General features: G+C 42.8%; 3 protein-coding genes across 4 annotated transcripts in view; 1 reads left to right on the top strand and 2 right to left on the bottom strand.

Annotated features, from left to right (window-relative positions):
- The window catches only part of LOC119735601 (centrosomal protein of 164 kDa-like), a 45,849-nt gene extending 34,214 nt beyond the window's left edge, over positions 1-11,635 (bottom strand). The window contains exons 1-6 of the mRNA XM_038209367.1: positions 11,467-11,635; positions 10,045-10,156; positions 9,292-9,403; positions 8,285-8,531; positions 7,485-7,628; positions 1-131 (exon numbers count right to left, since the gene is read on the bottom strand). The exon at positions 1-131 is cut by the window's left edge and continues 13 nt beyond it. Of these exons, the coding sequence (XP_038065295.1) occupies positions 1-131; positions 7,485-7,628; positions 8,285-8,531; positions 9,292-9,403; positions 10,045-10,108 (698 nt within the window). The 5' untranslated portion in view covers positions 10,109-10,156; positions 11,467-11,635. The remainder of the gene's footprint in view (positions 132-7,484; positions 7,629-8,284; positions 8,532-9,291; positions 9,404-10,044; positions 10,157-11,466) is intronic.
- Positions 11,636-11,849: 214 nt separating this feature from the next.
- LOC119735600 (spindle pole body component 110-like) lies at positions 11,850-18,049 on the top strand. 2 transcript variants are annotated; one of them, XM_038209365.1, is made up of 7 exons: positions 11,850-12,016; positions 12,685-12,800; positions 13,506-13,629; positions 14,366-14,584; positions 15,034-15,122; positions 15,675-15,725; positions 15,934-18,049. In XM_038209365.1, the coding sequence occupies exons 1-7, from the start codon at positions 11,930-11,932 to the stop codon at positions 15,965-15,967; spliced, it is 720 nt and encodes a 239-aa protein (XP_038065293.1). In that variant the 5' UTR covers positions 11,850-11,929; the 3' UTR covers positions 15,968-18,049. The 2 variants fall into 2 exon arrangements, with proteins under 2 accessions (XP_038065293.1, XP_038065294.1); XM_038209366.1 differs by lacking the exon at positions 15,675-15,725.
- A 2,430-nt stretch (positions 18,050-20,479) lies between these two features.
- On the bottom strand, positions 20,480-45,475 carry LOC119735599 (pleckstrin homology-like domain family B member 1). Its single transcript, XM_038209364.1, has 14 exons — positions 45,358-45,475; positions 44,415-44,538; positions 43,382-43,561; positions 37,302-39,064; positions 35,494-35,628; positions 32,389-32,682; positions 31,118-31,228; positions 30,121-30,219; positions 29,434-29,692; positions 27,246-27,606; positions 25,458-25,593; positions 22,869-23,018; positions 21,926-22,024; positions 20,480-21,573 (listed from the first exon to the last, which is right to left on the bottom strand). Exons 1-14 carry the CDS (start codon positions 45,472-45,474, stop codon positions 21,229-21,231), a joined length of 4,173 nt encoding a protein of 1,390 aa, XP_038065292.1. The 5' UTR covers position 45,475; the 3' UTR covers positions 20,480-21,228.
- Positions 45,476-72,089: the final 26,614 nt, after the last annotated feature.

Below are 72,089 nucleotides of genomic sequence, written 5' to 3'. Positions count from 1 at the left end.
TCTGGCATCATCTGGATGTTCTCCTCCCTGGCTCCCTTGAGTGACATGGCTGTGTTCTTCTTAGGGTTGGCGGCGCTGCCCTTCAAGAAACGGGAGGAGTCCGACGTTCCTCCGAGACTGACACCAGACTTCTACAAATACAAGTGAAACAAATACAATGGTGAACATGTCATTGATCGTTAACCCTAACTCCCTAGGCCTTTTTGCTACGATGAAGCCTCAATCCTGCAAAATCCTCCAATTGGCCTCATGAAAAAATAGCATATAGCCTCAATCCTGCAAATTCCTCCATTATTTCTTGAATATGGTCCGTGGAGGGGTGACTATAGAACTATGATTCATAATGTAATCTTTTCCTTTACTTTGCAGCCGCTGTTGTCATTGGTTGATGACTAATAAACACTACACGAACTATCAACTAAAGAGTTATACTTATTGATGACAACAGCGACAATCTAGACTCTCTGACACGCTCTACCCCTCCCAATGGCTCACGTCAACTGCTCGGCTCCTGACTGTGAGGCATCCTGGCCTAGCAACACACCCCCAGAGGTGCTGCTCGCCTTGATCAACCTACACGCCCGCACCGCCCACCCAACCGTTCCTGCCCCTGCACCTACTCCCGCCTCATGCGCCGCCAAAGTGGAGAAGGTCAGGCGACCTACGGTCATGGCTGCCGGCACGAGTGAAGAATGGTCCTACTTCGAGCTACGATGGTCCGAATACAAAGAAGCCACGCATCTCACAGGAACCGATATAGTCTACCAACTGCTTGAGTGCTGCGACGACCGACTCAGGAAAGACCTGACCAGAACATTCGGTGCCCTGACGTCGCAGGATGAACCGACCATCCTCAAAAACATCAAGAGCTTGGCAGTTCGCCGAGAGAACATCATGGTGGCTCGTGTGCAGCTCCAGCAAATGCGACAGGACCGCGACGAACCAGTGAGGGCCTTTGCCGCCCGCCTTCGTGGCCAGGCTAGCGTCTGTAACTACAAGAAGGACTGTACGTGCTCTCTAGTCGTTGACTTCAGTGACATCATGGTCAGGGACACCCTCATCCGTGGACTAGAGGATGAGGAGATCCGCCTGGATGTCCTCGGACAATCCAAACAGGACATGCATTTGGACCAAGTGCTTCAATTTGTCGAAGCGAAAGAGAGTGGCAAACGCTCTGCCGGCCGCCTCCTCGAGGGTGGTGCCACTGCCACTACGACTGCTGCAGCTGCCAGCTCCTACAAACGAAGGGAGAGATCCAAGCTACAGCCCCGCGACATTAAACCTCAGGTGTGTGACTACTGTGGCAAGGCGGGCCATGAACGTAACAAACAGGAGCGCGTGAGGAAGTGCCCCGCGTACAATCACACATGCGCGAAGTGTGGCATACTCCACCACCACGAGAGTGTGTGCCGCCAATCCCAGCGGAGACAGCAGCCAGCCACGCCCAAGGCACAGGAGTCACCTCACAATGCCACCGCAGTCTTCGAAACCCTGTGCTCTGTCGACGACGCCCCACCCATGGACGCGAATGCAATCACTCTAGAGCACCACATCTACAATCAGTTCTGCGACGCATGGGAGAGGCGAGGATCTGACCCCCAACCCATGGTGGACGTCTCTCTCAAAGCAACTCCTGAGGATGCTCGTGACCTCGGCCTCCCTACCCCCCTGCTCAGCACCACCTCCTCAGCCATCTACCCTGCTATGGCTGACACTGGCTGCCAGTCCTGCCTGGCTGGCACGAAACTCCTATCCAAACTGGGGCTTGAAAGGAAACACCTCATCCCTGTCACAATGAAAATGAATGCTGCCAACAACTGCCGCATCGACATAGCAGGTGCCCTGGTCCTCCGCATCTCTGGCACCTCCCAATCTGGAGAGAAACTCGAGACCCGGCAGATAGTGTACTTCACCGACTCATCCGACCGGCTGTTCTTGTCTAAGCAAGCCTGCGTCGCCCTGGGCATGATCTCTACCAGGTTCCCCACCATTGGCGAGGCAATCAGGCCCGACAGTGCCAGCGTCGCATCCTCTGCCACCTCCCCGACGCCCACACCAGCAGCCTGCCTCAGGCCAACATGCGAGTGCCCACGACGCCAGATGCCACCGTCTCCCCCAGCAGACCTCCCATTCCCAGCCACTGAGGAGAACCGGGAGAAGCTTGAGACATGGCTGCTGGAATACTACAAGTCGAGCACCTTCAATGTATGTGAGCACCAACTACTCCCCATGATGGCTGGCCCCCCACTGCGACTCATGGTGGACCCTGACGCTCGGCCTGTCGCCTGTCACACACCTATCCCTGTCCCTGTCCACTGGCAGGACAATGTAAAGGCAGGCCTTGACCGCGACGTCCGCCTCGGCGTCATCGAGCCAGTCCCAGTCGGTACACCTGTCACATGGTGCCACAAGATGGTGATCTGCCCCAAGAAGTCAGGCCAGCCCAGACGGACGGTTGACCTCCAGTCACTCAATCGTCACGCTGTTCGTGAGACCCACCACACACAATCACCATTCCACCAAGCACGTGCAGTCCCTCCCCAGACTCGCAAGACTGTATTCGATGCATGGAACGGCTATCACAGCATTGCCCTAGCTGAGGAGGACCGCCACCTCACCACATTCATCACACCTTGGGGCCGCTACCGATACTGTGTCGCCCCACAGGGGTACATCGCCTCCGGTGATGGCTACAGCCGCCGCTTTGATGAGATTGTGTCTGACATCCCGAAAAAGACCAAGTGCGTGGATGATACCCTGGTATGGTCTGACTCCATCGAGGAGGCCTTCTTCCAGGCAGTTGAGTGGCTCGACACTTGTGGCAGACATGGCGTCACCTTGAACCCCAAAAAGTTCGCCTTCGCCAAGATGACTGTCAAGTTTGCTGGCTTTGAGATCACCCCGACCTCTGTACGCCCCTGCCCTGAGTACCTTGAGGCGATCCAGAATTTCCCAACGCCCCGTAATATCACAGACGTGCGCAGCTGGTTCGGGCTTATCAACCAGGTCTCCTATGCCTTCGCCATGACTGACCGCATGCTGCCCTTCCGCAAACTCCTCAAACCTGGTACCCCCTTCTCGTGGACCGATGAGCTGGACTGCCTATTCGAAGAATCAAAGGCCCTCATCGTCAGCGAAATCCACAAAGGGGTGGAGATATTCGACAAGACCAAGCCGACCTGCCTTGCAACTGACTGGAGCAAAGATGGTCTGGGATTTTGGCTGCTCCAGAAGCACTGCGACTGCCCCTCCTCAAAACCCTTCTGCTGCAAGACTGGTTGGAGGGTGACTCTGGTTGGGAGCCGCTTCACTTCAGGTGCCGAGTCCCGCTACGCCCCAGTGGAGGGGGAGGCCCTTGCTGTCATTGATGCACTTGACAAGGCCCGCCACTTTGTCCTTGGCTGCTCTGACCTCATAGTGGCGGTGGATCACAAGCCCCTCCTGAAGGTGTTCGGTGACCGCTCACTTGAGGACATCCCAAACCCTCGCCTCCGCAACCTCAAGGAGAAGTCCTTGCGCTACCACTTCCGCATCGTCCACATACCTGGTGCACGCCACGCTGCAGCTGATGGGGTATCCCGCCACCCCGTGGGTAAAGGCGCACCGCTACAGCTCCCTGATGATGTCGCACCTGTGCACTATGACTCAAGCGAACCAACGACCACTGTGCTGCCACATGACTTCCTCACTGCTGTCCGCACCAGTGGCCCAGACCCTGTCGAAGTATGCAGTCAGTCTGCCACCACAGCTGCTAAGATGATCAAATCAGTCACATGGAATGATGTCCGCCTCGCCACATCCAGTGATCCAAACATGTGCAGACTGATTGAGATGATACAAGGGGGCTTCCCCACTCTACCTGGTGACCTCCCCCGTGAGCTCCGGCCATACCACCAATTCCGTGAGAATCTGTCAGAGTTTGATGGCGTATGCCTTTACAATGACCGTGTCATCATTCCCTCGTCCCTCCGTGCCCGGGTCCTTGAAGCACTACACTCGGCCCACCAGAGCATCACCATGATGTGCGCACGAGCTCAGTCCTCATTCTTCTGGCCAGGTATGACCCCCGCCATCACCGATACACGGGCACGCTGCTCTCCCTGCAACCGTATGGCGCCATCACAGCCAGGCGCACCGCCAACGCCTCCCGTCCAGCCCGATTATCCATTCCAATGCATTGCCGCTGACTACTTCACCTACCGCGGCTGTCACTACCTGGTGGTGGTGGATAGGTACAGCAACTGGCCAATCGTCGAACAGGCAGCCAACGGCGCCAATGGACTCATTACTGCATTGCGCCGCACCTTCGTGACCTATGGAATCAGCGATGAACTGTCCTCAGACGGTGGCCCAGAGTTCACCGCAGGGTCCACCCGCGCTTTCCTCCGCAACTGGGGCGTGTGTCACCGCATCTCATCCGTCGCCTTCCCCCACAGCAACTGCCGTGCTGAAGTGGGCGTCAAGACTGTGAAGCGCCTCATCACTGACAATACTGACGCTGAAGGCACACTTAACACTGATGAATTTCAGCGTGCCATGCTCCAGTACCGCAACACGCCCGACCATGACACACACCTCTCCCCTGCTATGTGCGTCTTCGGGCGTCCCATCCGTGACTTCATACCCATCCACCCTGGGAAGTACAACCCACACAGCACATGGCGGGAGACACTCACATCCCGCGAGGAGGCACTGCGCAACCGGCACATGCGCGCTGCAGAGCGTCTCTCAGAGCACACCCGTCCCCTCACGCCACTGATTGTCAGCGACTGCGTGCGTATCCAAAACCAGACCGGACCGCACCCGACCAAGTGGGACAAGACCGGGGTTGTGGTGGAGGTGAGGCAATTCGACCAGTATGTCGTGAGGGTTGATGGATCTGGTCGAGTCACCCTACGCAACAGGCGATTCTTGCGGAAGTACTTGCCTGTCGTTCCACGTGCGCCCCTCCTAATGGCACCCGGCCCAACACCTTTGCTGCCGGGGTCGCATGCAGCTAGCCAGCACCCGAAAGCAACCCCTCTGGTGCAGGCCAACAACCGGTTACCACAGGACGCCTCAGCCACACCACCTGCGATGCTTCCAGCCGTCTCCCAGCCAACCCGCACCAACCATCTTCCAACCCCGGATGGCTTGGAACCGACTCCCACCTCACCTGTGACACCCACCGTGGCCACCACGCGTCCACCTAATAGCCAGTCCCACCCAGGCTCCGTTCCCCGTGCACTCCGCGGCCTCCTGCCACACAATACTCCTGGTCTGAAGGAACACCTGGCCCCGACCGTGGATCTGCCACCCCTGGACCGCTCCTTGACTGCCCCTCGCCGATCCACTCGCTTGTCACGACCGCCGGCCAGGCTTAGGGATGAACTATAGGACACCCATATACTCTGGACTTTTTTTTTTCTTCTTCTTTTTTTTTATATAGCCAAAGTTACAGCTACAGTTTACTTCCTATAACCTATGCTTATTCTTGTTTCGATCTTTGCTTATTGTTCATGTTCACACCTTTGCAATCTGTGCATTTCTTTAGGTTACTTAGTTATGTCTGTTACATTTGGAATCTTTCCTTCCTAGAATTGTTAGCCTTTGTTATTCCCAAAGACTTGGGGGGCATATAGAACTATGATTCATAATGTAATCTTTTCCTTTACTTTGCAGCCGCTGTTGTCATTGGTTGATGACTAATAAACACTACACGAACTATCAACTAAAGAGTTATACTTATTGAGTGACCACTGCCTGAATCCTGCAAAGTCCTGTGGCAGGGACTGTCAGTATGTTGAGGCTTGGCCAGTGACATCCTGGAGCAGTACGGAGGATTTCAAGCATAATCCAGGCCTATACTTAAAACTACTTTGGATATGGAGAGATCTTTGACGGTACTGTAACGAAATTGGCCTGAGTGCTTGTAGCTTTCGCGCGTCATAGCGCTGAGGCGTGCCATACTTGCTGAGCATGCGCAGTGGGCTGCTTAGGTGACCTTTGAGCTGTTTGCGCGCGCTGTGCCTCGTGTGTGTACGTGGCGGGAGTTGCTGTGGAGCTAGCGGACTGAAGAGACGTGTGACGGCGGAGCTCTAAGAGAGTTGTTGTAGGGCGCTAGGCTTGTGTGCGTCAGTGTTGCTGTTGGTGTGTAGTGGGAGCTGGTAGCAGCGAGGCGGGGCGGTATAGCGACCGACCGCCGGATCCCAGAGCAGCGTGAGAGAGGCTGATCGGAGTGTCCGAGACAGCGGGACTGTTGGAGCCGTGTCAGAGAGTCCGTGGCGGCGGCGGTTTGCCGAATCTAGTTGCAGCAGCTCATAGCGCGGGGTATGTCAAGCTGACGTATTTGATAAAGTTAGTGACGAGCACAGTTCAGGACCGATATTGTTGAACCTCCCCACAAGTTATCACATTCAGTAATAATTTCTATTAAGTGCCTTCAGTAATAAACCTCTCTATCAGTAATTCTAAGGCTCAGTAGGAAACTCGATTATATCCCTTAAGGATACAGGAAACCCTTAAGGAACCTCAAGGCTATACCTTAAGGAACAGCAATCCCTTAAGGAATCTGCAACTTAACTGAAGTGATAAGGCGTCTTAGTTATAATAAAGGGAAAACCCCGCGGCTCTTGAGTGATCTCTCTCTTTGTCAGATTATTGGGTTCCTGCGCTGCTCTGCCTGGTATTTATCTCCGCTCCATAGGGTCCCCGGGAAAAAGTGTTGCGCGCGGCGATATATGGTTGCCAAACGACCTCCCCCACAGTGCTGTAGGGCTGCCGCTCGCCTGTGCAGTACCGAGTCAAACTTGACCCGGACGGGATTCGCCACAGTACTTTCAAGGAATAAAAATGGAAAATAAAAATAAAAAGTGTTTTCACCAAAAACCCCCCAACTTTTTTGGCGTGAAATATAGGGGCGTTTTTGCCTCATGGAAAAATGGCATATAGCCTCAATCCTGCAAATTCCTCCATTTATTTCTTGAATATGGTCCATGGAGGGGTGACTGCTGCCTGAATTCTGCAGCAGAGGCTGTCAATACGTTGAGGCTTCACCCGCGACATCCTGGAGCAGTACGGAGGATTTCAAGCATAATCCAGGCCTATATTAAAAACTACAATGAAGTGATCTTTGTCGACACTTTCAATCAAGGTATATAAATGGAATTTTTTTTTTACAATTTTACCAATCCTGGACACCCCATATTTATACACGGCTGAGCAAAAATGACACAATTTACGGCCAAAAACCTTGAAAAGCGAATCCTACGAAATCAGTAACGCACTTTTCCAATGTAACCTCAATCCTCCACTTTGGCAAAGAGGATTTTGAAGGATTCAAAGTGGTTAGGGTTAATAGAGCTGCTCATTCGGGAGGCAGAAATGCAAATTGGTCACGTCTTCTGAGTACATCACAAGCTCCAGGACCACAAGGCCCAAGCGCTGCAATTTCAATAAAATGAATTTTAAAAATCGGAGCTCATCATATTCCAGAAAGTACTCACCCCTAACGTTGACCCAAGCGTTGACCCCGCGCCCTTGAGTGACCCCAAGGGATTAAGTTGACCGGTGCCCTTTGTGCTGCCCAGCGTGCCCGTACCGCCCAGGGTGGACCCCAGTGTAGATTCACCCTTCAAGGGCCCAAGAGACTGGAAATAAATCAAACAAAAATTTAAAAATAGAAATAATACAATGATTGCAATTTAGTTTTAATACTGATATCCATGAAAATTCAATTATAAAAGTTTTCCCACTGAGTTTCTGCACAGTGGGGGATTTAGGATTCAGGATGGTGTTTAGCATCAGGTTTCCGAGCACTTTTTCAAAACAAAATTCCCAGAGTTTTCCCTGAATATTTATCTGAGAAATCTCCAAATTTCCATGAGAAATATTTTCAGTTTAACGAGGTTGCTGGTAAGTCAAGAGGTGGTGCAGCACAGCTAATTATTATTGTCGGTAGAGGTGTGTAATATTCACACTGCATAAACACTAAAAAGCCACCATAGCCAGTCAGTCAATGAACACAACTTGGACACAACTTGGACACATGGCACAAGACGCACAAACGACAAACTGGCGAAAACCTTTCCCTTCTGGGTCACAGTCAAATTCGCGGAGGTTTCCATGATTTTCTTGTGTTTTCCAAATTCTCTAAGTTTTTCCTTACAGGAAAAAAGGGAAAATCCTATTCAAGTTTTCCCTGATTTCCAGAATGGCTGCGAAACAAGTAGTAAAAATGCCCCATGACTTAAGAAAAATACAACGATAAACAACTGACTTTAATTCACAAAATCTGAGCACCTACCCCACCAAGTTTCTTGCCCGCGTCTTTCTTTTCCTTTCCTTTCTTCTCCGTCTTGTCTTTCTTCTTCTTCTCCTTCTTCCCGCCGCCTCCACCTCCTCCTCCGCTCCCGGCCCCGCCCCCTCCCAGTTTCTTCTTCTCTCGCTCCTCGTTCACCATCTTGCGGTAGAACTCATCGCAAGGATGGTCCCAGGTGCTGTCCCCCGAGGTGAAGTTGAAGTAATAGATGTCGCCTCCGGTGGTGTCTTGGCTATAAAAACAGAAGAAGAAAACAAAAATGGGATAAAACTAGAGATTTGAGACTGATTAAAAACATAGTAAATGGCTTTTTTCTAGGCTGTTTCCATTTATGAGCAAAGTTGTGACGTGATCTTAGCAAAAAATCACTTTTACAATTTCTTAATAACTAGAAGAAAAAGAAGAAAGAAAAACAAAGCCAGAAACACTGACTTTTCCAAATATCAAAGTAATTGATTTGGCTTTGGCATTGTTCAACATCCAATGAATACTTAGGAATACTGGAGGCTAAAGACACTGGAAATACTATAGACATTGTGGACACAATTTTTATTATAATTTGGCGAAAGAATCGGTAAAATTAATGTTTCCATTCTGAAACGATTCCTACATGTATGTTTCAAGCTTGACCAAGTGCATTGGGAACAAGTCAAAAATACAATTATTTTACTGAGTTTTATAACGTGGCCATTAGGCAAAGTAAAATTCTAAAATACGTTTAGAGTCCTGTCCACTTCCTTTTTGGAGGCCGCCTCCTTTAAAGAAAAAAAATAAGAAAAAATCCCTCTTTGTCTGTGGCATCTAGTCGATATAAAGCTGGTATGTCATTTTCTGAGTCCAATGGAAGCCATTAAAAAAAACTGGAGGCAATATTGAAAAATAGCCCAGTGGGGTGGCCATTTTGAAGGAAAAAACAAGAAGAAAGGGCCTCCCGCTTCCTTTTTTTCAAAAAGACAGGACGCTTAACATGTTATTTTTTTATTTGGCATTACCATGGTTTCCAGTCGTTGGGCAACGGTGCACTGATGCCCTCTCTAGCGATCCACATCAAATCCTTCTCCTTGTCAACATCGATGCCGATGACCTGAGCATACTCAACGATTTCTGAACAAGAAAAAGAGTTACAAAACTGACTGAATTTGTGTACTTGTCCAAGAAGTTAACACAATCGACCTGACCCTACTCGACAAAAATTCAAGTAAAACTGACCCGAATCGACCCAAAACCGAACCCATCGAAAACCCTGAATATCTGGCTTGGGCAACTGTGTACGCTTTTTGTGCCTGAACTCACCTATGTCACGTGGTTGGCCTACACTTCATACATGTTATAGACTGTGTGAAGACCGTAAAACACATGCACATACGCGCTGTGGGTTGACGTTGGTCGTACCGGGCACAGTAACTGTGCGATAATATTGCACGGCGTGAATTTCCCAACTGATCATCATTTGGGTTATTTCTGGTTTTTCACAAGATGGCTTACCCGACCCAACCCGATAATCGTAAACGCAAAACCGAAACGAACCAACCCGACTGAAATGATGGGAAACTGACCTGACCTGAAGTTGGTTTCAGGTCAGGTCGGGTCGGTTTCGGTTGGGTTTGCTCAATATTACTGTGGAACACACCCTAATGCAAGGCATGTTACTGTTCCACAGTAAAGGTGCTGCGCATAAATGGAAATGGGTTCCTGGTTTGACAAATACGTATCTTGATGTAATGTAAGAGCACACCCCAACTCACCTTCCTCCGTTGCCAGGTAATTCTCATCGTAGTCTTCCTCCAAGATCAGCTGATCTCCCATCATCTTGATATTGGGTCAAAGCTCGCCACAAAGCTCAGGTCAACTTTATCGCTTGAAGGAGATGAAAAAAAAAAAGGATTTTAAAATCTCAATCATATTTGCTTGAAGACAGTGGCTTACACTGTGAACAATGCCCCTTTACTCACTGCCATACTGATTCATTCAGACCAGTGATTCAAATTTCAGGCCTAATAAACGTTACTTGGTCAGTTGGTGCAAAAGCCTTGAGCACCAGAACTCATTTTCTGAAATTTTGGTTTGGATTGGTCGTATCTGGTGCCCCAGTGAGAGTTATGCATAATGATCCAGTGCTTACGATGTTTGACTAATGTACATGCACGATGGAACACGATGTTTGTGCCCTTGGGCAAGATACTTAACTGCAATGTATAAGTTACATGTACCTCCTGGCTTCTTCAAAGATCAAAGCTGTGACGTTGTGTTATGCAAATCAATCCTGTTGCGAGATACAATATACCGCGGGCGAACGGAATCGAGTGCATGCATATGTACATCGTACAGCTTGCTGGCCGATGTTACTACAATCCAAGACAACAAGAACTTCAAGGAAGCAGTACACAACTATCTAAGCCAGCAAAACATAAAACTCTTCACTCTCTCCGCATTTTCATCAAGCGCAGCGAACCCTGCCCGGTTGGCCCCTATATTTACGGGTGTTGGGCAGTACTAGTATTACAACAAGACAAGACACACATGACTCATGAGGGTGCACTATACATCAAGGATTCACCAAGCCTGCCGCTCGCCAAGCGACTGACAGCTGATGATCCACGTATCTATCATGCATTGCACAAGAGCATATTGTTCAGTTGAAACATGGTTGGAATTGAGTTACAAACGGATGCCAACGAGCCTCCAAAATGAACTGAAAATGACACGAAAGCTGAACGGCTGAAAAATCCCGGACCACTTCGCATTTGCCATAACAGGGTGAGTGTGTTATTGAAAGCAATGAACTAGGCCTAAGTCTATTTTGAAATTTTCTATGCGCAGTCCGAAATGTGAACATCAATTTTGTAATAATTCAAATTCAAATAAACATTCATAATCATATTCATGATATTAAAAATAAAATAAGTCCTCCCGCGTTTCGACATTTCCCAAGTGTGGCCGTTATTTACGGAGGTAGTCAGGTAGTCCAGTGAATTGGCCACATTTATGGGGCTAGGAAAAGGTGAGAGGGCTGTGGGCAGAATCCGATAAACGACCGAATGGTCTAGGTGTTTGCTGCCACCAACCGTCTGAGTTCTGCCAGCTCGGTCGAGTTTTTCTCACCACTCACATTTTCACCAAAATATTCGTTTTATAGATTTATTTAACAATTCTCAAAGCCATTTTACCTCATTCAATGAACCCCGACTCCAAAAGATCATGTCTTTCGCAAAACGAAACAAGTTCTTGCTCAACAATGGAAAGAATCAGAGCAATTTTGATCGCTGACGCTCCGCAGCACTGTTTGTAAACACCTCCATTTTGAAATTTAAATAGCGACTTCACGTGCGTTCTCGTATTTTCTCACGAGAGTGACGCCACCACTCATAAATTATTCATGTTTATATAGCCTTTTATGAAGGCGCGGATGTTATGTTTGAGTTGGCCTACACACGTAAGAGGGCATTGTTTACAGTTTGTATAATTACGCTCAATGTCTAGATTAAAGACTAGTCCACCGAGGAGGTCAGAGGTGCTCTTTGCATAAAATCGTGTACACCGTCTACACGTAACCAGGAAGTTGCAGTTGCACATGCATTGACATGCAATTTATTTGGTAATAAACGAACGTGTGTTCTTTATTAACTTAAAATGTCGCGACCTGTAAGAACCAGCACAAGTTCCAAAGCTGCAGAGGCTAAAAGCAATACCCATTTTCTCAAAAATCGAGTTGAAGAGGTAGGCCTAAACATTTTCTAATTATGACAGTGACAAAAATTATTCGTTTTGACGTTACGTATTGTACTTTGTAGGCCTATTTTCCGGTTCTCAATGACTAAAATGAATAATGCCTACAAAAACATTTAATTTTTACTAGGCCTTGGGGCTTATGTTATAGTTTCTGAAGTGCCCTACAAACACTAGAGGGATGGCCTATGATTGCTTTTTGTGCATCGTTTTCATTTTCAATAACAAAATTGCTCAAAATAATTCTGAATTAGCTGGGTTGATATTTTACATTAAACTTTTAACCTGTGGAAGTTTTACTAGCTCGGTACATCAACTACATGGCAACTGTACATATTGAGAGAACAGAAAAACATAAATTCGCACACCTTTTTGGGTCTCGTAACTTAGTGGCATTGCTAAAAAAAAAAGCACATGTAAAAGTGTGCCAGTGGGCACACTTTTTTAAACCGCCTTTAATGATTGATTGCCTCCTAATGATACCATTTCAGGCGAAATAATTGCCCAGCATAGGTATTTGGTACCATCCCTGTGCTCACTTTGACAAAATATTTCTCATTAAAGCGGTAGGTCCGTTTCCGTGTATTTACCAATGTTCAGGACTATATGTGTCTTTAAACAGAAAAATTAGCCTAGTTTCTTTACTCTGAATTTAACAGCTGGAGGCAGAAGTAACATCGCTGAAGAAACGACTGGATGACTTGAGAAAAGCAAAGAACACAACTGTCCACAAGAAACAGAAAGAATATGTCACAACGTCCACCATAGAACACAAGTAAAAACAAAAACAAAAGCAATACATTTTTAATTTATAAATTAGGCCTACTGCTAGGCTGCATTGCACCAACACCTGCGATAGCCTTTAACCCTAATGGGGTTAAAGGTTCTTAGGTTCGAGGGGTAAGCCAATTGCCTTTTTAGCGTGAACAAAAACCCTGAACCTTTATGAAAACATAGTGGCTAACATTACGGTTAAAAAATGTCACGGCAAAAATCATCCGTGCAGCGGATATGTGCACAGGTTTGCACTGTTTGCACAGAGCAAAATGAAACGCTCATTTGCTGATCGTGCGTTTCTGTTTTCGGCATATGGGCTTCAATAACGCACCTGTATAGAATACAAACGCGGATATATGCAAATACAAATGTAGCTGCACAAATTAAAGCTGTACAAAATTTCCAGTTTTCCATAGGTTTGTGCACAAACTTGGATGCGCCCAGCAGGCATCACTTTGTACATGAGTCAGCGCTCTAGTAATTTAATATAGCTCTATGGTGGATCCCCATTAAAGTGATATACCCGGGCCTGAGGGATGAGGTGATTTATAGCCATGCAAGGCTGTTGCTGATGTTTTTTTCTAACTACATGTAACCAAGGAACTTGACTAACTAACGGAGAGTCCTGATGACTTGTTGAGCTGCTCAGCCGCAGCTAAAAAGTATAGAATTTAACAGATATTTTGGGTTTTTTTATTGCCAGGTCAGGCGATGACCTCAAGGTCAGTGACCTCCAGCGAAGGATGGATGACCTCAACCTGCAGCACACCAAGGAAATGGAGGATCTCAAGCGAAGTCACCGGGACTCTTTGCAGAAACTGAAAAAGGTATGTCACTCCGATTGTTTTCCATAAAGTGAAAATTTAAAAGTAAAATTTATAGGTAAAAATATTAACCAATTTATCATCCCGGCCCGTTTCCTTTTTCCCGCCTCCTTTAAAAAAAATTAAATCATACATGGACAATATATTTTGCCTTTTTAGTTTTCTTCCTAGTAAAATTGTAGCTATGTAGGGATGTTCAAAATCTGGTAAAAAGTATCAACAAAAGAGTCCAGGGGGAATGGGGAGGGGGGGGGGGATTTGCCCGCCCCAAGTTTTTCCCTTGTCCCTAGTTTGCCCCCCAGTTTTCTCCCAACACTTAATCAACAATTAGATTAATTGTATTTCTTTTCTTCCCTTGTAAGATTCTTAAAATGTGGACACAGTTTGGGCCAATGAAAGTATTACAAACGTTGGTTCTTTGGTAGACAAAAAAAAACACGCCACACATGCAGTTACACAGCCGTAGATAGTGTGCAGCCAACGTCTTTGTACATTTGTTATACATTTGTTATACACCATTCTGCAGTTTGATACATTTCTCATTCATAAAAACGACCAAGTTTCTAAGTTGCTCCAGACCATTGACAGTGGGCACGTTTGGTGTACACAGGCTTAAGATTTTATTTTGACTGCCCCCCAAAAATAATATTTCCTTGCCCCCAAATTGCCCCCCCCCCTTTTTTTTTAGTCAGACACCGCCACTGGTCGTGAGAAATGTACTTTCCACTTTCTTTTTCAGGCCCCTTCATCGCCGACCCCCTGCAATCATGAGGAAGAAATTGCCGCCTTGAAGCGGAAAAACAAAGACCTGCAGTCTGAGAATGAGGAACTCAAGCTGTTCAACGAGGAACTGAAGACAGAAAACAGCGCGATGAGAGAGAAGTTTGAGGAACTGTTTGCGGAGCTGAGCATCAAGGAAGCGCAGTGGTGTGAAAAAGAGGAACAGCTCAACCTGAAGGTACAAAGCTCGGTTTTTCAAACTCAAATAAAAGTTACCTTACTTTACATATTAGTATTATTTGCGGCCTGACAATAATTCAGACATATCTATTTGTGTGTGATGGGCACAAAAGCAAGCCAAGATATATGTGAATTTTTTTGCAGAGGGTGGAAAAGTCAAAACGTCCTAAATAGAAAGAAAAAGCTTTTTTTCCGTAAAACAAAACATGCAAATTGAAATTTATTATTTTAAAAGTTGAACAAAGAAATTGATCAGTGGTCCTGTCTCAGACCTTGCCTCAGCGTGATGATTGGCCAGTGCATTGTAAATAGGCCCCTAACATGCCAAATCGGCATTAAGGATTGGTTATGGAAAACCCTTATTTTTTTCCCTGGAAAAAGTCATAACATTTCATTTTAAAACGTCTGTAGGAACTTCTATTGTGGATCTTTCTATTTTGTGTGCAGATGAAACTCCAGTGGGGGGAGAAGTACCGGGAGTGGATGGAAGTGACGGAGAAGAAAATCGCTGACCTCCAAGCTGCCAACGATCTCTTGTAAGAAAACTCTCAAACTTAAGAATCTCTTCTACAACTATTGTTTGGTTACGTGTGGTAACTTTGAAGGTACATGGCTGCCTATCAACTCTGTGCAAGACAAGTTAATAGCTGTCTGTTGTCGAGTCCATCTCCAGTCCTCCAGTCCCAACTCAACTCACAAGCTATATTCCAATCAACTGTGACCAAGGCATTCCTTTGTTTAATTGTTCACCCACTGTGACTTGTCTTGTGATTTACTATTATGAAAAGGTCTTAACTACAACGCTGGTTAATAGCACTGTATAGGACACATCTTGTGCGTTTACTCATTCGCTTGAATTCAAGGTAGTAGGATCATTGGCAAATGATACCATTTCAGGTGGATAATTCACAGGGTTTTTGGTACCAGTTACTGTTGGGGCTTTGCCTGTCACCGACGCGTCTTACGAGTAGTTTTTGGTACCAGTCTTATCTTACTTAAATTTTCCAATGTGCCTTTAAATTATGCAATAGCCCCAAACCTGGCATTTTATGCAGGACTAATTTTACAAACCTGACATGTCTATGCAGAGGGGCACACCTGAACATGGGCGCAGTGAGAATGACGCTCAAGTGTCCAACGTCAGTGTCTTTCGATGTTGAGGGCAGATTTGATCACATAATCAATACTTCCCCAAAACAAATCTTGTTTTTTCGAACTGAGTGGGTGCTTGTATGATTTTGGTGCATCTCAAAAGTAAATGTTCATGTACGAATCTTCTTTATTTGGTCACGTTGTATTATTAACAGGTTTTTTTGGGGTCTTGTCTTCTACTTTTTCCACACACAGACGGAGCTACATGAAGAATCGCGAGGACAGATGAAAGCCTTCGACAAAATAAAGCTCGCCTTTCTATTCCAGATAATGTACATCGAGTACCTGCATTTCTATGTGGCACACTTATCCCAAATTATTATTTCAAACTGGAGTGACCACTGTGGCCAGAACTGGCCCATAGTAGTTGCAGATGGCCTGCATGTTCAACCTTTCCATTTTTTTAACGACACATGGAAAAGTTGATAAAATACAGACTGAGGTCTATTTTAATGACTCTTATAAGCACAACATTCTGCTAGTGGCGCAGAATGCAGCGGTGCCGGAAAAAAAACCCCTTAAAACCAGTTGGTCTTTTATCAACCACTCATGTGACGGGCTGTCCGCAATAATAGGAAAGGGTAAACTGTCTTTAGGTATTTATGAATGTTTTGTATGGAATCAGAGTGTTTCATAACACGTCACAAATTTACCAAATTTTCCTTGTTGAGGAAATGCTCTGGGAATACAAACATTGATCATGGAAAGTGTGGTAACTATGGAGTACCGAAGTGAATACGTCACGTGCACAAAATGTGTGTTAAAGACATTGGCGCGTGATTCGGCCCGTGAACCAACAGGCGCGCGTACTCCATTCGCTAGCACTACACTTTCTGGTTCTAAACGATGTCACTTTTCGGTACTCCATAACAAGCATCCGGTGACGTTATATTCATCAAATAATAATCAAGAACGTATCGTTTTATATCAAAAACAATATTTTATTGTTACTGTCCAAGTGTGACTTATAATACAATTTTTTTTTGTTTTTAAATTATGAAAACTAGACAAGTTCTTAAAAATATTAATCACTATGGCTACAGGAATTAAAATCTACACTCGTACGAGCGCACCATTTCCCCAAAATTCAACAGGCAGTTACACACTGTTTCAATGAGCCCATGGAGTTTGTTTAAAGGAACGCCGTTCGTTTTTTCCCCATATATATTGTACTGTTCTTTTTGTAAAACCCATATTAGAAAAAAAAAAGTTGTATGGGCGTGAGCGAAGCAATATTCAGATGACCTCAAACACATAATTTGAGGATTTTGACAGAAATTAAAGTACAAGAGCTTTTAAGTACCTTATGTGTTATTTCCCAGTTAATATCTGAGTTTTGGTTGAAATCTTTTCCACACATTCACCCAACAATTTCACATTACAATATTAAAGTACCCTTTTGGGAAGATTGTGAATGTTTCTTACAATCCAGCAGAATAGTATAAAGGCCAGTTGATTAAAAAAAACATTTTAACCTGAAACACAAAACACAGTATTTTAACTCTATAAAATTTTTTTCACTCATTGTGAAACAGGCTGTCGTCCAGCGAAGGCAAAGATATTTTTTTTCTTTTCTGAAATCTGATGCTCACCTACAACTAAATACCTCCAAATTATAGTTTTCTACAGGATAAATAATCCGCTATGAAACTAAACCAAAAAATAGTTTTTCTAAAATGTACAAACTATAGCCAAACTACCAAATGTATACATGTACCTAATGTAAATAAATAAACCTACATGTTATTAATGATAAATAATCCTGCATAGTTTCAAATATCCTAAAAAATATGAACAGTGTTAAATTATTTTTGTACAGTGGTATTAAAGTTAATGGTATTCAAAGATGGTTAGCAATATAAAATGGTGGGAAGACTGAGCAAGTCTAATATTTGAGTTCAATGGTAACTATGCATATTAAGATTTTTTTTAATAAAAGACTGACTGAAAGAACTATTCTTTAACAATAATCTGGAGGTATGATTTCAACAAAGGATATCATAAATTAAATTTGACTTGGTTCTTGTGAGTCTGAGATCTGGATGTGATTTTCAATAAGGGAATAAATATCAGTGTGCTTGGCCAGTTTGTCAAAACAAGTAAAAAAAATTCACAAGTTTCAACGATTTTGTTCAACAATTTTACTTCATGTTTTGTGAAACACCCCTCTCGCCACGTCTATGGTATGTGCCTGCGCCGGGCGTAGTGCTAAATATCTACTTATATGGATATTGGCGCAGTACGCAATGTGACGCAGAATGCAGCGGGGTGTTATCAGCATATACCAGCCATGTGACAGGCTCTTGACCAATAAGGATGGGTAAACTGTTTCAGGTATTTATGAATGCCAGATATTCCACTGTCATGACACTGCTTGTTTAAAGTTTGGGGTTCTTTGGTTTACATATTTTTTTAGTGTCACTAAAACTTGAAATTATTGTGCATCACCTGTAATCAAACAAGGCAACAAATTAAAGACAAAATATCTGTACTGCCAATAACTTTCCATTCTGTGTCCTTGGGTAAATAAATTAATTGGGAAAAAGGACCACATTTTGTCGATGAATTTAATTGAAAAGTACACTTCAAAGGCTTTAATATGTAAAGAAAATATGTTAATATTTTACAGTTGCATTGAATACAATTAAATATTCCACACCTTTTGTACAAAAATGCCCCCAAATGTGGGCGCTGACCAATCAACTTGCGTTTTGAATTGAAGGCGTGGCCAAACATAATCCCCGCCCCTTCCCTATCCCCAACTTTGAATAAAGCTTCAAATATTTAGCATATACACATTCCTGAAAACTTTTAAAACCCTTTTTAAATTTGTTTACATCCACACTTACAAATGGGAGGGCAAAGGTTCAATTCCTGCCTATGACACTCTGGGTTTTTGCCAAGAATATGAAAATCAATATAGGATTCATTTTCCTTCACTGTTGTACACGTATTATAAAACACTCTGCATTCTCCGTGTTGTCCCGAGTGCTTGTGAAACAAAATCCACAAACTACTCGGGTTGGGACTCGAACCCATGACCTCCTGCTTACTAGTGCAGACGTCCTACCACTGGACCACCAAGCTTGCCAGGGTCGGCTGGCCGGTTCGAATCACATACTATTAAAATACGTCATTGACGGGCAAAACCTAGTATTGAATTTACATCACCCGACACATTGCATCTTTTGAAAAGAATATGGAAGTTCTCAAGCACCATCTCCCACCATGGAGCATCTTATGGAACCAGAATTCAGAAGTCTAGGTATGTTTTTGCCTCTTGTAAGAAAGAATCCCAACTACATTTTGGTGGCAATTTCACACTAAAGAAATTCTGGCAGTGCATAGAACACAAGTCGGCACCTTTAGTTTTTGTCAAACTTGTATGTACATGTGGGCTTTTTACACATTGATTCAATTTTTGTTTATATACATTGAGCTTGCCTCATTTGTCATAAAAATGCATCTGTCCATTTGTATTTTAGATAAAAACCAGCACTGCTGGACTTTAAAGGACCAGATGAGAGCCAGTTCGGGTGATAGGACCATTAGTCGACTGGTGGTTGATTTGTGACATAACTGACACCTGCGCATTAATAGCGACGCGCGAACGCCTCTAGACAAATGATGGTCAAATGTCCTGTCTCCACGTTGTGCTTTACGATGCGGATGGCTATTGGTAACCAGCAATGGAACCGTGCCCCTGGCTCTGATTCCAACTAGTCAACTAGGGTAGTCCAACCATCCTTTGTTCAAGTGAAGTTAGTCGAACTGTGGTTTACTATAGTTCACACCCGAACTTGCTCCTAGTGTCCTCTGACTGACTGAGTCCCTGACTGAGTCACTGACTGACTGAGTCACTCCCCGAAGACTGAGTCACAGACTGACTGAGTCACTGACCAAGTCACTGACTGAGTCACTGACTGAGTCACTGGCTGAGTCACTGACTGAGTCACTGACTGAGTCACTGACTGAGTCACTGACTGCCTGACTACCCGAGTCACTGACTGAGTCACTAACTGACTGAGTCACTGACTCCCCCACTCCCCGAGTCACTGACTGAGTCACTAACTGACTGAGTCACTGACTGACTGATTCACTGACTCCCCCACTCCCCGAGTCACTGACTGAGTCACTGACTGAGTCACTGACTGAGTCACTGGCTGAGTCACTGGCTGCCTGACTCCCCGAGTCACTGACTGAGTCACTAACTGACTGAGTCACTGACTGACTGATTCACTGACTGAGTCACTGACTGAGTCACTGACTGAGTCACTGACTGAGTCACTGACTAAATCACTCCCCGAGGACTGAATGAGTCACTGACTGAGTCACTGACTGAGTCACTGGCTGACTGAATCACTGACTATAAATAATGCCCTACACTGAGACTTTTGGGTCCAGTTCTACATGTACTTGGCAAGCCATGTCTTGTTCTTACAAACAGCCAATATAAAAATTGTCTTTTTGGAAAAATACTTTTAACAAGAACATGTTTTAAGATCTTAATGTTCCTAATTCCTATGTTTCTGCAGCAGGAATCACACTTTCCTTGTGGTCGTCAGTTCATGAACTGGCTTCTGCAGACCCTTAACAGGCATGCAACTGTACATTCACAAAAAAGAGGAAATTCCAAAATTCAGAAGACTTTGTACAGTGTTTTTCTATTTTGAATGGCTGAAATGGGAATAAAAAAAGAGGAAATCAGCTGATCCGAGGAAAAGTTGCATGCCTGCCTTAAGTGGTAGACTGGCAACCTGTTTATTGCCCAGCTCACAATACACAACCTGCAACACATAGTCCCTACTGTCTTTTCATTAACTTGAGCAAAGGTCGTCAAAGCAGAAAGCTGCAGTAGAAATTCCCACTGTTCTCTGACTCTTAATCTTAATATCCAAACTGGAGGGCAGTGACAAAACAAATTTAGTGGGAAACTCTCACAGGTTCAAAAGTTAACAGCTGTCAGAACACAGTGCGTCCTTTCCGTGATCATAAAACTCATAATAAATGCAGTTAAAATTACGTCCAGAATCTAGGCAAAAAGGTATGACGTTTCATTCCCGAGTTGCACTACTGATATTAGGTCACAGGGCAACAAGCCAAAAAAGTTGATCAAAATTGGATGACAATTCCTGGAAACTTCAACTTCAAACTCCAAATGGAAAATCGTTTTCCGAGTCTTGGGATCAGACGTTCATGCTTGCAGAGCCAAACCACACATTTCTGATATATCCTTGCATGTAATTTTTATGCGGTCTGTACACCAGCTTATCGGAGCCGCTTTTAGAAGTTGTGACGTGATTTAGAGCAGAAATTGTTGATTGGTCAATAGCTGCAATTGTTTTTTTTTGTCATTTAACAACATTGGGTTACCGAAGACCCGATAGAAGGTGCCCACTGAATAGTCAGAATCTGGAGGTCAAGACGCAGTCTTGCTCATGTCATGGATGTTTGTCATGCAAGCTTCCATTCCAGGTCAATTTCGAGCTTTCACTGAAACTCCTTGTACCCCTCCGCCCCCGTGACGATCACGTCCATCCATATCCGCATGGCCTCGGCCGTCGGAGCCACCAGGAAGAATGTCCGCTCTTTGGTCTTGATGCAGAAGGTCAGCACGGGGTCGGGGCTCTTGTGGGGCCGCAGGTGGTCGAAGTAGACGTCCTGGATGGCCTGGAAGTACATGCCGCCCTTGGGCCGGGACTCGTCCCGGTCCGAGGAGAAGTAGAGGAAGGAGCGCTTGGTGCGGTTGAAGACGAACCAGCGCCGGCGCCAGGTCTTGATGCGGCCGCCCATCTTGATCATGTAGCCGCGGCAGGTGTTGCGAGACAGGGTGGCCTGCAAAGAAGAAGAAAAAAAGACTTGGGTGGAATTTTGACATTGGGGGGTTAACCTGGATGTTTGCCCTTCACTGGTGTTTTGCTTGTACCGTCCAAAACAATCCACGTACAGTGCCGGTGGTGACCTAGCTCTCTTTTCTTTAAAGGTAGAGTACATCACTTGTTATTTGTGCATTTGCTTCATTTGAAGCAATGAAAGTGCTCAAAATCTAAAGAAGGGTGCTAACAACTAACCTAACGTTTCAGCTCAGTGAATGCTGAATATTCGTGAAAATGATATTCTAGGATTTCTATTTCAATTTCCTTGGTTTCATTGCCAGAAATAATTAATAATAATAACATTATAATACCTCCTGGCACATCTCCACATTGTGTCCTGCGTTCTCTATGTGGGCCCTCAGATCAAAGTCATGACTGGTGATCGGTAGAAACCTTGTCAGGGGTCTCGACTGGAAAAAAAAAAAAACCAACAAAGGAAATTTTTAAGAAAAAATTCTTCTACAAAAACATTAGATTTTCAGAGCAGTATCTGTTTTTTTATCACATTGGTAACCAAAAATAAAATGTCACACTCAAAACTTCACAATTTAAAGTAGAGGGTCAACATTCGAAAAACAACTGAAACAAGACAACTGGACTAAACTTACTAAATATAGATACAGAACAGTTTCAGGACCTATCTGGCTCAAAACGGACCGGGGCCTGAAGAGGCGGGGGACTATGGCATCGCCTATCAGCGATCTACAAGCCGGCCATCAGGAAAATCCCTCAACGTTGCAACAACAATTGAGGCAATCAGAGCTCCCCTACACCACGCTCCGGTGATCAGCAAAAAAAACAAAAGGGGCGAACGCAACGCCTCTTCAAGCACTGATCCGTTCCCGCCACCCATTTTGAGCCGAGGAAGCGACCAGGATAGGTCATGAAACTGTTCCCTATTTAAAGTTTAGTCCAGTTGGCTTGTTTCAATCGTCTAAAATTTACATAAACCTGGATGTCTCAAAATCTCCATCTATCTTGGGGGTGAACAGTTGTTTGGATAAATGATATATGACATTTTGTTTTCATAATGTAAAAAGTGAAATTATATTTTTTCTTTACCCTCCCTGCAATGAACCATTCTGGATTTGGCCTTAAGCCACACCCACTTTTGGTTTCTGTACATTTCTTACAGCATACCCTGGTCACCTGACCAAAAGGCGTGATCCAATTGGTCAATGCGCACTAATTGATTGGCAGGTGTATGGTCATTCCATGTGCTGTGATGCCTCCCTCTGCATGTGTCCAACTCACCTGTGCGCTCCTCTGCTTCTCCCTCATCCGGACTTGGGTCTGCACCAGCTCTTCCCTCATGAGTGTCTCCTCCCTCAGCTGGTGTTCCAGGTCTTCCCTCTTCCGCTGTTCCTCCCTCAGGAGCTGCCCTTCGGCTTGTCTTAAGCGATTCTGAAAACATGGTGACAAAATATTCAAACCTGAGTTGTACTACAAAACAAATGCTAAATATTCAGTGCCAAGCGGAGGAAGCTCGATAGGGCTAGAAAGACAAGAGCTTAAGAACTCTACTGTGCTCAGTAGTCAAGCACCTTAACGTTGCAAAATTAACAAGTTCTTCTTCAGCGGATAAAGTAGAACTTGTAAAGTTCGCAACGTCGGGGAACATTAATTTTTAGATTTGTATATTTCTGGTCAATCCAGTCAGTTAGCAGTTTGCAGCAGTCCGATTCATTTTCAGATTAACCCAAAGATAAACCTTTTTAACCTTTTTTTTTCATCAACAAACACGCCAAAAATTACTACACACAGCTTTCTTTCTTTTTTTTGGTAAAACTTTTGTTTTGTACAAAAATCACAATACGGTAAGGAAAAAGTGGAAATTATGATATCAATTTTTTAAACTTAGAACTTGCCGCGACAGTGCTGTTAAGGAGTTTTACTCCTATCTACATCTATAAGCTCTGTTTCTGTGTTTAAGAAGATGTAGGATACAGCAAAGCTACAAAGGTGTTCTGAGCTCAGCGTTGCAGCAAACTTGACAAGCACAAGCCACACAAAGAGGGGGTTTACGAAAACCTAACAAACTGTCATAAAGTATCCTGCTTTTAAAACTTTTAAATTTCTTGACAACAGAAGAACTGAGTTTTATTAACACCACAGACATCAATTGAAAAACGCTGTGCAACCCATGTGTGGCAGTTGGATAAGAAAACAAAACAATGCACAACTGATGAATTCTCCCCAGGTACCGGTATTTTACGATAGATTGAACCGAAAAATAACACCCAGAAGAAGTTTCAGAGAATTTTGCCTGACATTCTTAAGTAGTGCGGCTACATTCCTGATTTTTTTTTAAGTACAAAGGTGGGTGTACCGTAGGATGAAGCTATCAGGCCTTTTTTTTGTAAAATGAAATTAAAAAAAGGCATCTGCGGACTTTTGAAGAAAAAAAAACAAGTTTAAGGGTTTTCAGAAAAATTAAGTAAATTTTCTTATTTCTCATGTGTCGTATGGGTCATTCAGAGATTATTTTCCAGCTCGTTTAAAAGTATTAGAATAAAATGGATCCTGGGCACAATAAAATAGTGGTACCCCAATTACTCAATAATTAACTTTTTTCTATTATTGCTAGGAATGCAACGTGTCGTATGGGATGTAGAAAGTTCACTTTTTTCCCTACAATGAATTTGGGAAGAAAAAAAAAACTCTGGAGTTGATCGGTGGTAAATTCTTTTAGCCAACTTGAAAGCATTGTAAAACAGCTAAACAAAGGTCAGATATTAGGATCTCTCCTAATTTCAGAGAATTTTAAAAATTGATCTATTTTCAACGTTCTAAGGCTTGCCTTCAAAAACGACCGTTCGCGAGGTCAGCGAAGTTGGCAAACTAAATTTGGGCATTAGTTACCAGCCACCAGGGAGCTCGGCAGACTCATTTGCATTGCATGACAATGTGCCTTTGTTATGCTTATTCTCTGCTCATTTGCTACAGCTGCTGAAATCGCATAGTACGTGTACCTATCATACGGGGAGAACGCCCAGCTAGCTATCAGCACTCCGACAAATAATGTGCAGATGTGCAGGCTTTTCTGCGTCGGTGGCATTTGTCAAAACCAGGAGCAAGGCGCTGCGTTCCCAATAAGCCTTTTCGGAGTTCCAACTGCGCGCATTCCTAACCTGTGACAACGCACATTGTTTGTCTCAAATGCCCTTTGACAGTACCCACAATGCACAAACAGCCTTTTTGTAAAGTCAGTGGCGCGATGTTGTCAAAGGCCATTTGAGACAATTTGAGACATTTGAACAATGCGCGTTGTCACAGGTTACGAATGCGCAGTTGGAACTCCGAAAAGTCTTGTTTATGTCAAATACCAACACAGTGTTTGTCAAATTTTGACAAGTTGAAATCAGGTTTGCTGAAATTTGAATGACAATTCCTTACCGCAAGTTTCTCGGCCCGTGGGAAATATATTAACTTGATCACATAACACCCTGCGGTATTCATAATTAATTGCAAATCAAATTAGTATTTTGCCCTTCACCGACGTATAAACACTGTATACTCAGTGTGTTACCTCCCGAGTGAATCACCCCGACGCAAAATTCTATCTTATGAATAATTGCAAATCAGTGTGGAGAATAAAGCACCAAGGATTGCAAAAAAAAAAATTATGGCTAGGAAGCGTTTTTCCCACGAAATACGGAATATGGAATTGCCCACAAGAAGTTTTGATGAATTGGGTAGCAGTTCTACAGCACTCTACAAGCCTTTTTTATTTTTCCAAAGCAGATGTTGGATACAGCAATGCTAGGGTGATGTTCTAAGCTCAGCGGTGCAGTTGCTCGGCTGGCCAGCTGCTTCAAATCAGACAAAGGGGGGATAACTCACGGGGGGTTGGGTTTGTTGGCCTGCTTTATTGGGGGGTACCTGCTGGTTCAGGAGGGCCTGCTTCTCCGCCTGGGCCTCCTTGAGGAGACGCTCCATCTCCGCTAGCTTCTCACGCTCCTCCTTGGTGAAGCTGGGCCTGGGAGAAGGAGGGAGGTGGGTGAGGAAGGGAGAGAACTGGTTTAAGTTTCAGAGTTGTAATCCAGTCAATCAAAATTCAGTCACAAGCGAGGTAAGAAGTTTAATCACAAGTTTATCACATGTCAAGCACATGTCGATCACAAGTTAATCACATGTCAAACACAAGTCAATCCCATGTCAATCACAAGTTAATCACATGTCAAATCACAAGGAAATCAATAAGTCAATCACAAGTCAATAATAAATCAACTACAAGTCAGTCACAAGTCAGTCACAAGTCAATCACATGTCAATCACACGTCAATCACAAGTCAATCACATGTCAAGCACATGTCAAGCACATGTCAAATCACAAGTCCAAAATCAAGTCAATCAAAAGTCAAACATAAATCACCCACAAGCAATAGCATGTCAAGTCACAAGTTAATCACGAGTCAAATCACAAGTCAATCACAAATTTCAGGTGAACAAGTCAACAGACAATCACAAGTAAAATGGACGAACAGTGCAAAGGCAAGCATTGCCACAGTTCATCTATACTGGGCGACTTGTGGTTATCTTGCGAATGATCAATGATCTTTATTTGATTACACCTCGGAGTTGGATGAGTTTTCAAACAGTGAACTTCTCATCAATGGAAAAAACTGACAAAGATCCTATACTAGGATGGCTGGTTTGACTGTCTGCAACGTACGAATCTATGAATGCACACTAAATGGGAATATAAAAGGCTTGGGAATACCGATCATGTTTTACCTGCAAAATGTTGACATCTCGTGACAGACCTTGTCAAAAAATATTCACTATGCACAACGATACAAGGCTACAAGGAAGGCAATGTTTTCATCGAGTCAGTCACAACTCATCATGGGTCCTCACCAGTGTTGTAGTCGAGTACTGTTTTCCGAGTACAGAGTACTGCCGAGTACTTAGGTTACTTAGGTTACTTAGGTTACCGAGTACTCGTACTTGTACTTCCGAGTACAAGTTCAGGTCTCCGAGTACTCGTACTTGTACTTCCGAGTACAAGTACGAGTACTTGTATGCCGAGTACGAGTACTTCTATTTCCGAATACGGCCATACAACAAATGGTTCATTGTGCATTATTGGCCCAGGCCCATGTCAGACCAACACACAGACCCACTCACGGCTAGCTATTAAATGTATTTGTCCGGCCTTGCACAGATAAAAATCAGGAAACTTTGATATCTCTACAAACAATCAACCATTTCCAACTGAAATTATTGATAATAAAATAAGGCTGTGGTAAGTCAAGCTACACCATTTTTTTTTTCGAGTACTGTTACTCGAGTACGAGTACTTTGGTGATCGAGTACAATTTCGACATGTCGAGAACGTGTACTTTGCTGCCCGAGTACAAGTACCGTTGTTTCGAGTACGAGTTGAGTACGAGTACTCTAAAAAAAGTACTCGAGTAGTACTCGAGTATGAGTACCGAGTACGAGTACTACAACACTGGTCCTCACAGGTCATCACAAGTCATCGAGTCTTAAGTCGGCTCTGACAGGGGCATTCCTTGGTCATTTTTCATCCTCTGCTACTTGTGACCCGACTTGTGAATCTGACTTCAGATTACAATTCTCAGTAATGAATTTTGTAATTTACAAGGCACGTGAATTGACCCTTACCCTGTGCTGAATGTTCTGGAAGGTGTGGAGTTCCCAGAGTACACCCCGGACGTCTCCAAGTGCCCCTCGATACTCTCGAAGCTTGAGACACTGGCGCAGTCGCTACTAGACATCACCGCGGCAGGCGAGTCCGCACCCAAGGGGGGATGGGTGGGGGAGCCGGCCGACTGACGCGGGGTGCTGTACAGGGAGCTACTGGGACTGATGGTATTCGGGGCACCGGTTTGCTTTGGGGAACCGGGCGTCAGCAGCTGCTGCTGTTCTCGTTGCTTCTGTTCCTCCCACTGGATCGTGGCCTCTTTCGTCGCCTGGCGGCAGAGCTCCTCCAATCGGTGGCGCTCTTCCTCAATCAGTCGGTCTCCTTTCAGTGACCAAAGAAAAATGGACCAAAATGATGGATTCAACTTCCGCAGTTAAACTTCAACACTTTTTCTTGAGAATAATATTGCTCTATAGCATTGTTGGCCTCTTGCGTGTGCCTGTCGCTAACCTTCTAAGTTTTATTTCCAATGACTTTATATAAAAAAAAAAAGCTCGCAGTAAGAATTAACATGGAAGATTTTTGGCCTGAACTCATTCCTTAAAATTAAAAATGGACAAATGAGAGCAATATTTTATCCATGTCATTCTCAAGTATCCAAACTGCATCGCACTGTACACATCTGTAGAATAGATCTTATACATGCATGACTGAGAAGCTTATCGGCTCTTCGCGCATTATGCTGGAAGAATTTGTGATTGAAAACAACAGTTGCCTCAATGCAGCCATAAATACGGTGTAACGCCAGTGCATAGCGATCCTATTTAGTGTAATACAATGGACTTTTTTCTTAATAATAATAATACAAATAATTATAGTAATTACCGGAAATGGGTCATTAGGGAAACTTTCCCATAGACTTGTTCACAACATTTTTCAAACTTCAATGTGCCCTAACCCAATATATCCTTGTCCTTTTGCCACGAATTTCGGTATGTTTACTAATTAGACCACGAGCAACAAATGTAATCTAATTGCGACGATAAAATTTTGCCTCTAAAGGGGGCTGCGACATTAAGGAGACATGAAAATGTCTCTCTAATGACCGATGTCTCCCACCGTTCGAAGAAATTACGATACCTTGTCTCCTTAATGGTACATTTAGTCGTATAACTATTATTATTACCAGGAATGGGTCATTAGGCAGACTTTCCCATAGACTTGTCCCAAATTTTTGTTTAACTTAAATATGCCCTAACCCAATATTCCCTTGTCCTTTTTCCACGAATTTTGGTACGTTTACTAATGAGACCACGAGCAACAATTATAACCTAATTGCGACACTAAAATTTTGCCTCTATAGGGGGCTGTGCCATTAGGGACACAGTTATGTGTCTCCCTAATGACCGGTGTCTCCCTATTATCGCAGAAATTACGATAACGTGTCTCCCTAATGGTACATTTAGTAATACAACTGTATTTATAAAGCACCTTTTCCAAAGGATACAAAGCGTCAGGGGAGAATGCGAACAAAACCCTAAATGTGTTGATCTATGATATGAGCATGTTACATCAGAACAAAATACAGACTACAAGGTACGATTAAAACAGATGTGTTTTTAAGAGTCCCTTAAAGGGAATGTACAACATTTGCTTTTGCTGCAATTTTCAGAAATAAATGGATTTGAAAGATTAGTACGCTATAGCAAATATTTTTTATAGATGCTGGAAAAAACCAAGAAAACCAATCATGTTCTTGTAGTCTGGTTCCCTGACCCCACTTAAGATGAAACGGAGCAATTTATAGACTTTGGGGAATTGTAAGGTCAGAGAATCAGTCTAGCAGGCTTGTACCCCTTCACAGGTGTGTAAGCAATTGCAAAGAAAACGCAGAATAACTAATTATGAAAAATAAGAAGCAGTTCTTGAAAAAAGCCAGTTTTCTCCAACGCTGGTCGGCCGACCAGCGTTGGAAATATATCATTTTTCTTGAAAATGACAGCACACCAGGAGCCACGATTTTACAGGATGCTTGAGACTGTCAGTCCCTAGCAATCCAACAAGGTATTTCGTGATAATTTGATCATTTCGTTTTGTGATGTTTGCAAATGTTGTATCTTCCCTTTAAACTGTTTGATTGAAAACAAACTGTCTCAGACTATGTCCTCCTCTCTCTCAATTTATCCTCATCGCTAGAGGACGCCCTACCTTTCTCTTCCAGCGTCATGCGGCGGTGCCGTTCGATGTCTCCCAGGGTGTCCCCCTTACGAGGCAGGCTGTTGTGGGAGGAGGCCGGGGACAGCTGGCAGGGGCTGGAGGAGGAGTCGCTGGGCGGGCCCTTGGCGGCCCCTCCCCCTTTACTGTTCCTGGGCAGGGAGTTGAACTTGCGTGTGGCTAGGAACTCGTCACTCAGGGACATCTCTGGTTGAAGGCGCAGGCGACGCTCGGCCAATTCCCGGATCTTCTTCTGCAGACATTTTTTTAAAATAAATATCCGTTATCTAATCAGGCTTTATTTCTAATGGTTGAGTGCAGTAAAAATTGAACGAAGAAATTGACTGGAGCGGGTTTTGAACCTGCGACCTCCGGTTTGCCGTTCCAGTGCTCTACCAACTGAGCTATGCGGCTCCCCATTTTGTCACCATCTTTGTTTAAGGGGCAATTAGTCAGAAGCCATAAACCCGTATATGCTGTTTAGCCAGGGATCCTGCCCAAAGTCACGATGCTAGCAACATTATCAATCCTTCAAACCTGGGAAACAGCAAATGAGGATCTCTCCGAGAGGATACAGCTTTTTGTTAACACATTTTCAAATAAACCACGAAAGGAAACTGACTAAGTGCTCAATTAAAAAAGAAGAAAAAAGGAATGATCATGAATTTTCAAACTGCTAACCAGTTCTGGTGTCTCCTCCTGATCTCCAGTTGACCTTCTTGAGTAGTACATCACCAAGCTGTTATATTCCTTCTCGATGCCTGCTAATCGTTCCTTCTCCTGCATTGAACCGATATAATGAACACTCAACCACCATGCTAGACCAGAGATCTGACCTCATATCACACGTGTACATGAGGACAGGCTACAGCGTTGTGCTTCTGATATCTTATTGGTTGCTACGCTAGCTGTGCCCCCTTCCCTTCAGTTTGATTGGCGTACTTCTCTTGTACACGAAAACATAAAAATTGGACAAATTTTTCGGCGCTACGAGCCGTGAAAATTGCCTTTCGTACAAATGAATAATTAATTAGCCATAATTCCAAAACCCTTTGACCTACAGTCATGAAATTTGTTGGGTATGTTCATGATGAGTTGCTCTATGCACGTACCGAGTTTCAAATTCTTTTGTCACTCGATGGCCGAGATCTTGGGGGGGGGGGGGGGGAGGCGGAATCCCCCCCCCCCCATCATCTCAACTTAACCATGCATACTTCACACGGTGTAGCATAGCACGAATGGAACCAGAAGTTAACGTAACTTGAGTGTTTATCCAATGGGCGCTTGTAATAAGTGGTGCGCGCTTGTATGATGGTTTTACTAACGAACCGGAATGGTACACTCATAGGTATTTAAATTACATGTACATGTAGGTTGACCCCTACGTCATAGGTCAAGCTGACAATCGCCGCGCTGACCAGAATCAAGACTTTAAATGGCTGTCCACAATAACCTGCCATTTTGCGTCAGCGTTCAGACTACCACCAAGCTTGCTGGGGTCAACTTGCAACGTTATATTTGATAAAGCTCCAGGTATCACAAGACATGACTTCTGATGGAAAGGGAAAATACATGTAGGAAGAGAGCTTGCTTTATTCATTCAACTGTCTATAATAAACCTGATATGGCATAACAGCGCCCTCTACTGGTTAGGCATAGGGCCCATTAAGTCCCATACCTTGACCAGTTCCTGCTCCGTGGCCTTCTGGTCGTGCTCGAGTTGCTCAGCTTTCACCTTGGCGTCCGTGATGACGTGGGTCATCTGCTTGTCAATGTCCGTCACGTTCACCTGGACATAAGATGAACACAAGAGAGCGGTATATATAAACTTCAGTTCCTTACTCTCCCTCTCCCCCCAAAAAATTTAACAAATAAAATAAGTAATAAAGAAATAACTTACCTGTCAAAAAAAAGGTCATCAAATTGCATTCATTGAAACTTCGGACATTTTGGCTGATTCCGGTCTCTGTAATTATTTAGTTGGAAAGCTGATAGAGGGACTGAGGACTAGTCTAATTTCCATGTCTCGTATGCATACATTTCATGAATATTGCACCAATGATGAAGCCTGTTTTACATGTAAGCTATGAATCTGAGTCTAGTCCTCACTCGACAAGCGATAAAGGCATTTATGTATCATTGTTCATTCAACTAGATGAGGGTAAGTAAAAATAACACACACAAAAAGAATCCCAAATGGAAGGAACAATTTTTGAATGAGTTTTGCCTGTAGCACTTTCAAAATCTAGGATAACAAAGCTTAATTAATGAGCTTTCTTTCAAGCTACGGCATTTTGAACACAAACACCATTTTAAAATTCTGTCCACGGATCACAAAAAAGGTCCGATGAGTTGTATATGTATAATAACTTGTGGTGAATTTGTGGTGACTTATGGCTGACATGTGTTAACGCATGTATGACTGACTTGTAACGACTTGTGATGACTTATGATTGACTTGTGATGGCTTGAGATGACATGTGATTTACTTAAGCTTTGACTTGTGATTGACTTATGATTGACTTGTGCTTTGACTTGTGATTGACTTGTGATTGACTGGTGATTGACGTGTAATGACTTGTGATTGATTGTGATTTGACTTGTGATGACTTGTGATTGACTTGTGATTGACTTGTGATGACTTGTGATTGACTTGTGATTGAATTGTGATTGACTTGTGATGACTTGTGATTGACTTGTGATTGACGTGTGATTAACTTGTGATTGAATAGTGCTTTGACTTGTGATTGACTTGTGACTGACTTGTGATTGACTTGTGATTGACTTGTGATTGATTTGTGATTGACTTGTGACTGATTTGTGATGTTTGTGATGACTTGTGATTGACTTGTGATTGACTTGTGATTGACTTGTGATTGAATAGTGCTTTGACTTGTGACTGACTTGTGATGACTTGTGACTGACTTGAAGAGAACGTCTCCTGCTCACCTTCCTAGTCTTAACCTTCTCCTCCTCCTTGGACTCCTCCATGCTCAGCTCCTGCTCCATGATCTCCCTCTCCTCCTCAATCCTAGCCTCCGTCTCCAGCTGCTGGAACTCCAGATCCTCAAAGCGCTTGCGCTCCTGCTCCAACTTCTCTACCTCCCTCTGGTATTGGGACAGCAGGGCATGCTTGCGGGCTGTCTCTCCTATGGGGCATGCCTGCAGCTGCCGTTCTGTTTCCAGGTGGACCTGCTCCAGGTGCTGGAGGTGGCTGCGAGCCTGGTCAACTTGCTGGCGCTCCTAAAAGAATTTTAAAAAGAAAAGGGAAATGTTTTTTGAGAACACTGGAAGAAAACTGCACAGACTAGTACAGTTTTTAACAGACAACCACTACGGAATCCACTGGGTTACCTTAGTAGAATGAGAATTTTGAGCAGTTACTACTGGTTTTTTTGGTCACACAGGGTACATTTCTCCATCCAAAAAGGTTTGAAATGCAGAATATGACCAAGGGTCATCTTTTTCGGTCTCATGGAAGAAGAATTTCTGTATCTGACCAAGGTTTATATTTTTTGGATCTGACCTGGGATAATAGTTGAGTCAGACTGTGGGAATATTTTTTTTTGTATATGACCAGAGGATATTCTTGCATATTACCAGAGGGAATATTTTCTAAATTTGATCGGGGGAGTATTTTGCAACTGATCAGGTAAAATGTAACATCTGATTTGGGCAATATTTTTGCCTCTGAATACTAGCAAATATTTTTGCATTGTCAGTGGTGTTATTTTTTTCCTTCGATCAGAAAGATAACATTTTTGAATGTGAATTGGGGAGCATAAAAGTGAACTGCTTCAGCATCAGACCAGGAGTATATTTTTGCTTCTGACCAGGGGTAATATTTCTGCATCTGACCAGGGGTACTGTTTTTGCATCTGACTAGGGGCATATTTTTGCTTCTGACCAGGGGTAATATTTTTGCTTCTGACCAGGGATAATATTTCTGCATCTGACCAGGGGTATATTTTTGCTTCTGATCAGGGGTAATATTTCTCCATCTGACCAGGGGTACATTTTTTCGCCTGACCAGAGGTATATTTTTCCATCTGACCAGGGTTAATATTTTTGCTTCTGACCAGGGGTAATATTTCTCCTTCTGACCAGGGTTAATATTTTTGCATCTGACCAGGGGCATATTTTTGCTTCTGAGCAGGGGTAATATTTTTGCTTCTGACCAGGGGTAATATTTCTCCATCTGACCAGGAGTATATTTTTGCTTCTGACCAAGGGTAATATTTCTCCATCTGACTTGGGTTACATTTTTTTCTCCTGACCAGAGGTATATTTCTCCATCTGACCAGGGGCATATTTTTGCTTCTGAACAGGGGTAATATTTTCCTGCATCTGACCAGGGGGTATATCAGAGATATATATGTATGTTGATTATTATTATTTTTCTAATCACGGACCCTCTCTCGTTGCTCTATGGCCTTTCTGGTAATACTGTGCTTGGTGCGTTTGAGCGTGCCTATCAGTTCTTGCTGCTGCTGCAACTGCGTCAGCTCGCTGCGATGTTCACCCTCGAGGAGTGCTGCCTCAATCTCCATCTGATCATGTGAGGATCATGTGGTGACCATGTGGCAACCATGTGATCACCATGTGACAACCATGTGATGGCCATGCAACGATCATGTGAGGATCAGTTGAGTGTCACATGATTGACAGACACAGAGCCAGACAAGACAACGATGGGTTGGAACATCGAAGTAGCAGTCACAATGAAGGTAGGAAGGTAAATTGTAGTGTATTAAGAGTGGAATTTTTTTGGTCATGCAAGTAGATGAATTTTAAAGTTATTGAAAAGTACACACGTGGTAATGCGAGTTTTTAATTAGTGGATATTGGGTTGTTAATTGCAAAGAGAGGGTTCATGTCATGAATTTTACATTCCAGGAAATGTGGAAAATGGGACAGATTTGGGACATGCCAACATTTATGCAAATGAGACAGGCAATGTGAGACGGCAGTGTGTCAAAACATGAAAGGAAAACAGTGGCAAAATAGAAATTGGTAAAAATTAAAATTAGAAAGGAAGTAAAACATATCAACCGATCCACGTTAATCAGATTGAACAGATGTATGTTAGAAGAATAAAGGATAATTTGAAGGAAAAATGGTTAAAGACAGTTGACATGACGATGACGACAAACACAACGTAGAAATGAGAAAAGTCAAAGAAAAAGAGAGAAAAGTATAAAAACAAAATTAGGCGAGAGATTTTGGCAAAAACAAAATATGCGCAAACAAAGAAATTGAGCTGCTGCTTAAAATTTTCAGATGAATTGTTTTTGGTGAGTGATGCATTTGTTATTAGATGGCTCTGAGCTTCGAGTGAATTTTTGGTATTCTTTTTTTTTTCACCACTGCAAAATTTCTTGTCCTCGTAATTTTCAGAATTATCATCAAACTGATAAATCAGCTTTTCTACAACTGGTTTTAAAACGACATTCATAAATACCTAACACAGTTTCCTATGTGAAGGGCTCTCACATGGGTGGTTTTAAACGGTTGATAAAACACTGGTTTTAAACACTTTATTCCTGCACCGCTGCATTCTGCGCCACATCATCCAGTATGTGTGCCAACCTCCTTAAAATAGATTTTTTAGCACTATCGGTACTTGCACAAGGCACGTATCATAGACATAGCAGGGGTGTTTCACAAAACAGGAGGTCAAATTGGTGATCCAAATCATTGGAACATTGTGTTTTTTTTTACTGTTTTGACTGAAAGGTTTTTATGAATGGGAACAAATAGTCTTAAACAAGGACGTTTAAAACCGGCTGGTAGTCTGGACGCAGATAGTGGCCCTCAGCTTCAAGGCCCCTAGCCGGTTTTAAACGTGCTTGTTTAATACCAGCCAAGCACAAATTTATTCCATAAGCAAATGTATGCTCTGTGAATTCACAGTTCGCTTTTAATAAGCATCTGTTTGAACTGCAACGCAACCCATCACCACTGCAGCATTGCGACAGCACATAACAAAAACCAGTGTCATGTGATGACCATGTGACAACCATGTGATGGTCATGCGGTGGACATGTGACCCACCTCTCTCAGCATCTCTGATTCCTGCACCTCAAGGTCGTCCAGTCTGCGCTCCAGATCTTCAATCTTATGGATGGAGTCCGAGCGAGCCTCTTCTAGCTTAGCGATGGCCTTGACGATGTCTTGGCCACTGAGTTGCTATGGAAATGGAGAAAACATTCTCATTTTTCGTGATGCACTATTCTACAGTATATACAAATCCGGGCACGTGATGACTGTACACCCATGTGGCCCCCTTCAATGGAGAAACCACTGTGCAAGCTATTGTTCAAAGCAACTGCCCCGTGATAGACAAGCACCTGCTTCACCATTGAAGGGGACCTTCGAGTATTGGTCAATACCACAATAAACTACTTCCAGTTCAAAACAGAGCCAAAGGAAAATGCAATACTTCATGGACCAATCACATAGGCTACCGGTAGTTTGAGCTTAAGCGGCCAGTCTTTGTTTAACCCTTAGGCCAAAAAAAAAAGTCTCTGGTTTCTGGTATGCGCGCGCGTCGCCGTAGCCATGCGCGTCGGCAAAATGAAAAAGGTTTTTTTTTTCAATGAAAGATGATGTGTCAAAACCGCCAAACTCTCTGGTTTGACTGGAATCCTGCTGCTGCACAATTTAAACGTGTTTTTAGATTGGGTTATGGTCGAGAATAAGCTTGATGTGGCCTCTCTGGGCTCCCATATATTTGCACTATTAGTTTAGTTGGGCACAATTTGCAGTCATCAGCCGACATTTGAAGCAAAAAATATCAGGTAAAAAAAAAAAGCCGCGTCGCCGCATCACTTTTTGGGCAAGCTCCATACCAGAAACCGGAGACTTTTTTTTTTGGGCCTTACCCTAACCACACAGGTTCTCTATCAAACGAAAATACAAAATTAGTGTTATGACTAGGGGCTGTTATGGAGTACAAAAATAAAGTACAAAAATAAAGTACAAAAATAAAGTACAAAAATGAAGTACAAACAAAGAAGTACAAAAATGACTTGTAATGGTTTGTGCATTTACATTCATTTCCAAAACATATCACCACTGCTGAGCAGCTAGTAGAAATATCAACAGCAAAATTCATTCAGTTGAAATGGCTGTATTGGTTGCTGACTTGCTATGGGTAAAGCATGATTTATCAACAGAGAAAATGTCATGACCTGGGCCACACTGATACATAACGCTTTGATAGTGAATAGAATCTAAACAGCTTAAAGGGGCACTAGGTCCTGAAATCCCCCAAAATTTCATGTTTTGGATTGTTTACTTAGCCTATTTCAAACATCTGGTTGAAAGGAAACCAACCTAATGTCTTACCGTTCCCGACAAAAGACCAAAAAACCCCGCTTGTTTACATCAGACACGACGGAGTACGAATACGTTTTTCGTGTCGTTCTCAGTGTACGATATACACGTTGTGTGTCTCGGGAACAGCGGCGACCAATCACCAATGCAAAAAAAAAGTGGTTTCTTCAACGTCCGCAAAAGGCGAACACTACGCATACGATTGAAATCACAACTAGCATCCAAACAGCTCGAATTTATGGAGTCGCAAAAGTGGACCCCGAAATTCGTTCTCACATGCATATTACTGGAATAACACAAAAACGCCGAGTTTTGAAAGGATAGTTGTGTGGATGTTTATATCCTACTTTTAAATGTTATTTCCGATTATCATCATCTCGTTCAAAGCGCGTTTTGTAGCCCAATCGGGCTGTTCCAGGACCTAGTGTCCCTTTTAGACATCCGTACAGTCTGTACAAATACAAATGCAACACTTTTCATTTCAGTAAAATATAAAATTTCACTGACAAGCTGAGGGGACTAACCTTCCCTTCGGGGCTGAGCGAGTTCTGGTCCTGCACTCCCAACCGCGGCGGTTTCGGGGGTGGTGCGGGCTCCACTTTGATCTTTGGCATTGTGGCGGCGTCAACAGAGGGCACTTTACTGCCGTCGTCCTTCAGACGTTCATACCACACGTTCTGATTACTATTGGGTGACGTCGGTGCTGGGACAGACTGCTGGATTTTTGCAGGAGTCTCCTGAATCGACGTGTTTGTCCTGACGATCGGTGAATCAACAATAACTTTGATACCCGCGTCAGATGCGATTGATATCGGACTGGCGTCTACTGCTGCCCGCCGATCGTTGACGGGACTGCTTGTCATGAGGGGCTTCTCAGTGTTTTGTTGGGGGAGCTGTTTCTCAGGGGATGTTGGAGTCTCTTGGGCGGACTGGGTTGGGATTTGAGGGACGGGGGCTGCAGTTGTCGGCTTCCCTCCTCGTTCCTGGGCCTCGTACTCGGCGCAGATGTTCAGGATTTCTTCCATTCTTTGCCTCTCCAGAGAGGCCAGCTTCTGCGCCTCTTTCCGCTCTGCCACGGCCTGAATGTGAATCTTGCACAGCTCCTTTTGTGTCTGATCTTCAAAGTCATCTGGGTCGACAATCAGCGTTTGGCGGATGTCGCCGTCAGTCGGGGCGAAGAACCGCTGGTCTTGGGCGGTTGGTGTGGGGTTGGAGGAAGGTGTCGGTGTCTTCTGAGACTCTTGTCTGGTTTCCCGTCTCACGACGGAATTGGCTGAGCCGGGCGCCTCACTGCTGGCGGTTGAGTCTGTGGCTTTGCTCCACGAGGATGTTGACAGTGATGACGACAGACTGGTTCCGGAATTATCTGATCCGGTTGAGTCTTTGTCCGTGGTTGCTGTCATGGTAGTGCTGGTGACCGTTGTGAGTGAGGTAGAGCTCAGACTGGAGTCGCTGGACGATCGTTCGCCGTCCGCCCGCCGCGTGGGTGATGTAAGGGCGTTCTTATTGCTGTACAGACTGCTTTGTCCCAGCTTCACTCTTGTGGGGGACTGGGGACCGATTTTATGGTGGTCGCGCTCCAGGGTCCCACGTGGGCTGGTCTGGATGTGGAAGTGCTTGCGAGTTGGACTAGGGCTGTTGTTCCGGATGGCATCCTCAAATTTCGACCTGATGGTGCTGACAGGGGGCTGGTACTCACTGGTGGCATTAGCCTCGCTGTCTTCACCATCTATATTGTCATCCGTAATGGCCGTCTCTCGGATGTCGCTGTGGTTGGCAAAAAACAAGGGCGAGACGCTGTCGCGGTGGTTGCTGCCGGCCTCAGGCCACATCTCGCTGCCGCTGGAGTCTGTCGAAGAGGTGCTTGGGATGACGTCGCGGGGGTGGTTCAGATAGTCCTTGTCAGGCGAACCGTCAAGCAGCGCGTACTGGTTGCTGTAAGTCTCGTTCATGAACTCGTCCTCCGTCGAGACCTGCCGCATGATCTCCTTCAACTCAGCTTCGATAGTCTGCTCTAAGTGGCTTGAGCGCGTTGTGGCAGCATTATGGTTGCTGTTGGCATTACTTCGGCCAAAGTTCACTGTGGGGAAGGGCTGCACGCGGGGCGGCGTGTACCCGTTGGTTGTTACGCCGTTCGTGTTGGGCCTCGTGTTGGCATTGAGGCGGTCTGTCGCTGTAGTCTGCTGGCTGGCGGTGTCACCTCGCGAAGTCTTCTCCTTCAACCGTCTGGCCTCAGAGGGATTGTTGAATCGGAAGAAGCAGGATTTGCCAAAGCACAGCATAGCACCTGCATAACAATGAAAATAAGGAATATTCAAAACTTGTTCATGAAAATCAAGTTTGAAAAGCCTGAACTATGACAATGTGAGTCTGTCTCCCTAACTTCCAGGATACAAGTATTCCACTAATTTTGAGTTGGAAACCATCCATAATTGTATAAGTCTGCAACTTATAAATAGAATCACCATGGGTAGATGTTAAAAGCCCACTAGTCAGTTTTTTTTTCTAAATGACTTACCAAAATATGGAGAAAACCTGACCAACGATACAGAAAGTCAACAGGTTATTATTTCAACAACCCACAAAAGAAATTGTTATTCAAATAGGAAGAGAAACCCGTTCAAATCTAGCTCGGTTGGGACCTGCAGGATTTTCACTGATTCCTTTTTTGGATGAATCATATCAGAGTGTTGACAACTTGCAAAAACCTTATCAAGCTTGTAGGGCTGTGCCAACCATACCAAATATTAGAATACTCGATCAGCAGCCGAATATCCGAATGGCATTTTTTTTCCAATTCAAATATGATGAATCAATGATGAGAAATGATGAAAAAGTCATGTTTATAATCATATCTGTGGCGTGGTTTTATAGTTTGTCAAATACCACACTTTTATCAAAAGTCACTTTTGTACATAATTTCAGAGCTTCCGTAAAGAATATTAGCTCAAATTTCATCTTTGAAATCTGTCAAAAAAATATCAGCCATTCCACTGACAGTTCCTTGTATTCTGTTAACCCGCCCTCTCCGGCTGGCAAAATCAACAAAGCCAGCCCAGCAGTCAAAATAAATCAAGTGACTGTTTTAAACAGTTCAGTGCTCTTCTCTCACATAAGGCAGGATTGACTGGTAGTGCTTGTTACGAAACTTGATAGAGCTATGCTTTGGCTGTAGGAGATTGGTAAGCCAGCTGTGACTACCAGTTACCTGCTTTTGTCTGGTGATGGAATATGACTAGTCACAGTGCCTACCGGTACAAGAAATATGATCTGATTGTTGGTGACTAGCCTGTGTAAAAGGCGTGGAAGGGCAAGTGGAATGAATTTTTGATTGTCTGTGACTGATCAAACAGAAGGGTGGTATAAGTTGTCAATTTTCGACAAGGTCAGGCGAACGCAAATCCCCCTCAGTGACCATTTTAAGGCTGGATCAAGTAAAACGTGATCATCACATTTTGCACATCAGAATATTTTGAAGAAGTCAAAGTTGGAATAATCAAATGCTAAATTAAGTAAGATTTGAGGCTTTGCATGGTGGAGATGAAAGGTTTGCAGAAACACCATGTGGGAATAATTTCTCAAACTAAGAGAATGGTTCTGAAAGGAACCAGCGGTATAAACTGAACGTTCCGGTCAGTGTGCTCTGACCGTTTTCAGGAGTCTAAATGTTAACTTATTCGAAGATGTACAGCCCTACAAGCTGGCATGTCTAGATGATAAGATTTTAAAAATTGCATCTCAAGCTTAATCCTGCCAGGAGCAAAAACTTAATGGAAAACCAAAGAGTTAACGGCACAACAGATTGAGATACTACCTCAACGGTACTCTGGAGAGCGGATTTAAAAATACCTGCCACATGCCGACATGTGACAATGGGAAATGAAACATTTCCAGCAAATTAACAACAGACGCTATGTGAGCAGAACTCTTGCCTCACAGCGGCTGTAAAAAAATCACCCACGGGAACATTTGCGAAAGAACAAGAAAATAACATGGAACGAAAAGAGAAAACAATCCTTGTTTTGAAGCAGGTCGTGAGGAAATGAGGACATTGTCAGGGCTGGGTTTTAATGAGGCAGAAAAATGTGACCTGCCATGTCATAATGAGGAATACGTTCCACCTTGGACTTTTCAAGTTCTATACATCACGTTAAAGGGAATATACATGTACATCATTTGCTTTTGCTGTAATTTTCAGAAATGGATGGAATTGGGGGGTTGGAAATATATAACAAATATAGTTACACTGACTTTTTTGAGGTTTTGGGTTCGAAAATGCTATAAAAACCAAGAAAAATAATCATTTTCCTGTAGTCTGGTTCCCTGACTCCATATAAGAAGAAACAGAGCAGTTTACATACATTGGGGAATTGTAAGGTCAGGGAACCAGTCTAGCTGGCTTGTAACAGTTCATAGGTGTGTAATCGATTGCAAACAAGTGCGATGGTCAATTGGGGCCAGTATTTGAAAAAAAGCCAGTTTTTTTTCAACGCTGGTTGGCCGACCAGCGTTGGAAATTGATACAAAAATACCACTTTTCTTGAAAATGACAGTATACCAGGTGCCATGATTTTACAGGATGCTTTACACTGTCATTCACTAACAGTCCAGCAAGGTATTTCAAAATGATTGGGTAGTTTTATTTTTTGATGTTTGCAAATGTTGTATTTTCCCTTTAACAAAAATTATGTTTTCCCATGAGAATAAACATGAGTGCTGTAAACTATCAACTGAAGCATTTGCAAAGGGCAGGAAACTGTTGAAGTTCATCCAAAGGGCAACAGAGTCTAAATGTTTGAAAGTTGCAGGTGCAGGGTCTGATTGTCACAAGCTCAAGAAGGGCAAGGCATGCTTCTTAATTCCCTGACATTTTAGCAGCTACCAATGACGTTAATGTCATGCTCCGAGTCCGAGATGAAGGGAAATCGAGGAAATCAAGTGAAACAATCTTGGGAACTAAAAATACATGGTCTTTTGCGGAGCTCACCCTGTGCACGGATCCTCTACACAAGGATAAACGATTTCCCCAAATTTCTGGTTACATGCGGGATGTGTTTTAGATGAGAATGGAAGTGATGTCATGATGACGTCATCACGATTTATGTGACATCACATTATATGGGCATTTCTTTTTCAGGCCTATATGTGACGATCTGTAGCTTTGATTTGGTTGAAGCTTGGTATGTACTAGACTGTGATGTGCTACTGATGAACTTTTAAGTGACGTCAAGATGACGCCATCAAACGAAATATAACGTCACACTGAAGGCGCATTTTTATAAGCCTACAGCTTCCGAACTATTGGCACTGATCAGTATGCAACTTTCTTCTGCACTTCTATGTCCTATCAGTCTATAAGATAATACAAGAATACATGTACAGCAAAAAATTGCCGAAACAGCCATGTGTTTGTCACAGGCGTAAAAAGTATCCCTCCTTATTCTTTTTTAGATTCACCCCGCAAACCTTTATTCTGATTCAAAGCATCGTCTTGAATATTCATTTTCATTGACCAATCACTTTCGCCGTTACCACAATAGAGATTCGGAATACGGGGCGCGGCCCGCGTTAGCGCCATTCCAATGCTAACCGGAGCCGAGGGAACACCTTGTCCTAAACTGAGCTTCCCTTTCCCGTATTTTCATCTTTCAGTGTGAGAATAAATCACCACATCAGAACTGAGAAGCCGAGTCCTCTTCCCCTTTATAACTGACTCCAATAATACCAAGGGTCACATGTTTGTCCACACACATCTAGTTTCACATGTTCCTCTGAGTAATGTGAAAATAATGCAACTTCTTTTCAGAATCAACTCTTGAGGTCCTTAAAGTGCTGTAGTCAAGTTTATCACAAGTCCAAACAAGTCCTCACAGGACCTCACAAGTCCATCACAAGCCATCCAGTCCAATCAACTCACAAGCTACTCAAATGAACACTGACAAAAGCATTCCTTTGTCATGTTCATCCCCTGTTACTTGTGACTGGACTTGTGATAAACTTGTGACTGGACTTGTGATGGAATTGAGGACAACGTTGTTGTCTATACCTTGTTTAAAGCTGGAGTCATTTGCAGCTATCCGAAAAGTAACTGGCGTCATTATTGTTGAAAAACATTCTTGGTTGAAAGATAGTAAGGGGACTAAACTCCGTGTGAAATTATTCTTTCTGGCAAGCTTGAAGAAATCAACGAAAGAAGGCATTTCAAAAGGTGCTTCTTAAGACGCACACGTAGGAAATTTAAATTAGTAGTTCATTTCGTTATTCGGCGAAGCGCGCGCAAGCATTGGCACGACGCACACGCAGTTGCTATAATTCGTCGGATCAGTGCGCGACATCGCGTAGCTGCAATCAGCTCAGTCAGAACGTGTCTTGGACGCTGAATTCAGGCCCAATTCAAAACATGATTCAGCAACTTTTGATTTGAAATTGAGATCCTAGAATGCTGTTTTTCTCGGAATATACAGCTGAAGCTGAGCTGAAACTTCATCAGGTTAGTTGTTCAGTATCCTTCATTAGATTTTGAACACTTTTGTTGCTTCAAACGAACAAAATGCACAAATTACAAATGATGGACTGTATCTTTAACCTCTGTCCATTGTATTACCTTGGGTGAGTTTTGTCGGCTCTGTAGCCGGTTCCCCGTCCACGGTGCACGGCCCGATGGGGATCAGCGTAACCACATTGTTCCTGTTTTCGATGCAGCACTGCTCGGGTCGGATGTCCTTGCCCTGGATGACGATGTCCTGGGGGTTCTTGGAATCGATGGTGCCTATGCATGTCTTGCCTGAGGTTGGGTGAGGTTGAGATAATTAGAACGTTATGTATGTGGACACGTCTGCCTGAGGCTGTGTGAGGATATTTGAAGAATATTACATGCGTACATGTACTACATCATATAGAAGTTTACCTGTGGTTGTGTGCTGATGTTGTGTGATGATGCCTCGCATGAGGTTTTGTTTGCGAGGTTGAAATACAAGAAATTAATGTACAAGTGTGTATGCACACACCTTCCTTGAGGTTTTCTGAGGCTGAATTACAAACAAATTATACACATGTGAGCATGCAGTGTAATGCGTGTACATGGACATGTCTTGACTGAGGTTGTTCGAGGATGAGTTTTCTAGAAATAATTTGGATGCACATGTACCTGCCTTAAATGAGGTTTTGCGAAGTCGAAATACAAATAAAATAGTGTGTATGTGTAAAATGTGCACATCTTGTTTGAAGTGGGGTGAGGATGAGGTCTCATCAGGAATAAACTTGTACATGTACCAGGTACCGGGTATGTCTTGCTCGAGGTTTTGTGAGGTTGAAACACAAGAAATTAGTGTGTACCGGTCCAGTACCGGTATGTGTGCATACACACAACTTGTCTGAGGTTGTGTGAGGATGAGCCAGGAAATAACATGTTCATATCTTGCTCGAGGTTCCGTGAGGTTTAACAGATCTCTGTGAGGTTTAATAAAAGATAGGAATGTTGCTTGAGGTTCCCTGAGGTTTAATAAATGGGGAAAAAAATCCTAAGTGTGCATGTACTAGTACACTGTACACATCTTGTCTAGGGCTGTGTGCAGCCGAGATAAAAGCCTCCCTGGCTGTTGCCCAGCGAACCAGCAATGTGTTTTTTGTTTCATTACCTTCAGGCAGCGGCAGTAATGTGATGGCCGTGCTGACCCGACTCCCGCCCAAACTGACCAAGTGAGGGCGCTCTGACTGGACCTTCAGGGCCTTGCCGGTCTCTGTCAACTCCAATGAACCATCCTAAACAGAAATGAAAACCCACACAAATGAAATCCCCAGAAAGGAAATCTTTGCAAAGTCGGTAATAATCACAATCAATCAAAGTCAATCAAAAGTCGATCAGCCATTTTAGGTTTGAAATGCCATGTTTAGAAAATGGACAACTACAAATGCACGGCAGACGCTTGCAGACTGACACATGATTCTAGAAGTTTGATTCTGGAAATGTTCTTGTTTTTAAATACATGTAGTGTAGTTCTCTCTGTAGTCATGTTAAAAAAATGAGGCAATAACTTGGGCAAGCCAACGATGGACTTCCAAAGAATTTATGTCTCCAGTGAATGGTTACACATACCGGTAAGTTAGGTACTATCGTAAAACACTGGTTTCCATGGTTACACAGATTGGAAAATTTAATTATTGGCTGCCATAGTAAAACACTGGTTGGCATGGACAAGCATTACATTCACTGTGTGGACTTCCGAACAAAAGATGTCCACATAAACCAGGTAGCAGCGACGTTGTGTGGACTTGCCCACGTCCACACAAGGTTTCCCCCTCTCTGGAAAACAGGTTTAGAGGCATTTTGGGGTTAGGCTTATCCATGGCAAAATGAAGAGAAACACTAAAGGGAATCACAGAAAAAAATTTGGGTTGAAAGAGTTTTTGCAGTTTGAGAAAAATGATTTTTTTTTCAATGGTTTTTCTTAACTACACGAAAAGGAAGGAATGTCCACACTACATGTAGGTATGTACGTAAAACAAACATGCGTGGTGACACATTGGTTGTCATGGTTACACATCCATTGCCATTGGTTACACATCCGTTGCCATGTTTACCTGTATGATCCTCTGTGTGCGTTTGATGCTGTCCTCCCAGCCGCTGTTCATCCTGAGGTCGTTGAGCTCCTCGCTGGTCAGCACGTGGTCTGTCACTATCAGCTCACTACTCTGCATGTTCTGTAATGCATTGAAATAAAGACGAGAAATACAAGTTTCAACTTTAGGAGAATCCCAATATGGTGCACCACTCATTGCAAACCTGTTGAATTAACCACCGACAAAGATCATGAAGATAGAACAGTTATGAAAGTGTGACCCAGACTTAAATGAAGAACACTTGAGCAGCATTTGAACATTCAACTCTTCAGGTGTAAGGAACAAAATTCAGGCCATCCTCTTACTCATGTTCAGTCTGCTTCGTGTATGTTGTGTATTTAGCCCGTGTAGGTCTGACCGTACATGTACATGTACATGTTCACGTAGGTCTGACTATACATGTTTGTAACAAGGCCAAAACTGACTGAAACCAATGCACACTTTTACAAAAGCTGTGCACATGTAAATTTATGAACAAACCTCCGGATTCACACATACTGAAATTTGTATCCTTGTGGAGACATACTTAAGTTTTCGGGTTTGAAAGTACACTTTCAAAATCCTCTTATTTTAACCAGAATTAGTTTCCTTGGCTGAAACTCTACCATTTGCGACTGATCAACATACCTTGGAAATTCCTAGTTTTTGAGTAAACTCCATATTAAACTATTTCGTGAAATCCTTGTGGAGACGTACTGGTATTATAGAAAAATGTCCTGTGGAGACGTACCGTGTATACAATCTTTTGTTCCCTATTGTGTGCATGTCTCCAGAGGGCACGGTGTATCAGATCATGTGTACCTGTACTGTAAGTGCATGCATGCATACAGTTTTGCCAGTGCACCCTCCAACGTTTTAAATTCTATGATAAAGTTAATTGGGAATTGAACCATGCGCGTTATGTACAGGCCTCTTGAACTTGAGGGACTGGCCCCATCCTCTGCCTTGCCTCCTTTGATGTCTTAGGGTCACATTACAATAACATTGACAAAAGGATCACCCAGTGTTTGTTTGCCTGAAACCTCAGCTTAAGGCAACAAGGTGTGACTATCATAACACACACAAGGAGACAAGGACACAAGTAGTGTTCATGACATGATATTTATAAGGTCTTTTGCACTGTCAACACCAATACATGTACCGGTGTAGCGTGAATTTACGTTTCTGGGTCATTCTATAAATTTGGGGTCCAAAGTGTGACATTTTTCCCGTCCCTGTTACCTTGGTACTTTGTAATTTGCCATTCAAGCATCATTAAAAGTGACTTCAAATGATTGTTTATTTGTTGGGTAGGTAGTTTGCTATTCATAATCACTCTTGGAGGATGACTGCATTAAGGAGTGCATCAGAATTATAAAATCATAGATGTCAGATGTAACAGGGACGGGAAAAAAAGTGGACCCCAAATTTATAGAATGACCCTTCTATGAAATTCAGACTCATTGGTAATACCGCGCATGCGTAAGTATGGTAATTAGGAAAGTGACCGGTCACGTGAGAGGGATTAACCAATAATAGGGAAAAGGGGTCCGATTTTCATAGGAGTCGGATTTTCATGTGACACCGGTACCATGACCAACAAAGTACAAGTACATGTATGTACCGGTACCAGGTACCAAGCTTGCATGATGAAACCCGGCTTGATTTTATTTGTCAGGAAGGGGGGGGGGGATGGAGGTCAGGGGATAGGTGCAAACTTATGGTTTCATTTGATGCGTATTCATAATGTAACGGTACATAAGTACACACAAGTGTGTATTTGCCTGCAATCAGGGACCCCCTATTGTCCCTCTTTTGACAAGTACTCTTAGGAAGACCTCCCATATGTTTAGTACACAATCGCCAAATTGGGGACCTTCTAGAAGTGGGGACCCTATTGTCCTCTATTGTTCAATGTTCCTTATTGAATACAGAAACAAACTAATGTGTATGTACTGGTACCGGGTTCCAGCTACTTCAAGCTTAAATTTGTACCCAATGTACATGTACCAGGGGTGAGATTGGGGGGGGGGGGGATATGTACAGGCATGCAACTGGAATTTAGGGGAAAAAACGAGGAAACTCCAAACCACACAAGACTTTGTACAGTGTTTTTCAGTTTGTAATGGCATTTATGAGAAGTAAAAAACGAGGAAATCAGCGGATCCGAGGAAAAGTTGCATGCCTGTATGTACTATCAGTTATCAGTTTGCGGGTCCTGGGGTATAGGGTCCATGGTATACGTTTGTATAAATTTGCTTTTGCTCTCGTAAGATTTATACATGTATATAGGTAAAAAACCCTTTACGGTACAACCTCAGGAGTTGCAGATTTTAAAAAGGTTTCTTTAAAAATCCTGAATTCAGGAAAAGTCTAGAAGTAGAAAAAAAATCCTGAAATCAGGAGGAAATCCTGATAACAGGAGGAAATCCTTACAAGTTTCACCCCTGCACTTAAATCCACTACTGGCAGATTTTTTACTGTTAAATCCAGTTTAAAGTTTGATATTTTTTTTTTTTGGGTGGCTCGGTGTTTTCTTGTCTTCATTTTACAATTTTGGTCTACAATTACAAGAATTTTTGGGTTGGTTCACCACAAACATTTGGGTGGGTGGGTGAAAGGGGGGAGGGTGACCAAATGTCCCCTTTCCCTTCAAGTACAAGTTGGGGATATATTCCCTTCCCCTGCCCCCACCCCCATCCCAGAATCTACCTACATGTAATAGACAATTCACATTGCACATTGCACATAAAAATTCCATAGTAGCCATGAATATACCAGTAAGTGACATTACTCTGCAATCTGTCACTCAACCTCTAATGTCCTGACACATTCATAATGGGCTGAAAACCTAATAGCCTATTAGCAGCAATAGCTGTAACCATTATCCCTGACTGCAGACCAACATGTCAATCATGCTACAACAAGAGGGTGACAAAACGGTCCAATGATAAACCACAAACAGCCCAAAGAATTTGCCACTGGGTGAGACATTGAAAAAATAAGTAAAAATTAATTGCCAAAGTGAGAATTCTTGTGCGACTAAACATGTCAGTCACTTTCATTCAAGTTCATTTATTTCTGGAAAGTCAGGCCTGTTATTACATAAGTTTGAAAGCTGGTTCATGCTTCACGTCAATCAAATCTGACGTCACAGAACAGTCGCTGCGAAATTTGCCGGGGGTTGAAAATTGAGCTCCAATTTGTGAATTCGCAGCACGCATACAGGTAGGCTGCATTGTACTTGCTGTGATGTCACAAATTGCAAATTCCCCATCACTGACATTCAAAACCTTTCTTTTTTCAATGTCTCAGAAGTAACTCAGTAATACTTGGTAAAGTTAATTATGGGTTCTCGATTCTACATTTAATCTGGAACCAGTTCCTGACATCAGCGGTCGGGTACTCGGGTACCCGGTTCCGATGCACAGCCCAAAGTTGGAAGGCCCAGGCAAGTCCGGAAACATTACTACAACCAAAGCTCCATGCTACAACGCAACTTTGTTCCTGTATATTTTTTACTGTTTATTTTTTTTTCATTCTATGAATCTTTGAGCTGTGCTGGGAATTTACAGGACTGCAACTGCAAGTGTACAAAAGCATGGGACTTGTTGTCATCCCCAGGTTATCTGGGTCAAACACTGTGGTCTGTCAATCAGCTGCCCAGGAGACAGGAAATACTGCTTACTTTGATAAGAAAAAAAGGTTACAGGTAAAAGATTAAATACAAATTGAGGTCACCAATTTACATTTAGTGTATACAATGTACTGGATACACCAGAAAACAATGAAGCAACACGCTCTGTAGTATTAAGTTCTTAAGCCTTTCAACTCCCAATAATTTAAGAGAAAACTCACGATTGGAAGCCACAATTGCATGATCTTTCCAACTGTATTTCACCACTGAACATACAGGGATGCAGTTTTATAATGTAAATCACCAAAACAAAATAATTACCAGGGTGGCCGAGTAGTGCAGTACATACACATCCTGTACATGTATCGGTATACCGGTATGTGTTTTCCTTGCCTTCTACATATACATATGTAGATTCAGGTATATTGTGATCCAGGTTTGACTCTATATCGTAAGACTGTATTAGTTTTTCACCTAGAAAGTGTAAGTGGGGTTTTCCTCCCACCTCTAAATCTCAACATGTCTTCACTCAGGTAGCAGTAAAGCAGATTTTGTAAATGGAAACGTCAATAACTGCCAATCTAATTTTCTGCTCCTTGCGAAATAAAAATCAGGTGTCCATTTTTCGTCCGCCGGCAAAGGAGGAAAAGTAAAATTTATGTTTCCCACGTACATGTACATGTGTAGCACAAATGCAAAAAAGGCAGGAAAACTCAAAAACCTCAATCTACTTTTCTGTCGTTCTAAAAAACTAAAAGCAGAAAAGCAGTTGACTACTTTTTGTCCTCCATACACGTAGCTCACCCGAAGTGGTTTTTTTTCAGGTAAGTGAACTAAAGAGTCATGGGTATTTTAGAGAACTCCTTGGTTTCAGGTCCAGAAATAAATACATTTAAAAAACACTTCCTGCTAGAAATAAACAACAAAAAATAACACTGTGTGCTCTACTCTGCCTTCAACTAAGATTTTTTCCTGTACATTGTAGTTTGTGAGCGACATACATGTACATGTACATGTACAGTGATTCCTTGCTTTCATTCTCAGAAACAAAAGATGATAAAACTAGGTCTTGCACCATATGAGTTCTGTCAGATTTACAAAACAACACTACCATCTGAGTGATCTGACTCTCTCAAGAGTAAAGAGGGTGACCCCATTTTTTTCTTCAAAATCCCTCTTCAGATAAACGAATCAATCACAAAGGGCTGGCCAGGGCCTTGTTTCACTTTCCAACAGGAAAAGAGTGGTTCCTGAAGTGTTCAATTAGAAAGGAGAGACAAGATTCTCAGTGGAATATGGACAGAGGTGGGTTTAACTGCGATAAAAGAGTGAAAGATTAGCTGACAGACTATGGGGATTTGAGTTTCGGTGTAAACAAGGTAATGCTGTTTTTTGTTTTCAGTTTTGCTTTATAAAAATACCGAGCTGTTTTTGAGATACTGTCCACGTGCACGTATAGCCTAATATTGTACAAATATATTTCCATGAAAACAACAATGTATTTTTGTTTAATTACATGCATGCCTCATAATGAGATTTAATTTTAAAACTTCATTCCTCGAAAAACTTTCGTAGTTTACAAAATTTCTGGACTATTAAAGTAAAGTCTGTCACGAGCCAATGTGGCCCATCAGGCCTGCGTTTATCCCCGGTTTCAGTAGCTTGAAATGACTGAGAATATTTCTTTTCCCCCTGGATGGGATGCGGCCAGTCTATGGCATATGGCCCGCAGCTGGATTCGAACCCCTGACCCTCTGATCATGAGTCACGAACCTGACCATTAGGCCACACTCCCCACAATATGAATGAATATATTTCTACATGTATGAAAGCAACAATGGATTTTTTGTTTTACATTATGTATGCCTCATAATGAGATTTAGTTTGAAAATTCATCCCTCAAAAAACCTTCATGGTTTTAAAAAATGTCTGGGCCTTTGCTTAATAAGCAATCATTTTGACGATTTTCATATGAAAACAACGTCAGAGATTTTTGGGTCTTCCTAAAAAAAACTGTGAATTTCTTGACAAATTTTGCAGTGGATTGTTCAAATTTTGGCCAAAAGCCCTGCCAACCTTTGGTTTGTCTACATTTTCGAAATAGTTCTGATTGAGTTCACTGAACTACTGTGGTCACCTGACCAAAAGTCGTGATCTCATTGGTCAAAGTGCACGGTTTGATTGACGGGCAGGAAAAGTCCAAATGTTGTTAAACTGTATCTTTCAAAGAAATATTTCAAAGATGACAGTTTCATGATCATCCCTCAAAATATTGTGAAAGTTTGCAAAAGGATTTTCTAAGCAATCCTAGAAAAATATGATCTGGAGTCAAAGTTTGCATTTATGTGAACAACAACTTCAGACTTTACATAATTTTCCTCATTCGTCTTTAAAGTGACTTGATCTGTTCTCCGTTCAGGACCTTTAAGATCAAACAACTTACCGTGACTTCCAGCATGATCATGACTGTGGGCTCCCCGTCCGGGGAGGGAGCGTGGATCGCTTGGATACACACCTCAAAGTTTTTGCTCCGCATGATGACGCTTACAAAATTCTCCTCCACAAAAGAATTCTTGGATAAATAAGTTGATGAGCAGAGATGTGAAGGGAGGCAAGTGGCCAAGTCTTTCTCAGAAACAAATTTGCTTACAAGTTTGTTGATGACAGTACAAGCAACAAATCAAAGGCTCCTCTCTTGTGCAACAGATAATCGTTGAATTCCACAAGACAGAATCAAATTTGGCTTTCAATTGCTCGTTCTTGTCTCTCGACAAAATCCCTCCGAAGTAAAGAGTGATCGTCAGAACATGTTACTCTGGGAAGTAGGGATGGTCTCAGATGAACCAAGTATCTTGAATCCATCATGCATATGAGCTTCCTGCTGCAAAGTGATGTTAAGCCTTACGGTAGAAGTCGATAAAACTTCTCTCTGATAACCAACTTATCTTGAGCTCCCAGTCCCTGTTCTTCTTATAAACTTGTGGAATTCAAGTATAGAAGCAGTTGTGAAGACACAAACTAAACTACAAACATCAAGGTAAGTTGTTTACAGCAGTGATATGACATAACATATTTTGTTCATCAAAAAATCTTGCCCTGCTCACTGAAGAAAGAGTAAAATTTACTTCTCTTCCACAGAATCTCTCAACACTGGGATAGACAGAAACAAAGGAATTGCGAGACTGTCCACGTCTAGCCTAGACGGAGAAAGGTGGCAGCATGTCAGCATGCGGCAGTAGACACAAGCTTTGTGTCCTAATTGTTCAATGAGGAAGGCGTACTTGGAGCACATTTGACAGATAATGGTACCCTAGAATGACTACCCAACCTTGTCACTGCGTAAGCTTATGCGCGGCAGAAGCAAGGCAGCTTCCATCCGGTAAATGCCCCCAAATATTTCCTTGACATCAGACAAGTCCTTGACATGGGAAGCTGCACCCAATTCCTGAGTTCCTGAGCCCTGGTTATCCAGAAAGACAAAGTCATTGGCCTTCTGGAGATGCTACGGTGTTGTTATCCGACAACTCTTGAATCAGTCTTGGAGAAGTACCGGTAATGGCACTGACCGATCGTATTCTAGTTTGCACTCCTTGTCAATGTGTATCTTTGGAAAGACTTAACGATGCACATATTCAGAGTTTCCTCAGGCACATACCTAGTTTGCAGAGGGCAAATAAGTTGCAACAGTCACAATCGGTGATGGCTTTGTCAAATGGTAGGAAGTTACAGGGTCTTTTTGAAGTTCCAGCTAGAAACAAAAATGTAGGGATCTGCCATCAGTATTAGAAAAGGTTGCCAACAAATAATGTGGAGATTCTGCAGGCTCTTTCCTGGGCAAGGGAAGTGCTCGGTGCAGGAATCGCAATCTCAAAGAGCAATGAAAAACAGACGAACAGTTTCAGAATCCAATGTACATGTACCGGTACTGGTATCTTTCTGATTCATGCAAACAACTTGCAGGAATCACGGCCCAGAAATGTGCAAGTTGTCCTGAAGATTCTGAAAGGATCTATATGTATCTTCGTCCAATGAAGGCTTTGATAGTCAAATAAAATAATTGCAGAAGACACAGCGAACAGCCAGGCGGATCTTGATCAGCTGGCAGACTGAAGCGTGCGTGAATGCGGCACCTACACACCAGCAATATTATTAGTCAGCAAAATTCAAGAGACAACTGGCTGACCACACCGTGCGGTCACAGCAAGAAACGTTGAGGGCAGTGGCTGCAGAGACTAATCCAGGCAGACTTTTGAAGCGACGTCACAGATTCGGACACTCAGTCCCACCCTTGTTATCAAGCTGGCAAAGATTTCCTGGAATTCAGGATTTCTAGTGCTGAAAAAATGAGCTGCAATGACATGAAGAACTGCAACACTTTCACCAATAAGCCTTAAGTGTGTCCACGAAGCTCTCCGAAATGAAAAATACACAAAAACAAAGATCCTGACTATCTTGTGGCCCGAGTCTGCTGAACACAGTGACTTGAAGAACCCTTGTAGGAGTGGTAATCACTGGGCAACAGACGTGGATCCCCTTCCTGTCTGCCAAGATGCTAACCTGAGCCGTCAATACTGACGTGAAGAGGGAAGGGAGACGGTTGGCCCAACAAAAATATTACCTTGTTTTGTGAGTAAAATCACTTACATTTATTCATCTCTTCTTCTTCTTCTTTTTTTCATGGGGGGGGGGGCTGGAGTAGCATAATAACCAAAAACGGAAATAATTTTTAAAGTTTACGTCCACGTACGTGCACATGTACTAGATGACTCAGTCTGGTTCAGCAGCAGTGCTGTGTAGGATTGGACTACATGTGTATTTCAATAATACCATAGAGTGACAATATTGTTATGATACCGAAAAATATCGAATGCTGTCAAAATACCGAAATACTGACGACCTCAGTATGACATATGAAATTTCATAAGCACAATTTGTGTGCAAAAGCTCCTTAAAAAAACTTGGTGAGATCTGCACTACAATTATTTATGGATAATTATTTAATTATCTATACCGGTTCAGGTGTAAATTGTTCTTGCTAGTCATTCAGCAGGGCCTGTGAAATTCTGCCCATGCTGCCTGTTTGCAGTTTCCCACGTGTCTTATTATGTCGACAACATACATACCCCCGGTACGTGTAACAGTAAAGGTAAAGGGGACGAACCTGTGTTCACAGGAATGGAGTGCCCATCTCTCTTTCATTAGCGATTGGCCAGACTCGAGTCCATGAAACGCTGCTGTGGGGGGATCACCACACCTCCTCCACAGCGAGTCTGTTACCTTCCCAACATTGAATAATGCCGGTACACATTTAACACTTGGGTTGAGAGGAGTACATTGAGGTAAAGCGCCTTACTCAAGGGCACAACGCGCATGGCCATGGCGGGGCTCGAACCCACAACCTCACGTACATGAATCCTGTGCTCTACCGCTAGACCACACATGCCACGGTTTGCCCAGATTCCTTGCTCTGTGATAATAAGACTGCCATTTTGTTGTTGTTGCGTATACCACGGATACTCAAAATCTAATACTGCATTTGTAAGCTATCTATTGGATACAAACACCCCAAACAGGATTGTAAACACGAAAGTCAATAGGTCTCTCTCAAATGACGTCATTTACTACAGACCATGCAGCCACCTGCATCGGCATTTTGAGCGTCAACTTGCAAAACGCGGATCGGCTGCGTCGGATTTCGAACAGATTTTGAGCAACAAGCGTGCATGTTTGGAACCTTTTCAACACTGCGCAATGCGTGCTTGATTGCGTAAATTATGCAGTTGCAGTTCTCCTACAGAGATGGCCGTCTTTGAGAGAGACTTATAAGAGGTACGGTACCGGTATAAAGTTGGTACAATTTTTCCCCTGAGTAGTGTCAAATAAAAGAAGTTGATCTCTTTTTGGTAATTCTGCAGATGAGTAACTTAAAAGTTTTACAATGTACACATAGTGTACACAGTTCAGCCATTTGGATTGTTCAGCTTGTGTGGCTGAGTAAAGAGACAATTGATTGCACATTGTTTCTCTCTTTACAGGAAATGTCAAGTTAGAGGTACAATGAAAAAGTATGGTATCTGCTGGGACAGAGTTGGTAGATTCTTTCCTCTCTGTGTCATATGACAGCAGTTGAACCAATCTAATGGGAGGGAGCAACTTGTACAATATCTTAGCAATGCTTTACAATTACAGCATAAAGCGGATAAAACAAAATACCGGTAATACCCGGTACATTGCAACCAAGAATTGTGTACAGTATGATTGGGCTTAATACCGGTGTCATATGAAAATCAGACTCGTATGAAAATCGGACTCTTTTTCCCTTTTATTGGTTAAACCCTCTCACGTGACCGGTCCCTCTCCGAATTATCTACAGTGTATGCATATAAGCATGCGCAATACCACCAATGAGTCCGTATTTCATAAAACCTAAATTCATGCTACACCGGTACTGTACAGTGTACCGTACGTGTGTATACCCACATTTTGGCACGTAACCATTTTCTGTAAACATCACTTTATTTTTTCACAGCCTCAGGATGACTCAGACCTGTCCTAATTCAATTACAAAAGTGGGGGTGGGGACTTGTTTTGGTCAGACTGGGGAGGAGGAGGGGGACGCAGGAACTAACTCTTAGGAAGCTAGGGGGTCCTGTCATGCTCGGTTGACCCTGACCATGAGTGACCCACATGTAGACATACGTGTAAATGTGCAGGGAGTACAACCGGCAAATTTTTTTGACTGATATATCTTGTGATGAGCAACAATTATCTCATTCTAATCATTTATGATATAGCGTAGATATCCAGTGAAAAACTAAACAATGATTCTTTAATTTTTTAACCACACACCGGTAGATTGCACACCGGTACATTGTGCCGGGTACCTTGTGAATTGACATGGGTTAGGGTGACTTTGTGATGGACTCTTGATAGACTTGTGATGACTTGTATACATACCGGTACTCAACTACATGTATGTAACAAGTCAATGAATGTGTCACATCCATTAAAAAATTAACTCCCCCCCCCCCCCCCCCCCGTAAAAACTTCAGCTTTGCCTTGGACTACAGAATTTGCCTACCGTAATTGGGTGGAATTAAAACAATTCACATTGAAATTTCAGTTTTTCAACCCTACGCCAACCCGACATTTACCCTGAGATTGATTTCGCCCTGGGTTGAACTCAACCCTGCTCCAGAGTCCAGACTAGCGTTGAGATTTTCAACCCAGGTTGAAACTCTTGCCAGGGTTCAAAACAGTAGTAACCGAGCGAAATAAGCTTGGTTTGCATGAAACAATTGTGAAACGATGCGGGGTTGTGTGCAAGTTTAAAAATTAAAAAAGAATTTAAAAATCTGAAGCTAAATCCCAGGGTTGAGTTCAACCCGGGTTGAGAGGCTCCAGTGTGAAACGGCCTTTTGAAAGTTGACATGACTAAATCAGTGACAGATTGTCTGAAACAATTTTCTTAGTCCAGACACAGGGTTGGGAAGGGGGGGGGGGGGGGGTTGCAAGGGGACTCGATTGGGGCATTCACTTCCCATAAAACGCCCTTTTAGTCACACTGTCCATATGACATAACAAATTTATCAAAGCTATATCTCACTACTAGGGATTACAAGTCTTAATTGATACCCCTGATAATTGTGCCAATCATCACTTGAGGTGATATCATATTTCATCTCCACGGGGAAAACATGTACCGGTATTAGAGCCTTGCATTTAGCCTACACCTAATAAGAGGCTTACAATGTCCTGGCTTACGGGGCATTTTCAGTAGGCAATGTGTGGAGCTTCCCTAATCCTCAAAAAATCCTGTAGTATAGTGCAGCAAACCAATGACACATTCGTTGAACATTTCAAAACGAACCTGGAAAATCAAGCCAAATAGGTTAGGTAAACAGACTGATCCGTTAAGACGCATCCCAGATGTTTCGGGCAATCACTGCACTGTGACTAAGAAGCCACAGTATCATGAAAATGTCCTACAAAGTCTGGAAGGCCTAGACTTCTCATCCAAGACCGGGGACCAATTTCACGGCGCTGCTAAGCACACAAGTTTCTGCTAAGAGCTGTCAACTTCATGGACGGTAAAAGGCACGCTTACCTCGGAGGGAAAATTTGCTTGAATCAGTGACGTAACAATAGAAACGATGGAAAACCAGAGGACCAGGAGACGAACCCTCGTGGCACAGGAGACAATCAACTGACTACTCTACTAACATACATATACGGTACCCGGTAAGCTGCTTTGCCCATCCATGATTTTTTTTAAGGGTAGTTTTTATTCTTCTGCTCAACATTTTTTTTGGCGTGCTAAGCAACTTTGTGAGCTTATCAGAAGCATCTCGGCAGAACTGACGCCCTGGCTGCTTAACGGGCTGTCGGAGTATAGCAGCTGAGTCGCTTCTAGTAGCCGATGAATTCTGCAATGTCACTACCACTGATAGTGTGAAAGTCACACTGCACAACTCATCTTCAGGTTCATCGTTGGTTGCAAGTCTGCGTTGCGCGGGCCTGACCTGTAGTGTACTTTAATGCCGGTAGCTCAGGACCAGGTGTTGAACGAATAACCGTTAGTCACGGACAAAGTCATCGGGGAAAGATAAACCACAAAACACGGATGTGTGTAAAAGCTTCAACTATGCTTGTTTTGCCAGCATGGGAATTTTTGTGTGAAAACAAATGTGATGAGATCAAGCTACATGAGCCATTTGTCGACCATGCATGGTCTTTTTTCTTTTTTTTACAGATTTGAAAAGAGCACAATCTCAGCATTACTGCTGTGAAAACCGCATGCTGATACCATCTTTAGTTCAAAATATATGGAAGTCAGAACACAAAGAGATGTGATTAAGTGATGTGATGAAGTGGCCCTATTTGGGCCTGAATCTCCAAAAAAAAGTTCCCGACAAACTGGATCGCATCACATATATTCACCATTCTTACATGTATGTTGGCCCCTCCAATGAACAGTTGTCTAACTTTACATGTCATTGTGTACATTTCATACATTTCATAAATTAAACACAGATTATTCCTTTTGGGGTTTATTACATGTACATTGTACACTAAGGAACTGGCACTGGAAAAATCGCCCCATTTCCAAACAATGCTCTGAGTCTGAGCCTTCAACAACAACAAAAATACATTGTACTTTATAATCAATTCAATTATGCCGTGATTTGTACTGAAGTCGGAGGTCCATACATCTCCACTTTATACCATGGAAAATCCACAGCATGTTAATTGACCAATTCCAATTTTTTTGTCAGAGTCACGTTTCTGAATTCCACTTAAAATTCCACAAGAGTCAAGCGCATCAGTTAGCACTTCAGATTTTGCCAAATTTTTTTCAACGACCAAAACAACCAAACATTTCACTTGACTTTTTTTTTCAATCATTTTAGGCCAACTGTAAAAACAAAATCCATCCCTCTTAAAATTATTCATGGCCCAAATGAGAAGTTCCATTTAAATTTAATTCATACATGTACATGTACCTTTCTCTTGAGACATAAAACTATTCCATCATCCTTAGTACTACATGTAAATCAGCACAAAAACATTTCAAGTATGCAATATGTGAACTAAGAGCCCCAAGAAAACAAGCTGATCACATATGCAGTTTTGATATCTGGTATGCACGCACACACAAACATAATGTACGTGTACGTAAGCTGTGCCAACATGAAGGTATGCGTGCACGTACCAAAATCACCCAGAGAACGAAACCCAAACATTTCTGGTATATTTAGATACTCAGATCTCTCCTCTTCTATTACTGTGTGTTTGTACCGGTGTGGGGGGTTAATTGGCACGTGGGGAGGTCCCGGTAGGATCTGATAACAAAATCTGCAGTTCGTTTAATAATAGTGAAATATGAATACAACGTTGTTGCAGGCAGCACTAAGCACATGTGTGCTTGACTTGGAAATAAGTTTGTGTGGATTTTGATGGGACAGGGTTCAATTAGTTACACACCTACACGTATGTTCCGACCTCCCTATGTTCTGACCTCCCTATATTCCAACACCCCTATGTTCCGACACCCCTACATTGTATGTTCCGACACCCCTATATTCCAACACCCCTACCGGTATATTCCAACACCCCTACATGTATGTTCCGACACCCCTACATTGTATGTTCCGACACCCCTATATTCCAACACCCCTACCGGTATATTCCAACACCCCTATGTTCCGACACCCCTATGTTCCAACACCCCTATGTTCCGACACCCCTATGTTCCAACACCCCTATGTTCCAACACCCCTATGTTCCGACACCCCTACATGTATGTTCCAACACCCCTATGTTCCGACAACCCTATGTTCCAACACCCCTATGTTCCGACACCCCTATGTTCCAACACCCCTACCGGTACATATGTTCCGACACCCCTACATGTATGTTCCAACACCCCTATGTTCCGACACCCCTATGTTCCAACACCCCTATATTCCAACACCCCTATGTTCCGACACCCCTACGGTATGTTCCAACACCCCTATGTTCCAACACCCCTATGTTCCGACACCCCTACGGGCCATGGGCCTGCAAAATAATACCCTAACCCTAACTCTAACCCTAACCCTAGGTTTGTTGGAATACGAATAATACCGGTACATACATGTACATGTAGGTTGAGCAGTCGGAAGATAGGGGTGTTGGAGTCACCATTCAAACTTGATGATTTTAAAAACTAAAAGATATGATGCTGTAAGGCTTTGAAAACAAAACTTTCTGGATAACGGAACCACTTTTTTCAGCAGAAGAGTTCTGCTGAACGGGGACTGTTGAACTGAAGAAGTTACATTAAAAAAATATGTTCGGGAATGCAAAGTTATTTAAAGTCACAAATAAAGAGCAAATTCAAAGTTTTATATTAAAGATGTTGTACTAATATTTTCCAAGTTTTTAATGGCAAACACTGCAATATACCGGTAGGCTAGAAAGAAGAGGAAAATCAGCCGATCCGAGGAAAAGCTGCCAGCTTGTATCTCTACAGAGGAACTGTAGAGATTGTTTTGTCCAATGTGGTTTTTCTACGGTGCCTCCGCACTTGGATAGCTCACGGCACGTGATCCACATGTATGTTTTACATTAATTACAGCATTCCTGCCTGCACAGGATTTTTCAGTGAAGGTAAAACTGACAATGTAACTCTTCCGCGACAAGGTCGGCCCTGTAAAACTTCCCGCTGCGGAGGGATAAAGTAACAACCGACGATCGACTCTTAACACTTTGGAAAGTTTACCGGCTGTCCGCACTGGACTTACTGGTACCGTACATTTGTAATTTGGTCAAGTTAGCAACAGTCTCCGTACATTTTACCCAAAAAAGTCCAATGTGAACACAGATAAAAAAAAATCTGTGAGAACAAAATTAAAAGAACAAGGGTAAAAAAAAAAATTATTCTCTGGTCATTGTACAGTTAACAATGAGTTTACATAAATTTTTTCACGGTAAAATGGAGAGATGATTAGACAATACCAGTTATTATATAAATCTGACTTACACGTACATGTAGTACATGGCACATATTTCCCCTCCTGGTTTGAATCTGAGCCAAGGTCTTGATTGCAATCAGGCATTCCAACGTGCCGTTCAATTAGTCTCGACTTACCGCTACATCAAAAAGAAAATCCATCTACATGTACGACATTCGCTGTAATCAAAGCATGCAGGAAATGTACAATTAGGGTTATGTTTCAAAATGTCTGCATTTTTAAACAGATGATGAAGAACTAGGGAAATGCAATCCAAATTCACCTTTGACTCATTCACCTGTTTCTGTTGGGGGAGGGGGGTGAAAACTAAGCAGTGTCTGTGTTCACATGAATATGACAAATCTTTCAACGTTGGGTTGCCCTTACCAGTGCACTGTGATAAGCACCCGAGTGATCAGTGATTTCCAAGAGCTTGTGACAAAACCTTCTAAAGCACACTCAGGTAGAACTCAAACCCAGAGACCTGCACATGTACATGTTAGTAGTCTGCACTAGCAAGCAGGAGGTCATGGGTTCAAGTCCAACCCACCCAGGCTTGTAGTCGTTCTTTCCCTTACAAGCCCCCGGTTAGCACTGAACATGCCATACAGTCTTTACAATGTTATGAACATTTGTAGGGGAAGGGCAGTGCCCAATATTAAAATTTACATCACCCTAAATGCAAATGTTTCTTCCAAAAGTGATACTCAATCCTTACCTTGTTGCCATAGTGAGATAACTGGTAGATGCACCACCCGTCCGGGACCCCGTTTCCGTCTGTTCCAAACATTGCTCCTCGGAACAAAAGTCTTCCAGATGCAAAATTCGTTCAGAATTGTTCAAAGTTTGCCAGTTAGAGTTTCTCAAGAAGAATTGATAGAGTCACAGGGTACTATACTCACTACTCACTCAATTGAGGTCCTCAGTTACAGAAATGAGGAAATGTCATTCAGCGTATTGAAAAACCTACAATGGAAAAACTCTGAAGACCGCTGGCTGACGCTGAAAAATGTGAACGAAGATGTCAAAGTCACTGGAAAAGATCTTGGAGTTATCATTTCACAGCTCAAGGAACTCAGAATTTGGAAGTAACTGTGATCTGATCCGAAAGATTCCGAAGATTTGTGCAGTGAAACAAAGGGCGTTAATGTACGCTTTGCAGAAACGGCATCATAGGGGTGTTCATTTGATGAATGAATGGCCGTTTCGCGATCCTCTCCCCGGTGATTCGGACCGGGCAGTTATCCGTCCTCACCTCCGTCCCAAGTTCAAAGTCACCACAGGAAAAGACTGGCGATGTCTCACAAGCCACCGCGATTGGATGGAACAGCCACCCCCGGGAGACTTTTCAAAAACCGGAGATGGCACAACTTGGAAGAGGAAGACTCAGCGCTCCTGCGACAAACAATACTTCCTGTTCACCGGGCTCTTGAGACGGCTTATGCACACTCCTTCAAAAGACCTTTTCCCCTTTTTTTTCGTGCCGTTGTTTAGTCATCAACATTCGTCATCAAGGATCATCCACTGGGGTCTTGTTTTTTTCACACTGTGAATTTGTGAATACACTTCCTCCCAAGTCATTGGCCCCGGGACGGGGCAATATTTCATTCCCCTCGTTTGTTGGTCCGTCTGGAATGTCATTAAGGAATCGGACCAGCAGTAGATTTGGCTGGGGGAGTTCTCGGAGCAATACAGAAACAATCAGGTTTTGAAATGATGAAGATGTGAAGACGCTGTCACAGGAAAAATGATTGATGATTTGGCTAAACCCATGAACAAGGAGAGAAAAATGTGGAGGCATCAATCTTCGCTCCTCCTTTGTAACATACCAAGGGAAAAAATTATTTTAAAAAATAATAGTGAAAACAAGGGACTGACCGTGTCTATTTACTGAGGAAATTAGGTTGACTGCCCACAGGTACGGTTCACTTTACAGTAGGCATATTCTTCCAAAAATGGAAATTAAAAAAAGACAATTCTAGAGTAACAGATATTGAAGCTGAAATGCAGGGGAACGACTGATTGGACCTGATGCACGCCTTCTCTTGATTAATGAAACATTCCTCAAAAGTGACATCATAAGGTTTCCAGTGAAAGTACCAGCCAGATAGTTTCTGATGAAGGTTTTTTCTCTCCACAGAAATGGGAAGATGATGAGGCTTGTTTAGCAATGAACGAGTCTGGATGAATCCAAAACACTGGCCACGTATGTGTAAACATCAGACACAAATTACTCGTGCTCGGACGCAGCTTCTAGGCAGCTTCTATCAGAAAAACTAGTACTTGGTCATGACAATGATGGGTAGAATTTGAACTTTAAGATATGAACTACAAAACCATGTACATGTAAGCTCTTCAAAAAGATACCACAGGAGGCAGTGAACAATGAAGATTTCAAAAGTAACATCACATACATTCCAACATCCTTGGAGCAACATCAGCAGTATTACTCGGCATCATTTCTCCTCACAACATTGTATACATGTACAAGTACATGTATGTGTCATCACTTCAGCACCCACCTTTTTTATATATCAACACTGGATGAACAAGGGGGACACATGTTCATCTGTCACCAGTGGAGGCCGGGGATTTTTGAAGGGAACATTTGGCGGATATCCGAAGGCTGAATTCATTACATTACTATGACAACGAGGAAGTGTGGCAGAAAGAGTTAACCCAATACTCCAAAGTGAACATGACTTTTTCCCCCCCTAGGATGTGGATAAGGTCTTCCCTGGAAATTTAAGGCATCATTATGAATGTTAACCGACGGAAACTTGTATTAAAACTGTTGAATCAATTACTTAGCAAAATCAGCCAATTTTGCATGATAACCTGTTGTTGGTACTTGGCAGTTGTAATAAGTTCAGCAAGTTGACACTGTAGGCCAGCTGCCAAAAATTAATTGTGCTTGCTGAAGAGACCAAAACAAATTTGTTTTGTATTGGTCTTGGCTTGTTTAAAGCAACATGTACCAAAGACCTTTCACAAAAACAATTAGGGCCTAAATAATAACAAAGACAGCAACTGGATGAAATGGGTCTTCAACCTGCAACCTCTTCATCACCAACCTTGCACTACAACAATTGAGAGGTTAAATTTCTTAGCAATCAATAAGATCAACAAAATCTAACAGACAAATTCTAGAGACAAATCTGTGCACATGATGACTGTACACTCACATGGCCCCCTTCAATGGAGAAACCATTGTGCACGCTACTGTACCAAGGCAATTGCCACCCCACGGCCTAATCTGAACAATAGCTAGCACAATGCTCTTGCCATTGAAGGGGCCTCTGTGATAGAAATATCAGCGTGCCCAGATTGGTGAACAGAGAATACAGCAATAAATATACATCTGCTAAATCATTCAGCAAAGTACCAGGTACACATTCTTCAATCTGATATCAGCATAATTTTTTCACTATTTATATCAACACGAGATTGGGTCTTGGACTTAAAAATGGATGCACACTTGGACAGCTGTGAGCGCACAATATCTGCCAAAGAAATTCTTCCCGATGCAATGTCACTGAGAAACAAGTGTCCTTGAGACTTGCGATTCAAAATCAAGATGTTGAGATCTTCCTCTGTGGTAATTCCCAATTCGCATGAGAACAAAGAAAGGGCAGCGACTCTCTAATCACTTTCCTGGAGCCGAAGACTGACACGAAGGAGAGATCGTTGTTGAACCGCCCCGACCTGGAAGCTTGTGTCTCACACGGAAACCGGTATCCATCACAGACGTCTGATGCCTGTCACTCGACAGCCAAACTCATGATCACAAGTTCAAGTTACCGATGAAAAAATGTTCTGCTAACTGTCGATGCACATGTATGTACAGTACCAGTAGGTACAAATGTATGTAGGCCTTCAGCACAACTTGTCACAAGATTTCATCTTTCATTAAGAGATTGATACAAAGTAGGCCTGCTCTTCCAATACACTGGTTAAACCCTGTCATCTACACAACATTGTGTGTGCACACATGCTAAATATTTTAAGTATTTTAACACAGATTGCACTTGCACAACAAAGTAAAACTGATCCTCCAGGGTACTGATATGTACTTTTTATTTCCAAAGAATTCTTCCTGACTTACATCGTAGCACCCTGATAAAAGCTCTTTGCCTGTACTGTGTACACACACTTAACCAACAGCCTGACCTAAATCTTTCTGGTCTCTGCAACACTTCAAGCACTTTTATTGTGTGCGACACCCCTAATAAATTTTAATCCTCTAGGTATTCTGTTGTTGTAAGGGATATTCATTGGGTTCTGTACCGAAACATGTATTGAATTTTTCCACATTATTTAAGTTGAACAATGACCGCATATAACATGAACCATCTCACTGACATTCCTCATAAAGCTGCATTCAAACTGATTCTCTGTTTTTTTCTGGGAAAGCTTACAGAAAAAAAGTTAACAAAAATATCTAAATGTGAGTTGGGAAATAAAACTTAATTGTAATTGGATTGGCAGTGTGCACTGCATTCCTGAGGGGGTTTGTGACCTTTCAGGAAAAGGTCAACGCTTTCATTTGATACCGGAGTCTTTTTGACCGAAACTCTGTTACAGAGAATGAATCTGTCATTCTCTTTGTTCGTTCACTTTGATCAACCTAATTTGACTAAGGTCAAATGAAACACAGTAGACACCATCCCCCTCCCCCATAGATGTTCTCTGTGCACCACAAGTACCAGAAGGCCTACCCTCTCAACAGTTTTTAAATACAGGGTGGTCAAAAAAAAAGAAAAAAACGGAAACCTCATATTTCCACTATTCAGAGACCCACATGTACCGATACACTATTAACCCTAACAGAACTCAACCTATCAAACTCCAACAGCACAATTTGTTGGAATCTGTCAGGATGGGTACAGTACCCCTAGAACTGACAGTCTTTTACATTAGGTTGGCACACCTCCAGAATCAAAGTCAAAAATATGTGTGTGCAGTTTCCCATATGGTGTTGGAATTGGCCAGGATGGGTATGGTTCCTTGTACATTGTAAATCATGCTAGGGAGTTAGGGTTAATGATATGGATAGGAAATTTGTTGGAAGGAAAAAGATACCCAAAACTCCCGATTCGGTCCGGTAGTTTTGATTCCAGCGCCATTTTTGTGAACCAAAGTCAGGGGCTCTAATTAAGATTATCGCACACAGTGAACAAAAAGATGATCTTAACAAAATAAAACTAACTTTAACTGAACATCATGTCCACGTGTGTAGCCAAAACTATGAAAGCACACATGAACATGGCATATTTTTTGCTTTTCCGCTGCTGACTGAGCTAAGACTCAGCTAAACATTTTGAATCATCTAAACATTGAATCGTCTGACATCACGGACATAGAAGCTTGGAGCATGAGGGAGACATATGGTATTTACGGCTAGAAATGTGCATGTATGCTACAACACGTCAGAAGTAAACAACCAGGTTGTTTTCAGGTTATTTCTCAGGAACAGTGTGACATTGGGTTAGTTTCCTTTCAACCAGAGCTTTGAAATAGGATAAGTCAACAATCTAAAACACACAAATTTCGGCGATTTCAGGACGATATGCCCCTTTAATGAACCCTAACCCACCTCACTCCTCCAAAATCCTCCTGGCTGTTTTGGAGGATTCTAGAGGATTGAGGATGAATGGTGATTGAAGCACATGAGGATTTTGGAGGATTGAGGATGAATGGTGATTGAAGTACATGAGGATTTTGGAGGATTGAGGATGAATGGTGAATGAAGCACAAGAGGATTTTGGAGGATTGAGGATGAATGCATTTTGAGGCAGGACTGTCTGATGATTTTGAAGGATTTGGCGTTGGTTATCCTTCATTTAAACACGAGTGCAAAGTTTTGGGATGAGGAGGATTTTGGAGGATTGAGGATGAATGCATTTTGAGGCAGGACTGTCTGACAATTTTGAAAATTTTAGGCGGAGTTGCAAAATTTTGGAGGTTTTTTGAGTATTGAGGATGGTTGTAAGCAACAAGGGCCTAGGGGGTTAGGGTTTAAGCATTTCCCCTAAATAAGAACCTGAACTTGTAAATAATTGAATGACCATGATATACAATGACCAGCCGCTTAGTCAGATGGCAACTACATGCATTACCGAAGCCCCATCAATTGATTTATATCTACTCCCACCGAAAGTCAAATCCTAGCATTCTTACACTCCCCAAGAGAGAGAACAGTACCACAAAAGGGAATAAAGGACTCAGACGGGATAGACAGTATTTCAAGCAACTAATTAATATAAATCTATCCACAACTAAGTACTGAACCAGACCATAAATTTGTCCAAAATCATGAGGCATCTGGACTGACATTCCAATTACATGCATCCAGTCATGGCAATCACATTTCCACCGAGATTTAATACACAAGCATGCAACATGGAAGTCTTAAAGGGAAGATACTACATTTGCTAACATCAAAAAACGAAATGATCAAATTATCACAAAATATCTTACTCGATTGTTAGGAATGACAGTCTAAAGTATCCTGTAAAATTGTGGCTCCTGGTGTGCTGACATTTTCAAGAAAACTTGTATTTTTCCAACGCTGGTTGGCCGACCAGAGTTGGAGAAAACTGTGTTTTTTTTTAAAACTGCTCCTAATTTTTCACATTTAGTTATTCCGCATTTTCTTTGCAATTGATTACACACCTGTGAAGGGGTACAAGCCTGCTACCGTAGACTGATTCTCTGACCGTACAATTCCCCAAAGTCTATAAAGTCTCATATAAAATTGCATAACTTTTGTATTGGTAGAAAAATAGCAATTTCAAAACAAGTCAAGTTTTGGGGGTATACATAAATTAAAACATGTCTCCATTTTTAACTAATTGTTCATACAGTTCTTACATGTAATACCTGGCTGTCGATGGAGATAAACGTTATTGAATTGAAACTGAAACATACATGTAGCATAGGAAACTTGTATCGTTCCTAAAATAAAAAAAATAAAAAATGAAAGATGAACCGTAGCACAAGAGGTCAACCTACTTTCCTCTGATACATACCGATACACTACACGTACACCAACTGAAAAGACTTCATGAAATGCTAATTAATCCTTTCCAATACTGCACGTGTACGTGTACAAAATACATTCCACTTGGTCTTCCATGTGGCCTCCAAGTCACTATAGAGCCTATGTGGCATATCGGATTAAGAAGACATCCCAAAAATGTTCAGCCTCTGCCCGAAGTACAAATACAAAACGCACATATCCGTTTGCACAAGATGCTGACAGCGTGCAAAATTCTTTAACTCTCTTTCATACCGAATTTCACTTTGGCTTCACAGATGTCTTCGGATTCAAGATGGCATGAAATAAGCTGGCCCTTCTCCAGACAAGATTTTACCTCGACCAGAACGCATCCGTGCATTTGAGACGCCAACTGCTCCATGAATTCCTGAGATCCTGTCTGCAACATCTTTCGGCACATGTGCGCATTCCATTCTTCCATTACTGATTTCCGCGCAAGATGCAATGGGGTAGTAGATTAAGACGACAACCAAATTTCCTCCAAGATTCCTAGCAACCCTCTACGTAGACACAACACAGCTCAACGGACCACTCCAACTAAATAACCTCCTCGTGTAAAATTTTCCATATCTCCCATCACTTTTTATTGGCAGTTTAAATGCACAAATTCCAGAGGTTTTCCACAAATGCCTCCTCATCACACGAACGATGCAGCACATGAGCACAGCATCCAAACATCTTCACGAGATTTTATAAAGAAAAAAGGAAGTAAACACATCCATCCTCTAAACTGCTTACAGTTGTAAAAATTCCTCAACAGCATCTCTCCTTACATTGCAGCAACACACACAGATCCAATCTCCCGTGGAAAAAATGAAAAAAAAAAAAAAAAAGCACAGTACTAGTAGAAAGATGAGCACAGCATCCGAACTTCTTCAGGAGATTTTACAAGACAAAAAAATACATCAAAACAAAATACATCCATCCAGTCTGCTTACAGTTTTGAAATTCCTTAACAGCATCTCTCGCCACATCCAGCAACACACAGCTCCAGTCTCCTGAAGAAAACAAAATCCAGTTTCCTCCGAGGAAAGTTCTGATTGAAACAAATCTCTAAGCTAGGACTGGAAACTAACAAGGGAGGTCTCCGATTCCTTGGACCCACTACCAGCGCACTGTCAGGCAATCGGTAATTTATCAATCTAATATACCACACTCCCTCAAGGGATGGGGCTGGTAATGCACGCCCCGACTGTGAGGTGATTGACTGTTGACGTGTGCGGTTACCAGTGTCAGAGAGATGGGGACCGCTGTGATAAAACAGGAATGGACAAGGAGATTCCTGATGATGTCATGCATGTTATTAACGGAAACCGAGATCTGTGAGAGTCTATGGGGATGGCTGTCATGCACAGTGATACATGTCGGTATTATGATGTCACCAGAAACAGAAACCACACTAGGGGTGGTCTATTGGATAATAACATGTGATGTCATCAAAACTGGAAGACAAAAAATACCACAATTGCAGGAACGTGGAGCTCTCCATGGGGCCGGGAGTGGGTTAACTTCCAAAAGTGACCCAATCAAACAAAATGAGTCACAAGTGGGTACAGTTGGTTTACTTTTCAATCCCCCAAATAATCCTCTTCTTTTGTTGTTGTAAACATTGGATAAATCACTGAAACACGATTTTCAACATCAATGCTTCCGAGAATTTTTTCTTGGGGAAATGAACTCTCTACATTTTCCAAAAAAATAATGATCTCATTTTCTGGGGAAAGAAATGAATACAACTAATTGACTTCAAGACCATTGGGTTGTGTAAATTTCTTTCGTAATTTGTAAATATAACTTACATTGTGTATGTACAATGTACTTGTACATGTGTGTATTTTTAAAGAGGTTGTGGAATTCTCGAAGACATTTCCGTCATTTTTCGGGTATATGTAGCCTAAGGTGTGATGAAATAAAAACGACTATTGTGTCTGTCATGAAATGAGCACAAAAGGTACTTTTTGAGAGCTGTTTTTCAGGTCCTGTTTCGACCCGAACGTGCAATTTGTGTAAAAGTTGTCGTTGGGGCAGCAAACAAAACATAGTAAATCGTGACGTAATAAACAGGACTCCCGATGCAGCGTAGTATAAACGAGTTCTGTTTACTACGTCACGATTTACTATGTTTTGTTTGCTGCCCCCAACGATGACTTTTACACAAATTGCACATTAAGGTCGAAACAGGACCTGAAAAATATCTCTCAAAAGTACCTTTTGTACTCATTTCATGACAGACACAATAGTCGTTTTTATTTCATCACACCTTAGGCTACATATACCCGAAAAATGACAGAAATGTCTTCAAGCATTCCACGACCTCTTTAACGTGTGGTGAAAACAAATCAGCAGTGTGCATTTATGAGGAGTACAGGAACAGGATACCCTGTTGAACTTGAAGTAAAACACGGGTATGTGTACCTGGGTACCCATAAAAGAAACCCAACCCCAAAATTCAAATCCCGGAAGTTGTCTGAAGGGCTTTACATTGTATGTACCGTAAATGTAACTTTACAGTGTAAACTGCAACTTTAGAGTGCATCTGTTGCGCGTTCAAATGCACATAATTGTGAAATCTGTTTCGGTTTTCCATGTAGCCTGATTTTCATTTTGAAAATTTCCCACAAACAGCATTCAAACATACATGTAGCTTTATTTACTTGTCTGAGAAATTACTTTGTAATTTCTACAGTTGGTTACGGGTACGTACCCTCGGTACCCATAATCTGGAAACGGTTCCTGACATCAGCAGTTGGGTACTCGGCTACCCGATTCCAATGCAAAAATAAGTGGTGTCGGGGCACTGTATTGGCTCCTGATGCCGTTTCTGCTGCTTGCTGGATAGGGTTTTTTTTGGTCCCAAATACGGTAGAGACAAATCATGTTATTGCCAGAAAGTGAAAGTTTATTTCAAGCTTTGTTTATTTGGTTGGTCATGCCCATGTTGCATTTCACATGTTATTGTTATTGTCAAGAGTTCCTGTATGAGTCATCATGATGAACCCTGCAGGCAGTACCAACGGTAACCTTTGACCCGAATGCTTGACCTTTGAACTGCTTCCTCTTTGAGGAGTACTTTTCAAGTCTAATTTGTGGAACTTAAAATTGAATTTGACTTGACATGTAACAGGTTGATCAAACAAGTCTTCAACATAAAAGAGTCAGGTAGTGATGAGTGAAGTTTGAAATCTGAAAAGATTAAAAGGCTGGGAAAATAACTTTCCTAACTTTGATGAGTAACTTGAATATGTCGGGTTCTTTTGTTTGGGGGGGGGGGGTACGGAAGAAAAAAACACACCTACTGGGAGCATACCTCTTTGAGCTCTTCTTACATGTAGATCCTTTAAATGATATTTTTCATCTCTGTACCAGGCAGAGTAATTTAATCCTAATTTTTGTTGAGACCAAAAAAAAAATCCACTCCCAAATATCAAAAATGGTGATTTTGTAACAACGTTTTTAATATCCTAGTCTGAACTTTAGTCTGATGTTTGCTGGCTGGCACCCAGTATGGGCCACACAAGGAGAGAGAGGCACCCATTAGCATGGGTGACAGGGTAAAAACCCCTCTGGGAGTCACCAGGGGCTACCCTAACTACCAGCTAGGACCAGCTGTACCCTATTGACAGCCATGACCATCAACATTAAACTTGGCTGGTACTCATACATGTATATTGAGTAAATGGGTGACGTTGTTAACCCTAAAGGGGCCGGGTTATTTTGACCATCTCTCAGCGGGGGGGGGGGGGGGGGGGGGGGGGGGGGGGGGGGGGGGGGGGGGCGGATTCCGCCCCCCCCCCCAAGATCTCGGCCATCGAGTGACGAAAAATTTTGAAACTCCACACATGCATAGAGCAACTCTTCCTAAACATGCCCAAGAAATTTCATGACTATAGGTCAAAGGGTTTTGGAATTATGGCTAATTAATTATTCATATGTATGAATGGCAATTCTGCTCGATGTACACGATGTATATGCGAAAATTCAGTTTTCACGGCGCGTAGCGCCGGAAAATTTTTCGCTACGGGCCAACCCGTGGTCCGATTTTTATGTTTTTGGTATCAAAAGATGCGCAAAGCTCGAGGCTAAAAAGTCATAACAGCTTGTGTCGCGAAAAATTTTTTTTTAGAAGCTATCGCGGAAAATGTTGAGGGGGGGGCGGATTCCGCCCCCCCCCCGGCCCTTTTAGGGTTAATCCACTTGGAGCCTGCTATAATATCAGATTACCAGCTAAATGACCAGCCTACGAACAACCGTGACCTTTCGGTAAACTCAAAATGTATAACAGCAGGATTATGTGTAAACATTTCCCCATGCATCCCTACCCCAACTGAGTCCCCAACCCATCTCCCACAATCCACAGCCGCTTCTTCAACTTCCTTCTCCAATGTTTAACCCTGTACCCCCCCCCTCCCTCAAACCTCATTCCCCCAAACCATATCCTCCCCCTAGTACAGGTCCCTCCCCCACTCAAAATGTTAAGACATTATCCCATCCAGACACCCGAGCCCTTAAGACCTCCCCCCAC

The sequence above is a fragment of the Patiria miniata genome, unplaced genomic scaffold (genome assembly GCF_015706575.1).
Source record: "Patiria miniata isolate m_02_andy unplaced genomic scaffold, ASM1570657v1 HiC_scaffold_29, whole genome shotgun sequence".
In the NCBI taxonomy this organism is placed as follows: Eukaryota; Metazoa; Echinodermata; class Asteroidea; order Valvatida; family Asterinidae; genus Patiria; species Patiria miniata.
The sequence above is the reverse complement of the archived record's forward strand: the minus strand, read 5'-3'. Positions and strand labels throughout refer to the sequence as shown.

Bases quoted from the DNA above. Each gene is read 5' to 3' on its own strand.
- LOC119735600 (XM_038209365.1), top strand. From the start codon at position 11,930: ATGTCGCGACCTGTAAGAACCAGCACAAGTTCCAAAGCTGCAGAGGCT. The intron at 12,017-12,684 runs GTAGGCCTAAAC...TGAATTTAACAG, and splicing joins TCAAAAATCGAGTTGAAGAG to CTGGAGGCAGAAGTAACATC. The intron at 13,630-14,365 runs GTATGTCACTCC...TTTCTTTTTCAG, and splicing joins CTTTGCAGAAACTGAAAAAG to GCCCCTTCATCGCCGACCCC.
- LOC119735599 (XM_038209364.1), bottom strand. From the start codon at position 45,474: ATGCAGAGTAGTGAGCTGATAGTGACAGACCACGTGCTGACCAGCGAG. The intron at 39,065-43,381 runs GTAATACAATGG...ATTGTTATGCAG, and splicing joins GCCGACAAAACTCACCCAAG to GTGCTATGCTGTGCTTTGGC. The intron at 30,220-31,117 runs GTATGGGACTTA...GGTTCAATGCAG, and splicing joins CGGAGCAGGAACTGGTCAAG to GAGAAGGAACGATTAGCAGG.